The 54,818-nt window shown below is 35.5% G+C and overlaps 1 protein-coding gene and 1 long non-coding RNA gene across 2 annotated transcripts; one reads left to right on the forward strand and one right to left on the reverse strand.

Annotated features, from left to right (window-relative positions):
* The first annotated feature begins 2,144 nt into the window (after positions 1 to 2,144).
* LOC130590898 (uncharacterized) lies at positions 2,145 to 4,451 on the forward strand. The gene is made up of 2 exons (XR_008968762.1): positions 2,145 to 2,632; positions 4,264 to 4,451. It is a non-coding gene; the product is annotated as an uncharacterized LOC130590898 (long non-coding RNA).
* Positions 4,452 to 19,004: 14,553 nt separating this feature from the next.
* On the reverse strand, positions 19,005 to 20,979 carry LOC104889000 (ankyrin repeat-containing protein ITN1). The gene is made up of 4 exons (XM_048640653.2): positions 20,539 to 20,979; positions 19,861 to 20,403; positions 19,425 to 19,535; positions 19,005 to 19,288 (listed from the first exon to the last, which is right to left on the reverse strand). The coding sequence occupies exons 1-3, from the start codon at positions 20,653 to 20,655 to the stop codon at positions 19,488 to 19,490; spliced, it is 708 nt and encodes a 235-aa protein (XP_048496610.1). The 5' UTR covers positions 20,656 to 20,979; the 3' UTR covers positions 19,005 to 19,288; positions 19,425 to 19,487.
* Positions 20,980 to 54,818: the final 33,839 nt, after the last annotated feature.

A 54,818-nucleotide genomic window follows, 5' to 3' on the forward strand; every position in this document is an offset into this window, starting at 1 on the left:
CCTTTGATTTGTAAGTGAATTTGTAATTTAGTATGGGAAGGGGGTAACATAGTTTCTTCATTCGAGGACACCATAGCTTTCCCCTTCCCTTATATAATAAAGATATGTTGTACTTTAATTCTTGAATGATATTTTACATAAATCTTTTTACCTTGATAATTAATCGCTATTATATAATAGAAAAAAATAGGTCCAAATATATGTAAAAGTTTCATTATATATAGGAAACACTATAAAAAAAAGTAAATAATTATTTCCTTCTCTAACTTCTAAATTCTGATTTCACTACAAATACACCTCTATTTTTTTATCATGACCCGCCATTAATTGTACGTGATTTGTGAATGGTTCTTGAGAATAGTGATTTGTAAGTAAATTTTTGTAAATGTTTTTGTATGTATTGACGTTCAAGGTTATTAGCTAGTTTTAGTTTATATGTTGATTTTAAATTTTAGTAAAGTGTTATGATGATTTGCGTGATTTGCGTGATTTTTATAACGTGATTTTCTCTATTGTATGGGTGATTTGTAAAGTTTCTTCTTTTAACTGATTTGTGAGTGAGTGTTGTAAATTTATTTTCGGTAAATTTCTTTGAGTGTCAATTTTGATTTTGATACTCCTTTTGTAATTTAGAAAGGGAAGGGGGGCAAAATAGGCGTTTCAAAAGAGGACACCGTTACTCCCCTTCTCTTATATAATAGAGATCTTCCAAACTCCAGAGAAAAATTAAACATGCAAATAGACCTAGTTCATTACAAATCCTTGTCATGGTTGACAAAGAAAGTTTTGCAAGTAAAATCATCTTTGTTCTAGTAAATTGACTACTACACTATCTATCAACTAAGAGCTTCAGGCACTAAACAATCCAAAATACCAATATGGAGCTAGGATTCCAGGAAGGATGTTAATTAAACTAAATAATCTACACTTGCTATTGCTACATTCTAATTCATGCTAGTCCACCTATAGAACTAAAACATCCAGTCAGGGGCGGATCTACTAAGTAACAATGCTACCCCTCAAAAAAAATAAAAAAAATAGGCGGGGAGAAAAAAAACAATAGAAACAGAATATATACAAAATCTAGGAAGATGATATTGATGTTTTGCGCTGCCGCAGTGGTAAGTGTACTACCCTGAAGACAAGGAGGTCATAGGTTCGACTACATGTGCAACATTTTTTCGTTTTTAGTTTTCTCTTTTGTTTATTTTCTTTTTTCCTCTTTCCTTTTTTTTTATTTCTCTTATGCCCCAAATCTTTTCCATCTTCTACAGTGATACTTCATACTTGTAAATTTAAATAATATAATACTCCCTCTGTATTTTTTTTTTACCTTTCTCACTTAGAATCTTGACACTATTCACAATTAGAGAGAATCTTTTAGATTCTTCTCAATATATAAGAAAAAATATAGTCGTGTGGTCTTGTTTGATTCGTCTCAATGAGTACTTTATTAATATTCAATTATTATAATTTTTACTAATATGTAATGAAAGATATTTAACGTAGAATAAGTGCATTGACAAACGTGCAAAGTCTAAGTAGGAAAGATAAAAAAGAAATACAGAAGGAGTACTTCATATAACAACAAACTTTATTTTAATTATAGTTGTTGTTCATTATATTATAAATACATTACACTCCTCTAATTTCGAATAAAAAGGTTCAACCTTTTATAAATCATATATTAGAAAGGGAATCTTTTTTGATAAAGTACCCATGTATTTTTCCATTGAGTTGTTTTATTCTATATTGTACCCCTCTGTTAAATCAACTTTAAGTTTTTCATTAGTTTCTTATTTTTAGTTTTTCAAACTTACATTATACGAGAGAGAAAATTCTTCTGCTTTAAAAGGGTTGGATACGATAAAGTAATAGGGTACGTAGAGTTTTTTATGGGAAGAACTCTCTCATACTGTACGTCTAAAGAATATAGTATTATGAACCATATAATAATATAGTATCGTACAAAAGGGTTATAAGTGTAGTTTAACGTAAATTATATTCTACTATTATGAACCGTTATTTGGTTATTTATATTATGCTATCCCTAATTGAAAATCCTGGCTCCGCCACTGCATCCAGTACCCTTTATGAAAAAAAGGAAGGACAACAGGATAGAGGCGTTTCCCTTCATTAAAAAATTTATGAGGCCTTTCCCTCTATGTAAAAATTTATGAGGTGTGTAAAAGAATAACCTTCATCCTCTCTTCTCTCTCTAAACAGATATTCAGTCAATAATTGCCGAAAAAATTGTAAGTAAAAGAAACCCAAAAAGAAAAACCCAAACTTTCCCTCTCTCTCCTCTGTTTCGGACCCCCCCGTCGGCTACCATAGGCGACGATTGCCGCTCGCCGGCCATCCGTCGCACCTCCCCCTGCCCTCGCCGTCGTTCGTCGGCCACCTGCGCAACTCGCCGGATATCCACGCCAGCAGCTTCGTTCTCTCTCTCCTCCTCGCGCACTCTCTCTCCTCCTCGCGCTCTCTCTCGTCGCTCCTCTTTGCGCGTTGCTGCTCGGGTTTTCCGCCGCCGCCGGAGCTTCGAGGACCGCCGCCGATCTTCCCTGCTGTCGCCGCACCTTCGCCGGAGCTCGCCGAGGGCTGCTGCCGTCCCTGCTCCAAGAGAGCAGAGGTATAAAACCACCTGTTTTTATTTCTCCCTCTTATAAACTGATTTCAAGTTTTATGTTAATGCAAGCCTAAATTACTACCTAGTGTTAATTAGTTTAAGTTGGGCCTAAAAGAAACAGACTTACATTAGTCAAACCATTTCAATTTAATTGTTGCATGTACATAAATTGGGCTCAAATCTGACTTTTTATGTTTAGCTAAGCTACTTATATTAGATGGACTAATTGAGTTAAACTAAAGCTGATTTAGTATTTATTAATTATGTTAGTTTAATTTATTAAGTTAAATAATGTTGGGCTTATAATCTGATTTACTTAGTTAATCATTTAAGTTAATCTTGTTGCTTTAATATATTGAGCTTTAGTGGACTGATTTAGTTAGTTTACTAAACCACCTAACTTATTTACTAAAACTATTATTGGGTTATAATTCAATCTAACTAGTTGTTGTTTAAAACTAATTAAAAATTAATTCATTAAGCTAGTTGTTTATAATTGAGTTTGAGTTATAAGTACTTCACTAATCCTTAAGTTTGATTAGTTACTTGACTTGTTAATTATAAATGACAAATAATATTAAAATAATGTTAATGGATCTATTATAACTTTAAACTTAATAATTATTAATGGACGACTAATTAGTTATTAACTATGAACTAGAATAATGATATGTTTTCGAAAGGTTATATATGTAGTAATATAACTTTAATGTTTCGATAATTTCTAAAAATATAGCTAAATGAGTTATTTCATTAATTAGTTGTTAAAGAGTCACCTTAATTAAAAAGTTATTAACGATTAAGAAATAATGACCTTTAAGGAGACCTTTACGACGTTATAATAACCGTTATGACCTTAATAAGCGCTAACTAATATTTAGGCTTAAAAGCTAAATAACGAAACGTTCATTAATAAAATTATTCTTGAATAGATTAAGGAAGATAAAGGATATTACAAGCCTCCCCCGGCTATCAAGGTTATTAAGCAGGAATTCAGGTAACGTCTACTGCTAACACCCGCATTCCCCTTCAAAGTATGTTTTATGATCATGATTAATATTATGTTTTATATATGGATTGTGGAAATGAAATGTTTTATGATGGTTATTATGATGATAGATGCTATGAAATGTGATGATGATGTTATGATGAAATGAAAGAATATAATTATTCACGATGATGATATATGCTTAAAAGCAATGAAACATGATAAATTCAAGTGAAAGACGGTTCTTGGCAAGTATTCTGTTATCCCGGGTCGTGCACGTACCTTCCGGCCGGTTAACCACCTTCCGTTTAGTGAGGGCTATTGTCCTCGGGTGGCACCGCGCATTCTGGGCAAATAACGCCACCTTCCGTTTAGTGAGGGCTTTTGTCCTCGTGGTGGCTGCCGTTTATGATGTTATGATGTTGTTGGGAGACGTCCCTTCCGTTGTACTAGCCAAGTTACCAAAGTAAAATATATATGATGATGAACATGATAAAGAAGATAATGTAACATGATATGATATGTTTGTGAAATATTTTACTTATTCTTTCTCCCTGTTTTAACTAAAATGATGTGAAATGAATTTACGATGTTAGAGTAGTATGTTACTGAGCCTCGGCTCACGACGTTTTGTTTTATGTTTTAGGTACCGATGGTGATAACGGGATGGCGTAGCAGTGAGGATTTATCTAATATCTAGATTATATAGACTCTCATGGTTTTTAATTATATTTATGTCAAAACTCTGACTAGTAACTAAGTTTCTTTTAATCAAGACTAATGTTGGATCTATATTATGCTTTATGTTATAAAGTGTTTAAGTTTATGATTTTATGTTGCCTTGTATTTTCCTTATGGAAAGTACGGCGGTAACACACCGACTATCTAGGTTCCGCTGCTAATAATCGATTAATTAACTTAACAACGATGATTAGAGGTTGGGGCGTTACACATGATGGATGAAGATGTATATTTTTCTCTTAAACAATATTTTCGGTTATTAGTAGAGGTTAGTTTTATATTTAATTAATTATATTTATGATACCGTCATTATGATCTTTTTTTCACTTTCCCATCTTCCATTCTATATGTGTTAGTATTTATGTGCCATTAAAAGTTGAAGTTGTGGCTGACACTCATTTTTTCTATAATTTTTCTGTCATGCATCCATTAAATAAGTACTATCTACTTTTTTCAAGTAAAATTGGGGTGTTCTTCATGTTAAAATTGTGTGAACTATGTTAGTCATACCAATTATCGAGATACTATTTAATAATAGACTTAACTACAATAATTAGTTTAATATTAAAAAATATAAAATTTATATATTGCAATAAAAAATCTAGAAATAAGAGTATAATGACAAATACTTACTTTATCCGTTCTTTTTCTACTGCAACAATGAATTTTGGCATGATTTCTAAGGAAATGAAAAAATGGGTAGTTTAGCATAGAGGTACCCCTTTAATTAACAAGTGTAGGAGATAAGTAAATCCTTAATAAAGTAATTAAACGCAACTGTAACAACCTGAATTTTCCCGACCAGCTTATTACAAAGGATTAAGCATAGCGAAAGAGACTTTAGTCGAGATGACCAGGACTATTACCATCACACTCACCGAACTACATCGGAGAGTGTGGAACTCAATTCCCAACTTTATTCAAATTAAATAACTATTACAACAAAGCCCTGATTCTCAGACTTTATTCCCCTAAATTTCTACAGAAAATCCGGCAGAGTTTCCTTTGAAAATAGGACAACTCTAAAGCGAGAAATCTTTTTAACCTACAGATTTAGTTTATAAAATATTTCCAAATCCCAACAACCTAAACGTTTTCGCGGAGTAACAACCAACACATAATCAGGAGTACTAGCTAGCGATTCTTAAATGCGGAAATATATTATAGAAAATAAACGATTAACTATTACAAGTGGAGCTTCCTCACTTCAATATCAAATACAATACTACACCATCTCGTATCAGCTTCAACTTACAAAAGAATAACTCACGGCTTCAACCTGAAACATTTAAGATACTGCCACCCACCAAGTGACAGGCCACAGAAATGACAAAACAACGTACACACATCAGCAAAGCTGAGTACTAAACCCGTAAATAAGATAACACATGCTTTGGTGGCTTTTACTTGAAAACGACTCTCACGCAATCAACATAAGTTCAACAATCATATCCATCATAGCATGCTTAGCAGCAATAATGTTGTTGAACATACATATTATATTTCTATCCAATTCCTCGTTTCACAATATATCATTAATCACATAGTAACAAACATAATGCTCAGGACCAACAATGACATGTTTCATATATTCTCATTTAATCAACCTTTCAACTTACCAGATTCCATAGTAGGAATTGAGGTCACCAACTTTATATAAACAATATTATTCATTACCTTTAGTCGATTTCTTAATGGAAAAAAATCACACTTATGCTTTCATACTCTATCAATAGCTTTCATACATTTTATATAAACAACCCCTTATCATGCAATAAATTTCACTATAAGGATTCCTTATCGGGAATCCACATAACAAGATACAATTCCTTATCGGAATCCACATAACAAGATATGATTTCTTATTGGGAATCTAACATTAGTATCACTTACCATGATATGCCTCCTTATCAGGAAACCAATATCGATATTCATATTCACATACTAAATAAACATTCATTACATGATATGATTCCTTATCGGAAATCCAATATCGAAACAAGTTACCACGATATGATTCCTTATCGGAATCCATTATCGATATAACTTTCATACTTTGTGATAACATACTTTTTTAACCAGGGGGAAAGAGAATGCGGCAGAGGAGTCAAAGCTTACACTCCGACAGTGGGGGTCGTCACCCAACCATTCGCTTTACTTTTGTCCAATAACCGCGACTAGTCCAGAGTATATATTTTCGCTGATTTCATCAGCTAACCACAGGTTTCACATTACCTGATATATCGTCCGATTTCGCCCCACAGAGCAATGGGCAGGTTTCCCTGTGGGACCCCCAAGGTTCACATTCCAAGGGGCACTGTTCATGTCACCTCATCTGTCGACTTAGACGAGGCTACTTTCCCCTTTTAGATTTCTTTCGATTATCATTCATAACACAATCAATCATTCTTGGAACTCATCCAATAATACTCGTGGTTCTTAACATGTTATGAACAACCAACCTTACTAGGAGACTTGACCTTAGAAAACTATAAATCACATGTCATAGTTCTTCCATACGTAATTAAGGTTCAATATATATATATATATATATATTATTATATTATATTATTATATATATATATATATATATATATATATATATGCATTTAAGTTCAATCCAATCCAATCATAAACTTATAAATTACCGCAACTCATAGCAATCATATTTGGTCAATACTAACAACAAAAGCAAATGGTCTCTTAGCTAGAATTAACTAACGAGAGTTACTAAACTAATTCCATACAACTCATACTCTTGCATGTATCAATCTATATTCATCTCGATAATAGTATTAGTTACCAAGTCTTGACAACACTTACCATATATAGTCTCTCCCTTAAAATTAACTAAGGAGAGTTACTGAACCACTTACGCCGAACTCATACTCTTGCATATATATAAATAAATTATACTCTCTTACGCTTCGTGATTATTAATCCATATTTATCTCAACAACACTGATAGTGATTATGAAATAACCACAAAGCTTACAATAGATCTCTTAACTAGAATGAATTAGCTATCGAGAGTAACTCAACTTGTACAACTTAAGGCTCATTACACGAAGATTACTTCAAGGTAACTAAATATAGTTCATATTACATCATTGGTTAGATCTAATTTATAAAATCAACAACACAATCAATTATAATCATATAAAGTGAGTCTATCCCATTCCGATTAGATTACACCACCATATAACCGAGGCTACGTGGAAGTACTCCACGAGCTTATACACACTTAAGTAATCTCCTATACTATCCTACTTTTGTGAATTATAAACAATCGACACAACCTCATTATGTTAATCCAAATACATATTTTATATTGACATCCCTTTTATAACCACAACCTCCATAATCTAATCTATTGTAAGGTAAACTAACTTTCATACTCTTTATACTATTACTAGTAATAATTAGTTAAACCTCTCTCTAACTTCATGTGATATTACTAATTAATTCAATCCACTTTTAAAGTCTAATTCATAAGATACTCAACTCATTGAATAATTTCAATTATATACTATGCTCTTTTAGAAACTAATTCTCATAGCTCATCAACACACTTTTAAAGTCTACTCAAATAATTATTCTTTTGGACACTATTGAACACTTCCAACCATATACTCATGCTATTTTAGAAACTAATTCTTTTAATACATCTTAGAGTAAGCTTTCACCAAAATGAACCTCTTCTTAGAACTTTACGAAACCAATAGTAGAAAATCGTTCTAGTTATATGTAAACCATCATCATAAGATTACCCACGTAATTCACATATTACAAAAATGAAGACATTCACAATTCAACAACTCATAGTTCTTGTTCCTACTTTATACTAAATATTTTATCCTCTAAAACTCATAAACCACCATTAATAACACATAACTAGATTCCAGGAATTTGAGAAAGAAATATAGAAACTCGATCAATATCCTACATTAATATATTAGATATTGTTAACTTATATATAAACACTAACGACCATCACTTAAAGCATAAAGTAATTATAGTTCAACCTAGGGCTCCATATAATCCCTTTACAACAATAATAATACTAAATTACCATAATCTCAAATAAAGAAGCTTAACTTGATTCACTCATTACTATAGAAACTATTTCACCTTATTCTGATAATACTTGACTCAACTACATGAATAATATCCATTCTTAAACTCAATAAACTTCCAAGAACCATGAACCAAATTCTAATTGAATATTAAGGGAGTCATTCACATAATCCCGCATCAGCTAATACGATACCCAATTATTAATTGATACTTGCAGATTAGCAACCTAACTAAGCATAGTGAAAGCAACCTAATTCATCACATAATTCCATTTGTAGATTAACTAATTGGAGATAAAATCTAATTAAGCTTGCAAAGAAATCCTAACCATAACAACAACAACCACTACTACATAGCAACATGTAATAGACTAGCCTAGAGGGTATGGGTATTTTAGTAATATACTCTAGTCAATATGTTAGCTTGGGTAATAAGGCAAGTAGACTATAAATAGAAGAAATTAGAGAGAGAAAAGATCACCAAGAAAATATTGGAAAGTTCATTTTAGTTGTTAGCTTTGGGAGTGTGACCAAGTCACTCGAAAACTTGGCAATTATCCTTCAATTTTCTGTAATTTGCATTTCCATCTATCAATATCATCATCTTCTTCCTTTATTCTTCTGCGCAAATTATCAGTTCATTACAAATGGTATCAGAGCAGAACCATTCTGGGAGACTAGCTAATAATTTGCTGATTTTTCCATTTTTCACAAAAAAAAGAGAGAGAGAGAGAGAATGCAGCAGATTCGAAATCTGGTTAGAGAGGGATTTGCAAAAATTATGTGAAGCTTGAACCCTTGTTATCCAGATCTTAGAAAGTTGCAAGTAATCCGATATTAACTTCAGCTTCCTTTATTTGATGGACGAAATCCAGAGGAATGGGTTGGTGAAATGGAAAGTTATTTTCATCTTTTCTGGTTCAGCGAAAAGGAGAAATTAGAGGCTGCAATTGTCGGACTTGAAGGCGAAGCGTTGTCGTGGTTCCAATGGGAGCACCATCGTCGGCCATTCTACCGGTGGGAAGAATTGAAGGCGCTGGTTGCACGACGTTTTGGTACAACGTCGACAAAATCTTGGCAAGGGTGGTCACATCCGAATAGGGCAACAGACATGGTGGAGAACCACACTAAATCGTGGAACTTATCTGCTTCTGCACGAAAGATTCCAGAAGTGGTGGCATCTTCAACAAGCTTTTCCCTGGAAATCAAAACCACCATCTATGATGGCGGAGAAGAAATCCACCAAAATCAGAGGAAGGCGATTTCGATGGTGAGCCAAACCCAAGCGAAGGTGAAAAGTCTAACTGAAGGTGTGTCGTTTCTTTTCGCAGGTGGTTATATCAACAGCGAACAAGCGGGTGTTGCTTGTGAATATGAAGGTTTTGGGGGTAAAGGAGACTTCGTAGTGGTAGCTCCGACAAACCCTTCGATGGACGAAATAGGAACATATATGAAAAAGGAGGTGCTGGATGCAGTGGTCCCGCTGGAGGTCCAGTTTTTCTCACCGGCAACACTCTAGGTGGTGGACTTAGTGGTGGTTCCAGTTGGGTTGCAGGTTATCGCAATGGAGACGAGTCTAAGTGTGGAACCGACTCTTTAGCGCCGGAGGTGGGTGAGAGACAAGGTGATTTTTCTGGTGGTTTTACCGGCGGTGGTCGAGTCAGTTTGGTTGGTGGTGGAACGAGTGGAGGTTACGCCCTCAAAAGTGAACCAACGAGAGAAAAATTTGAGCGAGATGGTTCTGGAAATGGTGGGTCTGGTCGACTTGTAAGAGACCAAACTCATGGATCATTCGAAAGAGGGGGCGCTGGAAATTGTGGTTCTGGTGGAGGTCCGGGTAATTTGGCCGGAAATTGTAAGCGGGGTGATGGAACCACCTCTTGCGGTGGCCGGAACAAAGAGGGAAAAGGTTTCATAAAAGGTGGATCAGAGGCGAGCGGGTCGGGCGGGGGACCTGGTGACTTCTCGGGTAAAAATACTGGAGATTGTTCGAATTTCTTCGCCGGAGAAAGTTTTGGTGGTGAAGCAAGGTGGCTATGGCAGTGGGACTTGCTGCATATAATTCAAGAAGATGACCATGAGAGAGGAAGAAGGGCTGGGATTTATGTTGGCTTGCAGAAGAAGGCACTAGAAGAAGATGCTCTTAGTAAGGGTATTCTGGTAAATAGCATCCCTAATGATGTAAAGGTGGGGGTTGGCAAGGTAGCCAAACACGTGCCTCTTAGTAAGGGCAAAAGATCTGTTTTTCAACCTAACCCATTTTCTGAAAAAACCACAAAACCTTCCACATCAAATATTCCTGGCTTTTGCAGTCCATCAATCTCCAACCCAATCACAAATGATAAGTTTGGGCCTAAAGTTGGATGGCCTTCTTTTAGTACCAAGCTATCCACCCAATATTTGAGCCCCCATTTTTCTATTCCCATCCCACACTCGTATCACCCCTTATTCCCATTTCAACCAAACCCAATTTTCTTTGAACCCACCCAATACAATATTTTTAACCTAGTATTTGATTACTCCTTTTGTTTTACTTATCCCAGTCTAGACCCCTATACCTCACAACCCCCCATCTCACCTTAAACCCAAAACCTCCTTTCCACCTGACCCCTTAACACAGGTCATAAAACGTAAACCCAACCTCACTAAACTGAAACAACCCCACCTCTGTTTCAATACCTTCAAACACCCCCTAAATCAATACCCACTCTCATATATTTCAAGTATACTCAAGAGACATACCAGCAGGCCAGATTATGACTATACTACTTTAAGGCTCTCTCTGTCCACTTTGTGTTCCAAACGGCAACAAGACTCCCGACGGAAAGATGACGCGAATTACAAGATTTACGACCCACCTTGAGGACAAGGTGGAAGTTTGGCGGGCCGGTATTGTAATAGACTAGCCTAGAGGGTAGGGGTATTTTAGTAATATACTCTAGTTAATATGTTAGCTTGGGTAATAAGGCAAGTAGACTATAAATAGAAGAAATTAGAGAGAGAAAAGATCATCAAGAAAATATTGGAAAGTTCATTTTAGTTGTTAGCTTTGGGAATGTGACCAAGTCACTCGAAAACTTGGCAATTATCCTTTAATTTTCTGTAATTTGCATTTCCATCTATCAATATCATCATCTTCTTCCTTTATTCTTCTGCGCAAATTATCAGTTCATTACACAACAACGTAACAGCATAACAGAAGAACAACAACAACCAAAACTTATTGACAACAAGATCACCACAACAATAACAATATGACTAGGGATGTCAATTGGGCGGGGCGAGTGCGGAGGATGGTACCTCCACACCCGCATCCGCATAAAATTCCAATCCCCATCCCCGCCCCACCACCCATTACGGGGGAAAATTCCAGACCCATCCCCGCCCCACCAGGTACGTATTTATACCTACCCCTCCCCACCACCCACATGAATACTCGTACCCGCTTCATACCTGCGTCGTACTCACTTCATCCCCAACCCCACCAACTGCATGGGTATCCGCACCCCCTTGGTACCTGCATCATACCCACATATTTATATTTTGCAAGATAAAATTATTAATAATATAAGTATATAAATAGAACTTTAATCATATATATGTGGGACGGGAGAGGGTGGGGCGGGGCGGGGGGGGGGATGGGGTGGGGATAACATAAAATCTATCCCTAAATATGACAACAACAACATTACGAGTAGGATTTTAATCCCCATCCCTGCCAAACCTAGACCCATCCCCGCCCCACTCGGGCGGGGATGGGACGGGTCTCCTACTTGACACGCCCCACTGCCATCCCTAAATATGACAGCAACAACCATACCACAGCAACAATCACCACCACAACATAATTCAATTAGCTATAATTTCATAGTAGATATACTAGCCAGAATTTTAAACTCTAAATAATACATAACCCAATTTAAAATGGAAGTATGAAGGGTTAATACTGACAGCAACAGCACCACCATCTCATGGTGCCAAGACCAAAGCCACGGTGGCAGGAACAAAGCGAGCAACGAAGAACATGGGACAAGGGGTTAAGGGGGTTTTGAAGCTTCTGCACAGCAACGGAGCACCGACGAACAATAGAGGAGAGAGAAAAGTAGCGTCGAGGCACGACAACCTGTAGCGCACAAATGGTGGCAGCAGCAACAATACCACAACACCACAACCGCCTCACGCTGTAAAGAACGGAGAAGAGAGAGAGAAAGCAGAGAGTTGTAGCGGCAGCAGGCGACAAGCTCCAACGAGCTTAAGGAACACCGGCAAGCTTCATCAGCAATACAGGAAGAAGGAGATGCGAAGGGTGATTTCACGTGAGGATAGGGTTCACGGGGTTGGGGTTTTTGGGGTTTCTTCGAGCAGAGGAATGGCAAGAGGGAGAAAGAGTGAGGGTTTGATTTGAGTGAAAAATGCCGATAAAATAATTAGGAGGGGGGTTATTACCTCAATTACCGACAAAAGTAATAAAAGGGTCGGATGGTTCGAGAATGAGACCGAATATGGTTTTCTAATGTGCAAAATACCACTCAACTAATTGGAGAAAACCCAAAATATAAAATAATAATAATAGTAATATTAATAATCTCATAAAATTAATTAAATAAATACATTGCAAACACGGGTATATAATTCATATTCCAACTCAAATAAAATAAGAGTATCCGAAAAATAATTAACTTAATAATTATGATTAGCTTTTAATAAACGCTTTTAAAAATAAGCTTGTTACAACAACTTTATGAGGCAATTTGATGAGTAATTAATGATAATTTTATTACCATAAATAAAGGTAATATTGTCAATTATAGTTATTTTTTTACTAAAGGTGGAGTGGTCAAAATAAATAAAACGGTTTTTTCACCTGGTACCCCTGTGGTTTTTCAAAATTCATGGGGTACCCCTGGTTTTAAAAAAATGCACAAGGTACCCTTATTGTTTCAATAAAATGCACCAAATGCCCTTAATGACTAACAGCGTTAAGTTTCCGTTAGTCATTAATCCTAATTAGTCATCTAACTCTAATTAAGCCCTCTAACCCTAACCCTCTAACACCTCCACACCCACCCAACCTAAACCCTAACCCTAACTACCCACCCACTACATCCCCCTTCTACCTTCCCCAGCCCCTCCCCCACCCCACAACCACCCTCCCCTCATCTTGCAGCCCCGACCCACGCAACCTACCCCCACCCCCGTAGCCGTTCTCCCCCACCCCGCAGCCTACCCCCCACCCCGCAGCCTACCCCCAACCCCTGTAGCCGTCCTCTCCTCACCCCGCAACCGGCTCTACCCTTCTTCTTCATTTCTTTTTCTCTCTCCTTCTTCTTCATTGATTTTTTTCTTATTTCAAAAACTGATTTCGAAAATGGTTTCGAAAATGGTTTTCGAAATTGATTTCAAAATAGGTTTTCGAAAATGGTTTTCACAAAAGGTTTTCGAAAAAAGTTTCGAAAATGGTTTTCGAAAATCATTTTCGAAAACGATTTTCAAAAATGTTTTGGAAAATGATTTCGAAAATGTTTTGGAAAATGATTTTTGAAAATGATTTCGAAATTGATTTTCGAAAATGATTTCGAAATTGATTTTCGAAAATGATTTCGAAAATGATTTTCGAAATCAGTTTTAGAGGAGGTGGTGGTTCGGTCTACAGGGAGGTGGTGGTGTTCGCTGCTATGGGAGGGGGGATGCTGCCGGCGGTGGGGTGGGGGAGGGGAGATGTCACCGGGGGTGGGGGTGGGGGAGGGGGTATGCTGTCGGGGTGGTGGTGGGGGTGGTGGTGGGTTGGGTGGTGGGTTGGGTGATGATTGTGGGGTTAAGGTTTTAAGTTATGGGGTTAGGGTTTAGTTAGTTAATTAGGGTTTAATTAGGGTTAGAGGAGTTAATTAACCCTAATGACTAACGGAAACTTAACACCGTTAGTCATTAAGGGTATTTGGTGCACTTAACTTAAATAATAAGGGTACCTTGTGCATTTTTTTAAAACCAGGGGTACCCCATGAATTTTAAAAAACCACAGGGGTACCTGGTGAAAAAACCATAAATAAAACTATCCAAAGTGAAAAAACCGGCAGTGAAGGGGGAAGGGGGTGATGGTGGCTAGGGGAGGAGAGGGGGTGGTAGGATGGGTGATTATGGTGGGGGAAGGTTTGGGGTTCTTTTAATTTCAAAATGAGTTTTTTTGTAATTGAAAAATCAATTTTTTAATTAAAAAATGATTTTAAAATGTAATAAGGTTAAAGAAAATAAAAGAATAGAGTAGAAGGTTACCAAATAGAAGAAAGATAAAAATTGTCTACCAAATAGAATTTAATAAAGTTGAGGGTCACCATATAGAATTTCCCTAAAACTATCCAAAGTGATGATTATTGCAATAGAAAAAGAACAGAGGAAGTTTTTAATAAAATGGTGTTGAAAAATCTCATTTTATAGCAGCACAAAATCAACAATGTTAACAAAAAATTTGCAAAAAAATAATATAACCAAGAACCCGTGCAACGCACGAGCTTCAAAACTAGTAGTACTAATAGACAAAAGAAAAACAAATTGTGCAATTGCATTGTAGCACTCCCTAGTCCCTATAGCGTAGTAGTATTTTTGGTCCTTAATATATTTAATTTATTTGGGCCCCTTTTGTGGGAACCTGTAGTAATGTGAATTTCCTCTGTGCTGCCTTCGCACAGGGCCGGGCCACTCACCCAGAGGACCAATAAGCCTCGACCCTCCTCCCCCCAATCCCAACAATATTGAAATTTTGCTTCCACCAAGATTTGAACCTTGGTCTCCCATGTGGAAGATAGGAAGTCCTACCATTAAACCCAAGGGTTTTTGGTGTTATATTTAATTGCGTAGTAGTAAAATTTATATAACGTAAATAATGTAATTTATGTATTAGAATAAATTTAACAAAATTTCATACAATATTTTCATTGTTATATATTAGTGTTAAAATACAATTAGAGTTAATTAACTTTGATTTCGAAAAGTAAAGAGGTAAACTTAAAAGAATGGAGGGAATAGGAGTCAAAAGTAGATGAAGGACTAGAAATTCATCATGAGTCTTGTTTTATAGACGATTTTGTTGTTTACATATCTATACAAATATATTAAAAGGCGTGCATAAACAAGAAACTGTGCCACGTGGTGCTCTCTCTAGGGAGTTTTAGTTCATGTAATTCATGTCAATAAAAAAATTTAAAAATTGCATAGTATAGGGTTTGATCCCGAGACCTCAAGTACATATACTAAAATCTTACACACTATGCTAAGTAGTATTTAATGTTATTATCATAAAGTACTATATTAATAAATGAAACTTTTTCTTCTCCGGAGAATAGCCCGGACCTAACAACTAGTTTTGAAATAAAAAGTCGTAATTAGAGATATAAAACTAATAAAAGGCAACTTATACTTGATTGAAATTTTTTATGATATTTCGAGAACGAAAAAATGACCAAAACAAATATAAGTTGCATTTAAGGTCTTGAATTATGAACATTTTTTTAAAAAATGTTATATTTTCCTATTTGCACCATTGTATGTTAGCACAAGAAATTAGGAGAGAATACAGATTACAAAGATTTAAAAAAAGCGCAAATTAGATGGTAGACACAGGTATGAATTGGGCGGGACGGGTGCGGAAGATAGTACCTTCACACTCACACCAGCATAAAATTCGATCTCATCCCCCATCCCAGCCCCACCATCCATTGCAGGGGAAAATTCCAAACCCATCTCCGCCCCATCACGTATGTATTCAAACTCATCTTCGCCCGACGCCTACCAACCGCATGGATACCTGCACTTGCATCGTATCCACTTCATCCCCACCCCACCACACGCTTCGTACCCACATATTTATATTTTGCAAGATAAAATTATTAATAATATAAGTATATATAGAATTATAATAATAAATATGTGGGGCGGGCGGGGTGGGACGAGGTGGGTGGAGATGGGGCAGGTATAGCATAAAATCAACACCTGCTCCACCCATTCCTAGTACGATTTTAATCCCCATCCTCGCCCCATCCCCGCCAAACCTAAACTCATCTCTGCCCATATCCCCACGGTCTTGCCCCACATGGGTGGGGATAGGCGGTTTTGTACATGACCCCCCACTGCCATCCCTAGATACGGGTCTACCATGAGAATGGTGCGCATAGTAGAAAACGGTATCATTTTGTTATTTCAATGGACATTTGCAATTTTGGATTGAACATCTATAGGACCCAATTCAATTTCTCTTTCCTTAACTTTTTCGCCTCATGTGCATTGCAAAGCAATAAACATCCAGTTTATTCCAATGAACATTATAGACTATAGTGTAATGAAGACACGCGATTGTTGATTGAACATTTGCAATTTCGCAATGAACATTTATTAAGCATTTAGTGTAATAAGCACATTCTTTTTTGTTGAATGAATGATTGCAATTGAATTGAACATGTTCGACTTATTTCAAAATCCAGTATGTTTACCAATTTTCAAAATTCAAAATTGTCGCTAATTTTCAAATATGTTTCAAATTTACCATTATTCATATCTCACTTCATTCAACCTACTGTTGATTCAAATTGTTTGTTTGTTCATCCAAATTCTTCAAAATTAATGTTCTTTCAAATTACTTATATGTTCATTGCAGGATCGGTCCTCACAATTTATGGGTCCAAGGTGAGATGAGACGTAAGAACCCTTTAATTCTAATATATAATTAGCAAGTTTTGATTTTTGGGTAATACATAGATTACGAATAAAATAATATGGCAATATAATATCTTGTTTTTTGGTCGACCTTTGAAGAAACAATGGAAGAAGTTATAATATAAGCTATGAACATATAGGAATTTTATAAAAAGGATATAAAATATGTTTTGTGATTCAAGCACAGAATTATACGAATCCTTTGATAAACATATTAATGGTCAAATTTTTGTGTTAATAAACTTGCTAATAAGTGAAAAATAATAGAAGTAAAAAAATGAAGAAATATATCACATAAATCCCTACGTCTATAGTACCATTCTACTTTTCTTTTTAAGATTTCCTTTTTTAATTCTTTCAATTTCAATTATCTACTTGATATTATATGTAACTATTGGAACTTTGGAAGCAAACTTTAAAGCCAACTACAATTTATATTTTATTATTTTGTTCATTAGTGGGAAGTATTAGGGATTAGTATAAACAAACCTCTCCCTAGACTAGAGATGGCAATGGGTCGGGTCTAGCCAGACCCAGATCCATTTATTTTTTTAAGATCCAGACCCGACCCAGACCCATTGGGTCTAGAATTTTTAGACCCGGACCCAGACCCGCTGGGTCTAGCGGGTCCACGGGTCCTAAATGGATCCTTCTTAGTTTTTTATTTTAAAACAATTACACTTATTTTTAGTGCATGTTGTTGTGGCTATAATCACTCCATTGTTTCAAGAATATATTTGTGAAATCGGGAGTAGTGTGTTTGTGCAATCATGATTCATGGGTGGTGTTGGTGATTTGGTGGTCGTGCGTGGGACTGTGCTAGGAGGTCGCCGGATTGGTCGCAATCAAATTCAACTATCCCTTATGAAGTTCAAAGCAATATGAATGGCAATAAAATTATTCTCCTAGCCACAACTTAAAGTCAAAGAAAGGACAAATTGGACAAACAGATCCAAAACGAAAAAAGAAATGCTCAAAGTGTGATGATAATGAAGAAAAGTAGGAGAACAAACCAATTTTACGGTGATTAACTTTGCGTTTATTAGGCAGAGGTTGTGCTGGGACTAGGAGTATCAAGTTACTGTTAGAGAGTAGAAACAAGGAAGGAGTGAGCCATGGAGTTAAAGATGTAAGAGAATAAGAAAGAAATAAACGGCGGTTAAACATGGGCTGATGATGAGTATTAGCATATTAGGGTTTTCGTCTTGTAGAATTTAATTTTTTAAAATATATTAATATATATGGGTCTGTGGGTCGGGTCTGGACGGGGTTTGGGTCTGACATTTTTGGACCCGGACCCAGACCCGACCCATGCTCTCCGGGACCCAGACCCGACCCAGACCCATTGGGTCTAAAAAAATGGACACATACCCTTATAAATGGGTCGGGTCCAAGCGGGTCTGGGTCAGGTCCAGGACCCATTGCCATCTCTACTCTAGACTACAATACCGCATCTTCATTTTCTTATGGAATAAAACCTTCTTTTCTCTCTCGACTTCTGATGTCTGGTATGCCACAACCTAATTTTCCCAATTAAATGCTTCTGTAAAATAGTACACGATTTTCCCTAAAAAGAGTGAAGTTGAACAGGACATGGCTACACATATCCACTGGTAGACAATCCACTACTAATAGAGTATTAAAATAATATTTATTATGTGAGTTGGATTCCATTACCACAACACTTAACAAGTCTTTATTAATGGTGGGTAGTCTACCCGGTGGGTAGACAAAGTTTTTTTCAGTTGAACACCTACATATTAATGCTAGGACATAGAAAAGGCAACAAGATTTCTATTATTACTTGTGCATGACAGTGAAGTCATGTAATAGCTTTTTATATTTTGGACCTTTACCCATAAAAAAGTTTTCACTTAAATATTTTTGATTTGGCCCCCCTTTAAAGTCCAGCCTCTGGGCGGTTGCCTCTCTTGCCATCCCTTAGGGTTGAGCCCGGTTCATTGTGATAAATATTTATGTTGTCATTATTATTTTTTGTAATATACAAGTATGATTCCGTGATGAATAATATACTATCTATAATCTGAAATCCAAAAGTGAATGTCCAAAAGTTCACGTCTTTCTCCCTTTTCATAGCTACTTGTTGACCACGTTCACACAGAGATCATTCCCACATGTAGATGCTTCTCCCTATAACAGGAATTCAAAATATTTTCAGCAAGTAATTTTGTTTGCCATATACTGTTTACAAATTGTATATTAAAACAACCTAAACGTACCTTTTGTTATCATAGAACGTGGAGATTAAAAATATGACTTCATTTACCTCTTTTAAGTAATGGGATTTGATCTCTGTGGTCCACTGGTCCTATTCAGTATTGTAGAATTTTTACTCAACTTTCTGAGAGTTATCATCTCGAGAAGCAACTGCTTTTCCCTGGAACAAAAGTTAATTGTTATTGGAATGAATTTGATCTTGTGTTCTACTTTTTGTCTTTGTTTATCATACAGAGTTTTAAGAAAGTGTAAACACAGTCTAACTCAATCCTGAATGCCAAACTTAAGAGGGTGAATTAGTATGGCTCTAAGGCTATGTTTAGTTCGCCTTAAAATAGTAATATGCAGTGAATATGAATCTAGTTTAGTAAGAATCAATAAACGATATAAGAGAAATCATTAGAGAATCTGTGTAGTGAAAAGAAAATCAAAATACTGCAAGAGTCGAATGAAGTGAAGAGCGCCAAAACCGGGTTAGATTTTACCTCTTCAAGCAATCGGATCCTATCGCTCTGGTCTCGGTTAGCCGCAGGGATTAGCTTGGCAAGTATGTAATGTAAAATGGTCCTATTTGCTGAAATTACAGCCAAAGAGCACATGATGAAGATGATTATGGCTGCCCACAAGGAGCTTTGGTCTATTACAGTATAGACACCAGTCATAAATGCCAACATTGTACCATACAAGGATTGCATAAGTATGAGCACACTGCGATCAACCAATAAATATGACATATCACGTTCGGAAACCATGGACCATATCAAGCAGAACAAGACAAACATGGATGTGCACATGGCATAGGCATCTGATAGTATGAACACTAAAAATGCTGCTTCCTTTCCCATGACAGCCTTGCCAGTTTTGCTGTCAAGGCCTCCAGGGAGTGTAAATCCAGCCGCGAATGTGATTGTTGCCAACAGAGCTGCGACTACAGAAAGAGTGTTACGCATTTGATCCAGGTTCGTCCCAGGTTGGATATATGTAGTTTTCAGGAGTGGATTTACTTTGATTTGCTTGCACATCTGTGCCTGCAGGCCAAGTGATTATGTTTATTGATGTCCCTGAATTTCTAAACAAACATGATAATTGAATTTCGAATTCCAAGATCGATGACCACCACAATGTACACATAATAAGTATAAAGAGAGGAATTGAAGTAGTACCCAGTTGTCATCTTGTTTGCAAAGCTTGGCAAGCAAATCCATGGCAGTTGTACCATTAAAGTCCTTTATGTTTCGCTCAACCTCAGTATCAACAAGTAAGGCCTTAGCTAGAAACATGTCCTTCCTCTCTAGTGCTCGGTGCAAAGGCGTTGCACCCTCAGCATCAGTTGCATTCTTAAGTTCCGCAATGGATGGAATATTTAAGAAATCGAAGTATTCATTTAGAGTTTTGAGTTTGATGTGGTGCAGAGGAGTGTCAATTTGTTCACGATAAACCCTTTGAAGATCTTGACAAGTATTAATGAAAGCAAGTACTGCCCATGTCTCATCTCTCTTACATGCTGCAATCCAATCGAAAGGTTCCTTTTTTATCGAAGAAGGGTTCGCCAGTAACTCTACAAGCCATGGGATATTTTCTCCTTTGGCTATGTGTAACAGAATACAGTTATTCTGTTATTAGCAATCTGTTAAGAAATTCTGTTAGCTTGTATTTTTCAGTATAAGTAGCTAACAGTAGCTATACTTGGAATTCATTCAGAAAATCAATGACAAACTTACCTCCTATCTTTCTCTCTCTATCGTTCTATCTCTATTCCCTTCTATCTCTCTCTTCAATCTATCTCTCTCTCTCTACTTCTTCAGCTTGTTATTAGCTAATAATAGAACTCTTTAGAGTTGCTATTACATTGGTATCAGAGCAAAGCTGCTGTTTACTCACATTCAAGCATCCATTGTTGAGTTCTTTGACTCAAAGGTGTTTGTAAAAAGGCCTGAGTGAAACCCAGACAAATTTTCTTCAATTTTCTTGAAAATTGTTAACTGAAACTGGAATTCTGGCACCTGCAACAAGGAAGTTAGCTGCTATGGAAGATCAATTAAAGCTTCAAGCAAGCAGATTAGAAGCACAGCAGACCCAGATTAAACAATTCGAGGAGTCACTGAAGTCTATGATGCAAACCTTCTCTGAGATGAATGAGAGGTTAAAAGAAACAGAATCAAGAAGGGCCTCATCTGAAGCAGGGTCACCCAGGTATTCAGAATCCAATTTCAATCGGGTTCAAGGGTATGTGCCTAAATTGGATTTTCCTAAATTTGATGGTAGTAATCCTAGAATGTGGATTAAAAAGTGCAATAAGTACTTTACCTTGTGCAAAGTTGCTGATGATCAGAAGGTAGATCTTGCTTGCTTAAACATGATTGATAAGGCAGAACATTGGATGTCTAGTTACATTGTTAATAGAAAGAATCTTGACTGGTCTGAATTCATTATTGATCTGTCTGCTAGATTTAGAGATGAAGTTGGGGTTAATATTGTGGAAAAATTTAATAAAGTTTCCCAGAATGGTAGTCTAGAAGAGTATGTGGATGAATTTGAAGAATTGAAAGCTTTGATGTTACAGCAGAACCACATATTACCTGATTCTTACTTCTTAGATTCTTTTATTGGTGGATTAAAACCTAACCTCAAACCCTTTGTAAGAGCTTTTAAACCATTAACAATGGCTGAAGCAATACATTATGCTAGGTTACAAGAAGAAAACATAAGGGCTAGTCAACCTAAACCAACATTTTCAGCTTCTAAATACACAAAACCAGTTTTGCCTCCTCTTTTACCTACCCCTCCTAGTTCTTCTAAACTAAATACTATACAACCCACTTATTCCAAGCCTTTTCAAACCAGTTTCCAAAGACCCCAAGTTAACATTTCAAGGGAAGAAAGAAGGGAGAAACAGTTGAAGGGTGAATGTTATTTTTGTGATAAGCCTTATGAGAGGGGTCATAAGTGTAATTTGAGACAAACTCAATTGTTTTTGATTGAGATTCCTGGTACAGAAGAAGAAGATGATGAAAACGATCAGTGTATGGAAGGATGTTTTGAGGCTGAAACTGTGGAACCTTGTATTTCAGTTACAGCATTAAGTGGTAGTCATAATTACCAGACTATGAGAGTCACTGGGTTGTATGGGAAGAAACCTTTACATATATTGGTTGATTCTGGGAGTACTCATAATTTCCTAGACTTAAGTTTAGCTAAGTCTTTAGGTTTACAACTAGAACCAATTGCTACACAAGCTGTCACTGTTGCAGATGGCAACCACTTAGCATGTCAATTCATTTGTAAAAATTTCAGATGGAAGCTACATAACATTGAATTTCAATCTGACATGTTGTTGATTCCCCTGGGAAGTTGTGATATGGTATTGGGTATCCAGTGGCTTAGTGAATTGGGTACTGTCAAGTGGGATTTTAAGAGGTTGGTTATGCAATTTGAGTTGGATGGTGTGCAGCATACCTTACAAGGTATACCTCCTAAAGGTGTGAAGACTACTTTGGGTACTCAGAAACTGTTTAATCAGTCCATTCAATTGTATTTTATGCAATTGGCTAGCACAAACATTGATAATTTGGGAGTTGTGAATTGTGTAAGTGATGATACTACTGCTGTCCCTACTGAAGTCCAGACAGTCTTGGATGATTACTCAGATGTTTTTGCTGCACCTACATCATTACCTCCTTCTAGGGGAGTATATGATCACAGGATCCCTCTTGAGTTTGGTACAAACCCAATTAATATTAGACCATATAGATATCCTCTTAAACAAAGAGATATCATTGAAAAGTTGGTCTATGAAATGGAAGAACAGGGCATCATTCAGCCTAGTTGTAGTCCTTTTGCATCTCCTGTTGTATTGGTTGGCAAGAAGGATGGTTCCTGGAGGCTATGTGTGGATTATAGGAGTTTAAATCAAAAGAAAATTAAAGATAGGTTTCCTATTCCTGTGGTTGATGAGTTAATTGATGAGTTATCAGGGGCAACAGTGTTTAGCAAGCTTGATCTCAGGGCAGGCTACCATCAGTTGAGAGTAAGCAAGGACGATGTATTCAAGACAGCTTTCAAAACTCATAATGGGCACTATGAGTTCTTAGTTATGCCTTTTGGCTTAACTAATGCTCCAGCATCTTTCCAATCTTGGATGTATCACATTTTCAAACCCTTACTTAGGAAATGTGTTCTAGTATTTTTTGATGATATTTTAGTTTACAGTCCTAATATTGCAGATCATATTTCACATTTGCATTCAGTGTTTCAGTTGATGAGGCAACATCTTCTATTTGCAAAGAAGAGTAAATGTGCCTTTGCAATGGATAAAGTGGAATACCTTGGACACTTTATTTCAGGCACTGGAGTACAGACTGATCCAAAGAAGATAGATGCTGTATTGAAATGGGCTGCTCCTACTTGTGTCAAAGAATTGAGAAGCTTCCTTGGCCTAGCTGGCTATTACAGGAAGTTCATAAGGGATTATGCTTGCATTAGCAAGCCTCTCACTTCCCTGTTGAAGAAAGGAGAGTTTTCCTGGACCCCAGATGCTCAGAAAGCTTTTGAACTCCTCAAGCAAGCTTTAAGTTCAGCACCTGTACTCGCATTACCTGACTTCTCTCAGCCCTTTGTTGTGGAGACTGATGCATCAAATTATGGTATAGGAGCAGTACTGATGCAGAATGGACATCCCTTGGCTTTTCTTAGTAAGTCACTGGGTCCCAAATGGAAGAAGTTGTCAGTCTATGAAAAAGAACTTTTAGCTCTTGTTACTGCTGTTCAGAAATGGGAACAGTATTTGTCTGGGCAACAATTCATTATTAGAACAGACCAAAAGAGCCTCAAGTGGCTTTTACAACAAAAAATCTCTACCCCTTTTCAACAATTTTGGCTTTCAAAATTGATGGGGTTTGATTATATCATTCAGTACAAAAGTGGGAGTGACAATTTGGTTGCAGATGCTCTTTCCAGAATCTCTGGTGCTGAGGTATTATGCTTAGCTCTCTCTGTCTTGGATTCTAATTTACAACAATTAATCATAAAGAGCTATGAATTGGACATTAATTTTCAACACCTTCTCACTGATCTGCAAAATGGAGTAGTGGTTCCTTCTTTCTCTTTACAAGATGGCTTAATTAGAAGAAAAAAGAAGCTGTTAATTGGTCCTGACAATGAATTGAAGTTAACTATCCTTCAATGGTTACATTCATCTGGTATGGGAGGTCATTCTGGGAGAGATGCCACATTGAAGAGGGTTAAATCTCTCTTTTATTGGAAAGGTTTAACTAAATTTGTTACAACTTTTGTTAGAAATTGCTTGATTTGTCAAGCTAACAAAAGTGAAAATGTAGCTTCTCCTGGGTTATTACAACCTTTGCCTATTCCTGAGGAGGTGTGGATTGATGTATCTATGGACTTTATATCTGGGCTACCTAAGTCCCATGGGAAGGATGTCATCTTTGTAGTAGTTGATAGGCTAAGTAAGTATAGCCATTTTATGGCCTTAGCACATCCATACTCAGCTGAAATTGTTGCTCAATGCTACCTAGATAATGTGTTCAAACTACATGGATGGCCAAGGTCCATTATAAGTGACAGAGATTCAGTTTTCTTGAGCAAATTCTGGCAAGCTCTCTTTACTATTCAAGGGACAGATCTGCTACTATCATCAGCTTACCATCCTCAAACTGATGGACAAACTGAGATAGTTAACAAGTGTGTGGAGTCCTTTTTGAGGTGCATGTGTAGTGAGAAGCCCAAAGACTGGAGTTTATGGTTGCCATTGGCAGAGTGGTGGTACAACACCAATTTTCACACTTCAACACAACTTACCCCTTATGAGGTAGTTTATAACCAACCCCTCCACTGCATTTACCTTATCTACCAGGAGAGACTTGTGAAGAAGCAGTAGATAGATCAATGCAAAAGAGAGAAAGTATGATTCATATGATCAAGTTTTTCCTTAAAAGAGCTCAAGACAGAATGAAATCTCAGGCTGACCATAGAAGGAGTGACAGAAATTTTGATGTTGGCGATTGGGTTTGGCTGAAATTACATCCTTACAGACAGAAAACCTTAAAGTCTTCTACAAGTGAAAAGCTTTCTCCTCGTTACTTTGGGCCTTTCAAGGTGATTACCAAAGTAGGAAAAGTAGCTTATAAGCTTCAGCTACCTGATAATGCTCAAGTGCATCCAGTGTTTCATGTGTCTCAATTGAAGCAATGTAGAGGAGATTTACCTACTATTACTCACATTCCTGCTTGGCTGCAAGGTACATCTGCCACATCGACCTTACAACCAGCAGCTATCCTAGAAAAGAGGGTGGTGAAGCATCAGAATACAGCTCAGGTGCAGTACTTAGTACAATGGGAGGGTTGTCCTATTTCTGAAGCTACTTGGGAATGGGCACAACAATTTGAATCCAGTTATCCTACATTTTCAATACCATAAAACTGTTCTTTAAGTGTTTGAATTCATGTAATTGCTGTAAGAATTCTTTTATAAGGGGGAAGGAATGTAACAGAATACAGTTATTCTGTTATTAGCAATCTGTTAAGAAATTCTGTTAGCTTGTATTTTTCAGTATAAGTAGCTAACAGTAGTTATACTTGGAATTCATTCAGAAAATCAATGACAAACTTACCTCCTATCTTTCTCTCTCTATCGTTCTATCTCTATTCCCTTCTATCTCTCTCTTCAATCTATCTCTCTCTCTCTACTTCTTCAGCTTGTTATTAGCTAATAATAGAACTCTTTAGAGTTGCTATTACACTATGTCAAGGGCAGTTTTTCCTTTGTCATCACGCATGTTAATCATCCACCAATATTTTTCAAGCAACCGCCTCGCAAGGTTTTCTTTTTTCGCAATCAGGTTATCAATATTCAATCACCATTAGTGTCAATTCAGAGAAAGTTGAATAATGATTAGTTATGTACTAGTACTACGTTTTCTTTGCTCAACAAAGAGTAACAATAAATTAAACTAGCCTTATATGCGTGCATGGAATGAAACTGATGTGCAGGTTTTAGTATTTTGGTCCGCGAGATGCCCCAGGTCGGTTGCAGTTATCAAATATATTATTAGTCATAAATCTCATTTTCGATTTTATTAGCTTTTCGTAATATTCTATCTAGTGCCTGAAAATTGCACTTTATTGCATGATAAGTTGTTTTAAAAAAAAACTTATAAGGAATTTGCGGATAAAATAATAACAATCTAAACGAAATTAGGGTAAGATAATATTATTACTTAATAAAAGTGGTAGACTTCAAAAAGTTTGTCTATGTTTTTATAATTACATATAATTATAAGACTTTATTGTATTTTACTTTAAAACATTAAACATTGAAAGTGTAGTGGATTAGTGGTTAAACTTTCACATTTTTATTTCAAAGATCACGTGTTCAAATCCTAGTAATTACACATTGTTAATATTTTAAAATGAGATTATAAACATGTATATTTGAGCAAAGTGCCATGTGGCACCGTTCCTTTGATAGGAACGTCTTTTAATATATTCGTATAGATTTTTTTTTCTCAAATCAGAGGACCACAATTTGTATTTTCTATTTTTAAATAGTTAAAGTATATTGGTAAAAAGGGTGGATACCAAAATTGTCAAGAGTTCTCATATAATAGAGATAGTCATGACAAAATGCCTATAACAAAGTAAATTAAATAGTTATTTACAACATACAAGTACTACATAATAAAGTAACTATTAAATTCATAAAGATATATTAAAAATACTGCTTTCATTTTCAAAATAAATAATACAATTTTTTTGTCAAAAAATAATAATAATTCGAAGTGTCACCATTTTCAAAACGTGTCTTTGACTAATAATATTATATAAATTATTTACAAAAATCAAAATAGTGATATCTTTAAATAAAACCACGATAAATTTTATAAAATCCCATACTCATTTAGGCTATGCTTAGTTCACCTGAAATTTTCTGATCTGAACTTATCTGATCTGATCTGATCTGAACTTATTTTTTCTGAACTGATCTGATTACAAGATCTTATCTTTTAGATTTCTCTCAATATATAAGAAAAAATATAGTCATGTGGGGTCTTGTTTGATTCGTCTCAATGAGTACTTTATTAATATTCAATTGTTATAATTTTTACTAATATGTAATGAAAGATATTTAATAGTAAAAATGAGTTTTAAAACTGACTGATCTGAACTTATTTTTTCTGATCTGATCTGATAGATCTGATCAGATCTGAAATAAGCAAAAATAAGGTGAACTGAACATATCCTTAGTCATTATACTTGTAAGTTCCAAAAATAGACACAACTTGCTTCCTGTCAGCTCCTCCCACCTACTCACTGAAATTTAATTTCTTTGCATGTTATCAAACTTCAAAAAAAAAATTCAAAAACAAAATCCTTTTCAAATTCTTTTTCAATATGAATTTATGATTACTCCAATTAAACTCGTTTTTAGCCATCAACAGATTAGGATAACACTTGACAATGAATTTATGAATACTCCCTCCCTCCCTCACGCCTTCCCCCCACACCTGCCCCCGCCACATCACCCCCTTTCATTTTCGAGATCTCCTAGTGAATTTTCGAACAAGCTCGAAAAACTTTAAGGATAGAGTAGGGTTAAAAGTTAGATGTTAGGGTTTAGTTAGTTTAATTAGATTAATTAAGATTTAATGAGGTTTAAAACTAACGACGTTAACTGGCCTTAGATATTAAGGACATGTAGACGTATTACCAAGAAATTGAGGGGTAGCTGGTGAATTTTTGAAAACTCGGGATATCTAGTGAAAAAACGATCTAGTTAAGTAGCTTATAAATCAAATTATTACCTGGACAGCGGTATAGCAAATGTAGCACTGTGCGTCCATCATATCGAAAAAGCATTCTACAAGGTAAATCCTGAATTTTCAAAATTTCTTCTGCCACTTGGACATATCCTTCATAAAGAGCCATAATGAGCGGACACTCGCCGGAATTGTTTGCAATCTGAGATAATGTGGGATCGAGTGATAAGTAATACTTTGTTAGTTCTGCATTGTACACAGCTAAATGCAAAGGTGTGTTTCCCTTGTAATCCTTTAATTTCCAAGGAGGCGGCCTGTCAAGTGTTATCCTCATCTGATCTCTTGTTGGCAAGCATGGTAACCACGTATAAGCGCTCGCGTAAAATCAATACTTGATGCGACCGCTGCAATATGTAATGGACTGAGATTAATGAGTGTCCTATCTTCCGTTGTACAATAGATATAGTGCGTGAATACCCTGGTTTTTATGGTTGGATCAAAGTCTCCCTCTTTCTCTATAAGCAACTTTAATGGCCAATCTTTTCCAATGTCTGCCCATTGGTGAAGAAAACTGTACCCCATATCATCAACTTTGTCCATAAGGTCCGGATGCTTCTCCAACAACAATTTTAGAACATGTTCTGTCATTCACAAATTTTGTATTATAATACTTCATAGCATATTATAAATACCTATTATTATTAGGGACAAAGGGACTCAAACAAAACTACATTTCTCCACCAAATCTCAATTGCTTAATGTAGAACATTTAGAGCATGTGTGATCTAAGGGTCTGTTCTCTTCGGCATAAAACAGCTGAATTGAACTGAGCTGAACTGATCTGAACTGAACTGAACTGAACTGATCTGAATTGAACTGAACTGATCTGAACTGAACTGAATTGAACTGAACTGATCTGAACTGAACTGAACTGAACTGAAATGAACTGAACTGAAATGAATAGTGATATGTGAGAGTAAAAGTATTGTCAAGAGCTGAACTGAACTGAACTGAACTGGTCTGAACTGAACTGATCTGAACTGAACTGAACTGGTTTGAACTGAACTGAATTGAACTAAACTGAACTGGACTGAACTGAACTGAACTGAAAATAAGCTGGGGAGAACAGGCCCTAAGTCATGAAATGAAAGACAATGGAATCAGATAGAGTAGATTGGAATGTTATAAAAAACTTGTTACCTAAAGTGTTTGGTTTAAGTCTTGGAACGGAGATGGAAATTCAATATAAGTAATGAGAAACAACATGATGAAAGATAAAAGTTTTATTTCACCATTATTTCAATCTAAGGTTCCGTTCTTTTACATTTAGTTTCAGTTCAGTTGAACTCACATCAACTTATAAACACCATAATGATGAAGAAGAAGAAATAAGAATAATTATGAAATGATCTTTGACCAAAGATGGATATATAAGAAAAAAATATATAGGAAGAGTTCCAAACAATTGGGGAAGAAAATGAAGGAATTTGTCCTTCCATCAAGTTCATCAATTAATTGTACTCCCTCTAATCCTTATTGATATACCTAGTTTGTTGTGCACGTCTTTGACTATTCTTAATATATGTAATTACGTATTAATGAAAAAATTATAGAAATTTGATTTTATTCAAGTTCTAATTAAGACGGATCAAATAAGAGCTCACATGACTATGTTTTTTTTTTCTTTTATATTGGAAATAATCTAGCAGATTCTATATATAAACTCTAAATAGTGCCAAGATTTCAAGTAGGAACATAAGTAAGGAATGGAGAGAGTAATAGAATATAGGATCATTATTTGAGATTAATTAATTTATACATTTAGGTGGTTGTAGTGTTTAGAAACCAACTACAAATTGTAAGTCCTGATTAGATTAGAGTTACTACTAACTACCTAGATCCTATTAGGTCACACATAATAGGAAAGTTGAGCAATATAAGAATTGGTTATTCTCCTTAAGAAATTTGTCCCAACAACAAAAAAAAGGGAGGAATATTCTTTGAATATTTTATTTCTGAAAATCCATCATTAATGTAGTGATATAGAGATATAAGGGGAGCAGTTTTAGGGATACACCTATCACTCTATATTGTGAGACAAAAAGAGCCCTAGTTTCTTCCTCTTGGCCTTGAATCATCAAAGAAAGAGAGAAAAAAATTATTCTTCCTCCATTGTTGTAGCAAGCAACCTTGTTCCCTGCTTAGTGACTGACTGGAGAAGCTACAATTGAAGCCTTTGATCTCATATTTGGAGTAGAAGCCGCGTCTTACTAGCAAAGTGATGCTAAAAAGGTGAGTCTTTAAGGGCCTGTTCTCCCCAACTTATTTTCAGTTTAGTTCAGTTCAGTTCAGTTTAGCTCCAATTAGTTCAGTTCAGTTCAGCTCCAATCAGTTCAACTCAGTTCAATTCAGCTCCATTCTTTTATAACTATTTTGTTAAATATTATTATTTATGTTGGTATAAATTTTATTTACTAATTAATTTTATTATTATTATTATTTATTATTTTATATCATTCTATTAAGTATATATTATTTTATTATTATTATTATTATTATATTATTATTATTATTGATTATTATTATTATTATTGTTGTTGTTGTTGTTGTGTTGTTGTTGTTGTTGTTTTGTTGTGTTTTCTATATATTATTTTGTTTATTATAGTTTTACTCATTATTATTACTATTATCATTAGGAGGAACATGGTTTAGGTCAAAGCACAAATAAACCCACGTTTTTTAGCCCATAAACCAATCAAATTGCGTCAAAACGGTTTATGATGTAATTTTCGCAGTCCAACCCAATCATTTTTTTTATTACTAAATATTATTATATTTAAATCTAATTATTAAAATAATAATATTAATTTACTTCTTAGATATTATTGTTATTCTATAACATCATCAAGTATTAATATATTAATACAAATAATATAAAATAATTATTATTAATTATCATTATTATCATTATATATTATTATTATTAATAATTTATGATTATTAATATTATTTATTTATAACTATCATTTAAAAATATCCAAAATACTATTATTATTCATTATTATACTTATCATTATAATTATTATTTAATATTAATATTATTATTGTTTAAATATTATTTATATATTTATTACATTCAATTTAATTTAATTCAATTCAATTCAATTCAATACAATTCAATTCAATACAGTTCAATTCAGTTCCGTTCAGTTCAGTTTAGTTCACTTCAGTTCAGTTCACAGTTCAGCTCCAATCTGTTCAGTTCAGTTCAGTTCAGCTCCAATCAGTTCAGTTCAGATGTTTTATGCTGAAGAGAACATGCCCTTAGAGATTGAATACGAAGAACGCCCTCATTGCTTTTGAATTTTCCATTATATGAAAAGGAGGGGGCATAGTAAGGACGGAACAGTGGCCCTAAAGTTGGATATGAATAAGGCGTACGATAGGGTGGAATGGAGTTTTTTGGAGCATGTCATGGTGAAGCTTGAGTTCAATATTCAGTGGGTGTAGAAAATAATGAATTTTTTTGCAAAGTGATTCAATTATGTGTCTGGTGCTTTAACCCCAGATCGTGGCCTTAGGCAAGGTGATCCAATTTCTCCCTACTTATTTTATTATATGTTGATGCTTTATCTACGTTGATCACAAAAGCAGCTAGGGAGATACATGGTGTACAAATTTGTAGGGGAGCTCCGAGAACTTTACATCTTTTTTTTGCCGATGACAATATCTTATTTGCTAGAGAAAACTTTCAAGAATGCACTATAGTTGCTGATATAATTAGTAAATACGAGAGATCTTCCGGTCAAAAAGTGAATCTAGGGAAGACAAAGGTGGATTTTAGCAAGAAGGTGTCTGTTGTTACGAGGAAGGAGATTATGGAGACTCTTGGGGTGTGAGAGGTGGAGAAACATGAGAAATACGTGGGGTTGCCGACAATTATTGGAAGATCTAAAAAGGCAATTTTTGCTTGTTTGAAAGAAAGAAAATGGAAGAAATTGAATGGATAGAAAGAGAAATTATTGTCTAGACTCGGGAAGGAAGTGTTGGTTAAAGCGGTGGCTCAGGCAATTTCCATATATGATGAGTATTTTCTGCATCATTCTAGATGGTCTGATTGATGAATTCCATTCTATGGTAGCAAAATTTTGGTGGGGTGCCATGGGTTAGGAAAGAAAACTTCATTGGCATAATTCGGAGTCCCTTTGTCTTCCAAAATCTATGGGAGGAATGGGGTTTAGAGACTTGAAGGTCTTTAACTTGGCTAGGCTGGCGAAACAAGGATGGCGCTTATGTACAGATTCAACTTCATTGTTCCATAAGCTTGTCATGGCGAGGTATTTCAAAAACTCATATATTTTTTATGCTTATCGTGGCTTTTACCCCACTTTTCTTGGAGAAGCATTTGGGGTTCCAAATCTTTTCTACTGGAAGGGGTGAAGTGGCGTGTACGTCGTTAATGGAGAATACATCAATGTTTGGGAGGATGCCTGGAGCTGGAAACATACCAACGCCGTCGCCTAATGCGGACTCAGGAATACGTGTTGCAAAACCTCAATGATTATGATTCTGGTTGCTGGAATTTGCAAGTTCTTGAAGAATGTTTCCCAAGGGAAGATCGTGAAAAAATTCTTGACACACCCCTATCAAAACTGTAGCCGAAAGATTGTAGATTTTGGTGGCTAAATTTGGATGGAGTTTACTCCGTGAAATCCGGGTATTGGTTGGGTGTATTAGGACGCACTTGTTTGTGGCAAATTATCTCGGGTCATCAGGTGAGTGAGATGTGGAAGAAGGTGTGGGATTTAGATGGTCCAAAAAAATGAACCACTTTCTATGGAGGTCGTGCAAGGGGTCTCTTTCGGTGAAAGAAAGGTTGCTCTATAGACACATTACTTCTGATAGTCTGTGCAAATTTGTGGAGGTGTTGAAACTATAATACATGTGCTATATGAATGTGAGTATTCTAAGGAGGTGTACAAGCATAGTGATTCTGTATGTGAACCATATCAACGTTGCGCCTAAGTCGTCTTTTGTCGAGATTTTGGTATGGTTTGATGGGAAGCTTAGTAAGGATGATATGCGACTCTTGTCACACTAACATGAGACCATGGTATTGTCGAAACAAAGTAATGTTTGAACCTTCCCCTCCTTCACCTGTTCACGTGGCCAAAGGGTTGTGTAAGCTTGTGCAAGATACAAGTGATGTCTCAAAACAATCGTGCATTCTAGCTGGGCAGGTGCCTATCCCATCATTTGGGTGATGGAAGAAACTGGAGGTTGGGTGGGTAAAGGTTAATGTGGATGCTCATGTTTGTGTGAACCGTGGTGTGGGACTGGGTGTCTCTGTGAGGGACTGGAATGGTGGCTTTCTTGCTGTAGCAGTAACTCGATTGAATGTCTTGTGGGATGCCCGAATGGCGGAGGCCACAACTACAAGGTATGGTGTGATAATTGCTCGAAGGCTAGGTTATGAAAGGGTATGTCTTGAGAGTGATGCTTTGACATTCACCACTGCTATCGCACACGAGCATAGGGGTTTTGCTCCCATCTTTCTTTTGCTATATGACATTAATTATCTTAGCCAAAGCTTTTGTTTCTTTTCGTTGCAATAATGTTAGGAGAGCAGAAAACACCGTTACACTTAATGGCGCGCTGGAATGTTGATGTTGATTCTTAATTTGTTTGTACGATGTCTTTCCCCCAAAGTATCATAACTTTGGTGTAGCTTGATTTAGACTAATAAAATGATTTCTCACGTTTCCTATAAAAAACAAACTAGTTAAAAACCAAAAAAAATCGAAACAAATAGATTTGGAACGCAAATCATAACATCTTGGTGTGAAATGAAAGGGGGTGGAATAACCAACTACTTCACTGACACTAGAAACGAAGGAGGACATTAAGATATTCTTAGCAACATGGCTAAGACCATATAGGACTGCAAGGAAAATAAGGTCTTTTTCCTTGATCGTCTAGCATGGCGCGAAGTGATTCCATATCCATTGATAATGTTAATGTTAGGGTTATGAGTATGCAGTGGAAGCAAATTAAATGCGTAGATTATGTTCTGCTTTAAATCAGGATCATACCTGACATTAGACAAAGTCATGATCATACCATCATGTGTCTTGATCCGAATGAAGCTAGCCAATACCATGAACTTTGTAGCAAGACTAAAAACAAATCTATTTTTCACTGATTATAATCGACAAAGTGGTCGTTTTGAGAATAAACATGGTAGGTGCAATTAGAATCAAGCACCCAATTAGAATTCTATTTCATCTAGGAGAAGTAGCCAAAAGAACATTATAGGATTTTCTTTCACCGAAATCGGCATCGACAATTTCGTGAGCCTTTATCTTTCTCTTCCCTTTCGAGATGTTTCTTTAATTTTAAGCATTTGAAAACATCATACCCATGCATTTTAAGATATTTGCATAAATTATTAAATTTATGCTCGTTAGTTATGGACCAGTTTTTGGTACTTATTTTTCCGTGTGGCCTCCCTCCTATTATTAATCCTTTAACTATTCGACATTATTAATGAAATGCACTTCAAGAGAAAATTTCGTTTTTGACAATAAATGAGATTTAACATCCTCAAAAGATCCTATAAAGTATTATAGTTATCGTATAACATGATTTACTTGAAGTGGTTGTTAAAGGAGATAGGGAGACTAATTAATAACATGAAGCTTTATCCTAATCTTTAGACTTAATTGACATCTAAAATTTCAAGATAATAATAATATAATTTAAGAATTTACTAAGATGAGATTGGATAAAAGTACCTTGGACGGTCTGAATCGTATAAAGCCATCCCTTAAGATAGAGTTTGTTACTGAGACTTTTAATCATGTAGAGGGACTCGAGATTCAACCATTAAAACGACCACCATTGTTGCTTGAGTTCTCAACAATGTGGGACTTCATACCTTTGTTAGAGACTAACCTTACTTCGATAGAAAAGATTAACCACTCGCTTGAATTATTGTCCTCTTTTACTCCAAACCTTTTTAATTGGACCAACATGCCACGCGCTCGAATGATGCACTTGACGACAAATCCAAGCATCTCTTTACGGCGCATGGCCTATTGGTCCCAATTTAAGAACATCGACGTAAATGCAAATTAAAGAAAAGGATCAGAGGAGGAGAAAGGGAAGGAAAGGTTGCAATTAGCGAGGTGGTAATAGATTTGGCAATGTAGCATGAATTCTCAGAAGGTGTGCAAGGTACGCGAGTTCTGGCAACAACTAGAGTTGGTTTTAATGGTAAGAAGATTCCGTCCTAAAATACTCTTGACACTTATCAAGGTACGTAGTTTTAGATGATAATTTGTTGTTTGGTTATCAATTGTTATTTTATTGAAAAGTAGATGTGATAGGAGTTAGTAGTTAGTAAAAGTATTATTATTTAATTTTAAAGAAAGAGAATGCGGGCCATGGTTAGAGTTGGTAAGTAATAAGAAAGATATTATTTTATTTGGAGGAGAGAGTGTGTCGGCCAATAGTTAAAAGGTAGAATGATTAAAATAATAGTGGGTCATATATCCCAAAATAGAAGTGTAAAGAGTATTCTAGGACAGAGAAAAAAAGGAAAGTCTAAAGAGTATTTTGGGACGGAGGAAGTAGTTGTGGGAAGAAAATGAAGGGAGAGTGAAAGTGAGGGAAAAGGTAGAAAAAGGAAAAGAAAAAAGTATGTAAATATGGCACAAAAATACATATTCAGGGCGAAAATAAAAAACTCTAAGACGCGGAACGGTGGCCGAGCACCCCTCGCCACCTCTGTCTTTAAAACAGATGCTCTTCTCTACCCAGCGCAATAACAAATTAGCAACCCCCCCTTCTATTATCTTTTTTACATCAAAAATTAAAAAAAAACTAAAATAACACCCTAAACTATTGCGAGTACACAAAACAACCCCAACTTAGACTTATAGCCAGAACGCCTCAAAGTACGTTCCTTGGTGCACTCCATACCATAAATGAGGTAGATGACCGAAAATCGTCTCACCGACGACGAGAGATTCTTAATTTATATTATTATTTTCCAGTCCCCGCTTCTTATTTTCTTATTTTTTTACCCTAATTTTTTTACTTAAGAAAGGTTGAAATTGGCGAGGTGGTAATGGATCTGGTAATATAATGCAGTGTGAATTCTCACAAGGTGTGCAAGGTATACGAGTTTTGGCAACAACAAGAGTTGGTTTTGATGATGGGAAGATAGTAGTTGGTTCCAGTGGTGGGAAGAAAATGAAGGGAGAGCGGAAGCGAGGGAAAGGGTAGAAAAAGGGAAAAAAAAAGTATTCCCTCAGACCCAAAATACTCTTTACACTTTTCTTTATTATTTCTTCCAGAATACTCTTTACAATTCTATTTTAGGATATGACCCACTATTATTTTAATTATTCTACCTTTTAACTATTGCCCCTCACTCTCTCTCATCTAAATAAAATAATACCACTCTTATTACCTACGAACTCTAACCATGGTCCATATTCTATCTCCTTAAAAATAGAATAATACTACTTTTTTTAACTAGTGACTCTTATCACATCTACTTTTTTTTAAAAAAAAAAACTAGCCCGGGCTATGCTCCGGGTAAGAAAAAATTTCATTTATTAATATAATACTTTGTGATAATAACACTAAATACTATATAGTCTAGTGGTTAAGACTTTAGTATATATATGAGGTCTCGGGATCAAACCCTATACTATGCAATTTCTAATTTTTTTATTGTACATGGATTATATGAACTAAAACTCCCTAGGAAGAGCACCACGTGGCACAATTTCTTGCTTATGCACGCCTTTTAATATATTTGTATAGATAATTGATCACTAAACAACAACTTATCATCTAAAACTACGTGCCTTGGTAAGTGTCAAGAGTATTTTGGGACCTAGGGAGTATATAAATATTGCACAAAAATACATATTCAGGGCGATAATAAAAAAACACTAGGACGGAGAACGGTGGCCGAGCACCCTTGGAAACAGATGTGCTTCGCTACCCAGGGCAATAACAAATTAGCAATCCCCCTTTTATTATCTTTAGTTTTTTTCACCTCAAAAGTAAAAAATAAAACTCAAAAATAAACCTTAAACTATAGGGCGAATGCACCAAACACCCCCAAGTAAGACTTATTGCTAAAACACCCTAAAGTACGGACCTTGGTGCACTCTGTACCCCCTTTCTTATTTTCTTTTTTTTAACCCTAATTTTTTTACTTAAACCAAAAAAGCATGGAGAAGATACAGGCAGCAACACCACCAAAAACCACCACTAGCACACAAAGAGCATCGACATCACCAGCAGCGCGCGTAGAGGAGAGAGAGAGTTTGTGAGAGAGAAAGTAGAGTAGCGACACTGATGGCTCACTTGAACACCGATATCAATATCGACGACAGAAACACAATCGTGGGGGACCAAGTCACTTTCGACAAGGACATCAGCACCGATGAACGAAGTAATGCAGAAGAGAGAGGGTCGCAGAGAAGAGAGAATAGGAAGGGTTTGGGTTCTTTTTGGGAATATTGTCTCCTATTTAATCTGGTGAGTAATGAAATACATAGTTCTCACCTCAATTGGTATAGGTTGGTGATGAGTCAACAATGTAAGTTTAAGGTGGAGACACGAATTGAAGAGAGCAACTCTGGCTTAAGATGGAGGAGACATGAAAACAAAGATGGAAAAGGAAGTTGCGGCTTCCTTACAATCAGAATGAGGAGAGGAGAGAGAAAATGAAATTCGGCAAAAAAGAAGAAAATAAGAAAAAGGAAGGGGAAAAGGAAAATAATAATAAATTAAGAATCTCCTGTTGTCGGTGAGAATTCAGGTCACCTATTTATGGCACGGAGGTGCACCTAGGTTCATACTTTGGAAGTTCTCGATACAAGTCTAAGTTGGGGGTGTTTGGTGCACCTACGCTATAGTTTAGGGTGTTGAGGCCAATTTTGCCTATAATTTTATTAGGTTAATTGGATAGAAAAACATGATCTATGGATTAAGTGCATTGAGCTAGCATACCTTTGGTTGGTGCAGTCTATAACACGACTTTTAATTTAACTCGAGGTGCATCGCGTAACATAAATTTGCTCAGAGGTCGGAGATTCTTCCTAAGTATCAAAATCTTCATTAAAATATTAATTTCTTCTCATTTTCCTTTTTTTCCCTCACGCCACGTGCATCTCTTTTTTCTTATTCTTCTTTTTCTTCTCATTGAACTTATTCCTTTCTCTTTCTCAATTCCCACTGAAACTCTCAATTTCAATCAACTTCCTTTCTCTTTCTTCTGCGTTTCTACTATACCAAGCAAGGGAATCTCAAAGTTGTTGGCAACAGGGACAATGGGTGACTGGACCGCAAACCATGAAACTGGAGATGCGACAAAGATGGGATGCCATAAGGATAGGCGTCATGCTGGGAAAACATCAAGCAGAGACAAATACTTTAGGCAGCAAAGGTTGCGATGGGGGCACACCATATAGCAAGGTTGATAAGGTAGGCTGCAATAGAGGCAGGGTTTGTTGCATGGGAGTGTTAATTTTGCTGAAAACAAGGGCACGAGAGGGGGTCACCTTCTGCGGAGATGGGGCAACATTGGCAACGAAAAAGGAGGTCGTGACTAGGCTCGAGTTCGAGGATAATGATGATTCACCCATGGAGTATGACAGTCCAAAAGAAGAAGAAGGAGGAATCGCCATCAGTCAAGCGTTTTAGAGGAATTGATAGATGGTTTGGCACACTACTAGTGGAAAAAAAAAGGAAGGGTTGCGCTAAAAAAGGCCCGTAAGACTGCGTTTTTTGACAGGAGCCCTTTCCATAGCAGCCCTTCATTGTACAAAGGGCTGCGTTTTATTTTGGCACAAAAGCGTAGCCCTACTGACCCATAAAAAAATAAAAAAAAGAATTTCTTTTTTTTACATTTTTTTTAATTTACTCCTAAATATACCAAGAACAACTGAAATTTACAAACGAAATACTTGTGACCGCAGCATTATAGATGAAAGGATCAAATGAATACTTCAACAAAACGAAATTATAAATTAATAAGAACATCAAATTAGTTCCACAAAAAATGAAAAAAATAAACAAAAATGAAAAAAAAACCCTAAAATTATAGATCTGAAGTTCCTGCCAACAAACGAACGGAAATAGAAAAAAAATGAACAAAAATAAAACAAAAATGAAAAAAAATTATGTCTTTTGGATCTGCATTAGCCACCATACAAACAATTTGTTATAACATATGAAAATTTGTACCATTCCGATTCATCAAAACCTTGTGGAATTAGGTTCTAGTGCACTTCCTAAAAACAAAACAGAAAAACAAAACAGAAGTATAAAACTAATAAAGAAAATAAAAAAAATAAAGAAAAAAGTAAAAAGAACAAAACAGATCAAACAAGTCAGGGGATCTTGAAACGACGGGACGCGAAGAGGTGCACTGATCTTGAAAACATCTCCATTTCTTAAGAAGACATAAAAGTTAACTGGAAATTAAAGAGCCTCGAACATCACCAACCACTATATACCTACTGCTGCCTTCATAATCTCGAAAGGGCAAAGCGTCAACTGGAATTTCTCAGACCAAAATGGGATGTACTTGGTAATCGACTGGTTTTCAATAGATTCTCTTGAGAAGTCTTACCTTTAAATCCGTCATCTTGAATACCACTATCTTGAACAACGGACCGCGATAGAGGTGCATTGATCTTGAACGACGGCGAACGTTGGTGAGATGAACGACGAAAGAGGAGAGATAATGAGAAGGTCAAAGAACCAGATCTTGAATACCAATATCTTGAAACAGATCCGTGAGGGAGTAAAGGACGAAGTTTTTTTTCTGAAGAGAAGAGGAGAGAGAGAGAAAAAAAAATGGGAGAGGAGAGAGAATGAAGGGATGCGTGAAGACCCGTGAGGGAGAGGAGAGAGAATGAGGGAGAGGAGAAGAGAGGCGTGAGGATGAGAGGAGAGAGAAAGATAGGCCAATCTCAAATAACAAAACCCTAAAGCCTTGTAATCTCTTTTAAAATTAAAGTCATTTTTTTAAAAAAAAAACCCATAAAGGGTTGCGCTTTTTCTACAAGCGCAGCCCTACTTAGTCAGAAGGGTTGCGCTTTTTTTACAAGCGCAGCCCTTCACTTAGTAGGGATGCACTTGTAGAAAAAGCGTAGCCCTTCTGAATGTAAGAAGGGCTGCGCTTTTTTTACAAGCGCAGCCCTTTCTCAAAAGGGCTACGCTTTTCAACCTGTTACGTAGGGCTGCACTTTTTTAAAAAACGCAGCCCTACAATAAAGAAGGGTTGCGTTTTGAAGAAAGCGCAGTCCTTCCGGCGCAGCCCTTGCTTTTTTTTCCCCTAGTGCACCAAAGCAAACATACCACATTAATCGTCATAATATGTTCCTTGATGTTGCAATCTATTATTTGGATCTACCTTCACAATTTTCAATTGGGTTGATTGAAATTCGGAATTTCAGTTCAAATTGAGAAAGTGAAAGGAAATGTTTTTTTAGGGGAAGAAAGAGAAAGGCAATTGAAAAAGAAGAGAGGGAGAGAGAAGAGAAAGAGGCAGGTGTTGTAAGCGGAAAAAGAAGAAATTAATATTTTAATCAAGATTCTAATATTGATCTCCGACCACATTTATGCTACCCATTGCACCTCGAGTTATAAAATTGTGCCACAGACTACACCAGCCAAAAGTTGTGTTGCTCAGTGCATTTAGGTCATAGTTCGTGTTGTTCTAGCCAATTGACCATATTTACTAATATGTAATAAAAGATATTTAAGGTCAAAGAAGTGCATTGACAAAAGTGCACTGTCAAAGCCAGCAAATTATAAAAATATACATGAAGTATAGGTTGCGTTCAACAAAAATAAGGTGAGGATAACAAAACTTAAGTTTATGCAAGATTGAGGTCTAGTTATCTTAATTCTACTTCTGGCATTATAAACACTTTCTCTCTCATATATCAAATCCGTCTCCGGCTGTATTAGTAATATCATGAATTTTGAGGGGTTTTATGATATAAGTAATAAAGTTTTATTAATATCATTTATGCATTAGAGGTACTTTTGTATTTTAACATTAATTTTTATTTTTAGAGGCCTAAATTTATATTATTATTAATAACATTATTCAATGCCAAATATATTATTTCTTCAAGCTATATAAGTTGAATTCACTTGCAAGTAAGGGATCGAACTAATTGAATATCTCTTTTACAAGCAAATATACTTAGCTATACTCTACACAAATTTTTTTTTCCCTGTTCATCGCTCAGTTTGTGCTCATTTGTAACTCTAGAAATGGGAAATAAGTTAAAAAAAACCATCACACTAAATTTGTTTTGTGCAGGTAAGACGAAAATCCCTTGCGAGTGGGTTACGGAGGGGGATTTGGGGATCACACTTTACAAGGGGCATAAATCGAACCCCTATCACAAGGATGGTAGGAGGGCTTCCCACCAACCTTGATTCTTGTACGATACACCCAACTGTAAAATACAAATTGCATTTTACAATGAACGAGTTATAGAATAAGAGGTAATGGCGACACTACTGAACCATCATTTGCTGCTCAGCACTCAATGTCAATTCTTATTACCAATAAAAATTTAAGCATAATTGACTAAGTTTTTAATGTGTAAAGTTGACCCTCGAGCCTCTTCTTCAGAGATATGATGAAAAGAAGAGGAAGGATGAGAGACAAGGTTGAAAAATATAGGAAGATCAGAAGAGATATCAAACTTATTTAAATGTTCCTGCCATTTTAGATTTTATTGAAAAAGGTGCTCAACCTACAGAAACTGTCATGATATTTTAAAGAGGGCAGAGGTTTTTAAAGAATTTCGACTTAATCAAACGAAGTTCAATTAATGAAATAAAAAACAAAGATAATGCGGTTCTAGTTTGATAGAAGTTGAATAACTCTCAAATACCTCAAAAGAAAATCCTTTGGCATTTCATTTATTGAGCGGTCTCAAATACCCTTTTGTCTCATTTAGAATCGATTTGAATTCGGTATTCTGATCCAAATCCAATTGTTGCGACAATTAACAATTAAAAGGGTATTTCCTTGTTTCGGAAATCTTTATCTTTTTTTTTTTTAAATCATTGGGTTTAGACATTTAGAATAGGCAATAATGAGATTACTATTTTAATAAATGAGACTGAGAAGGGTAGTGACATTGATCCACAAGAAGCTTAGCAAACTTTTGAAAGAGACAAGTAATAATTGAAGCAAATCTAGCTCTTAGACGAGCTAGGACACGGGTAGAGGCTAGCAATACGATTTCGTCGTATCGAATCAGTGCGTTCGAATAATCAAAAGAAGTTCTGTTTATACACGTTTTCTCAAGAAATATTCGATGGGATTTCGTCTATTTTATAATTGTTTACTGCGGCAATTGATAATTTTTGGTTATTGAGATTCATGGGCAATTCCCATTAATATTTAGGGACAAATATTACCTTTTTTATTACATAAATTTTTTTCTTAAGCTCTTAATTTTGCAGAAATAATATAAAAAGTTGTCCATTGCAAAAGGTGACGTCAAAAATATAATTTGTTTTGATAAATTATCCTAGAGAAATACTCCCTCCGTATCTTTTTGTCCTTATTACTTGAAATCTTCACACTATTCATAATTTAAATAAATATTCATAATTAATTTTAGTATATAAGAAAAAATATAATCATGTGGGGTCTTTATTTGATTCGTCTCAATGAGTACTTTATTAATATTTATTCGATAATTTTTAGGAAAATTTTCAGTGGCAGGCTCCTATTTTTGGAATTCTCAATGGTAAATTCAACTTTTTTTTCTTCCCATTGATGTGCATCAGTTTTTCTAATTTACTCAAATGTAACATTACGAGGCTTAAACGTTAATTTTATGTTTAGTTTAATACTTCCGAAAATTCATGGATGTAGATTTGGATTCGAGAGCAAAAAACGAAGCACATACGCAATATGTATATATTACACACTCTCTGTCTCTGTCTCTCTCTCTCTCTCTCTCTCTCTCTCTCTTTCTATATATATATATATACATATATATATATATATATATATATATATATATATATATATATACATATACATATATATATATATATACATATATATATATATATATATACATATATATATATACTTGAAGGGTTGAAAATGCTCAGGAGGAATAATAGAAGTGAGATCGGTTCTTTAGAAATAGAGTGATTTTTAATGATGAAGGCATTTCCCCTCGTCGTGCTAGTTTCGAAATTAATAGTTTTTTTGTTCATTGGTCTAGAGTGGACCTTGATGTAGGCGACTCATCCTCTACTTATTATTCCTCTTTCAAGAATAATCCTCCCCCCATTTCTCGAGTGGGAACTAATCTCATCTGGTCCCCCCCCCCCCCTCCTTCCAATTTTTGCAAGCTAAATTTTGATGGTTCTAAGCTTAGTAATGGTAATGCCTCTTTGGGCTTTGTGATTAGAAATAGTGATGGAGAAGTTCTTCTAGCTGGTGCTAAGTCTTTGGGGTCTCACGTTTCTACTATCCAAGCTGAGGCTTGGGCTCTTAGTGAAGGCATTAAGGGAGCCTCTTTCCTTAATATCTCTCAGCTCATTGCAGAAGGCGATAATTTAGGAGTCATCAATTCTATGAAAAATTCTTGGCGTATTCCGTGGGAGATTTCTAACATTGTTAAAGATGCAGGTATGGATGCTCGCTCTTCGGTTCCAAATGTGTGAGTTTTGTCACTGCTTTCGTGAAGCTAACAAGGCTGCTGATTTCATGGCTAGGAAGGCGCATGACTTCCCTTCCCTGTTATATTGGTTTCCTCCTTATTGTATGGATTTCTCCCTTATCATCTGAAAGGATGTTTTAGGCTGGCCCCCGGACTAGGGTGTTAGTCTAAGCTTGTTCTCCTTATAAAAAAAAAAAAAAAGAAGTGAGATCGGAGCAAAATGGTTAGAGTGCCACCATGTTTGCAACATCAGAAATCCATTACATTGAATAAGTGAAAACCAAAAACCAACCATCAGAGCCCAAAAAGAAGATCAACAGGGGTGTTTCCTTCTCCACTGTGTTAGTTGGCGAAACTAAGCAAAGTAAATAAAATTGATAGAGAAATAATGGTTTTGGAAAAATAAACTTGTATTCACAGTACTAGGGGAGGTTAGAATGAGGGAAAGCGAAATTAGAATTTTCGTTATTCATTTGGGAGTTTAGACCTTAGTAAATCATGGTTAGTAGGGGTTAGGAAAAAGTTAATACAAGTATTAAAACGAAACATAAAATTAACGTTTACGCTTCATTATTGCTATACTTGGATAAATTAGGAAAATTGAGACCTAGCAATGGAAAGGAAAAAAAAAAGTTAAACCTATCATTGAAAATTCTCAAGATTAGGAGCCTACTAGCAAAAATTAATGAACAATATTTATTGTCAAAGAAGTGTATAGGCAAACATCCAGCAGAATTAAAGACTTAAAGTAGGAAGAAAAAATAATAATAATGGAGTAATCTGATCAAATGCAAACCTGAGCAATTTGGCGCGTAATGAAGGGGAGTGGAATAATCTTTTGCACTGACACTAGAAACGAAGGAGGACATCAAGATCTTCTCAGCAACTTGGGTGAGCCCATCTTTGACTGCGAGGAAAAGAAAGCTATTCCCTTCATAGTTCATTGTCTACCATGCCGCAAAATAATTCCATATCCATTGACAATATCTCCATTGCACTCTCCTCATTTTTGCTTTGAATAGCGATGTTTAATGGCCTTTTGTGGGGGAAAGTGCCAAGTGCTAACCATGGTCTGTAAGGATGGTTATCATTAGTACTAGTAGAGCACAGCAGCTGGTCGGAGTATGCTTTGTAGAAGTCAAGAATGATTCGGACAAATTCATGGCTCTGAGAGGCCGCCCGATGAAGAGGATTCAAACCTAAACCGTCTTTTTGTAAGAAGAGTTCATGTTGGAGCTCTATTGGTAATAAGTTCATGGCTTCTCTCAAGATTTCCACTTGATTACTCCTCACAGCCAAATGGAAGATGTTACCTTCAACAAGAGATTTTCTACTGCCTTCTGGTGGCGTGTATTGAGTAAGAAAGTAGTCTGTTGGTTTTGAGGCAACAGCTTTTTTCAGGAAATCTACATCTCCTACGCATATGGCTTCCATTAGCTCCAAGTCCATGGATTGGATCATTTGAATTAGTTTATATATCCTCTTATTACCTTGCTTACACTACAACTTACAACTTACATGTATTATTTAATTTTAGAGCTGTTTGAATCTGAAAATGATGGAAAGAAGTGAAAAATTAAAAGCATGGATATTATCAGAGGACGGAATTAATAAGCTAGGGAAGGTGAATATAAGAGATATGGGAGGTGAGAGAAGGATTATTGCAGAGAATTTTGTAAGTGAGAAGGTCATGTGAGTACAGCGTAAACGCTAAAACGAAGGAAACATTAAACAATCAAGTTTGTGTTTATCTTCTAGATCATTTTTTTGATATTCTATGCTGTGTTCTTTTTGCCCTCTTTTGCAGCTTATGTGAATTTTGATGGAATAAAGTAATATATCGTGATTCTGGGTTTGGAATTGCTTGCTATGCGGTTAAGAAATTTTTGGAATAATAGATTGTTATCTTATCGATCGATAATTCGATATATTGACAAGCTTACCGTTGGCTAGAGCTGTAAATTTCGGGTGCGTGGGTTGGATTGATTCGCGTGGGGTGCCATTCAGGTCCAGTGTAGTTTGTGTCCGGTCAAGTTGATCAAGTGGTGGGCTGATCGAGTCGGATCGAATATATCATGTCAGGTCAACTTTAAGCCGGACAATTCAGGTTGTCACCATATCAGATCAATAAATTACCATCATAAAGAAACTAAATCATCATATGAAATTATAAATTAATTAACACTACCTAATTTATACAAATTCACAAATTTACATTCACAAACTCTAATGTGAAGGATTGCACTTTTGAATAGCATGAGTGAGATGAGTATTGGGAAAGGAAGGGGAAAGAAACTAGAAAGTGATATGTTAAAGATTTTTAATTTTATAGGTTGATTGATTTAATTAAAAATCTGATGGATATTGGGCCTCACTCTCATTAACAATGATAAAAATATCTACAAGTGGCAGACAAGAATCTCTATTATATAATCTAAGGGGGAGCTACGGTGTCTCGTGCAAAAAAGACTTTTTAACTCTTCATTTAATAAAAAATATTACCTATTAAGATTTCGAGATTTTCCTCAATCATAATCATTCGTATTTTAAAATATGTATATCAAAGGAAGTTCAAAGTAGCTAAAATAAACTTTCATAAAAATATGTGTAGTGAAAGAAAAAGTTTATGATTGAAGAACAAATTAACATAACTAAAGTAGTTTTCAAGTCAATTACAAAACCAAAGACATAAAATTTTAAGTGAAAGTATTGGGTCAGACCGTCTGACCCAATGCATATTGTCAGACGGACTGAGCCCAGTACTTTGAATTTGTTGAAACAAATTTAAAACCCAAAAATCTCCACTTTCACTTCCTCCTGAACTTCACAGGTTCTGCAAATGCCCTATTTCTCTCTCCCCTATTCATCTTCACCATCTTCAAAAATTCTCACAACATCTATTTGTTTAAAAGCATATTATACGATAAGACAGTCCACCATAAAAAACTAGGCTTCATTTCTAGAGTTATAGAAACGTTCTACAACACCCAATGACATGTCATATTCTTATCACTTAGCCATGATGGTTTGAGCTTGAGCCTCCTGTTGCTGCTGGAAATTCAGTGGCCTCCTGAACAGCATTATGTGTCTTAATGAAAGCACACGTTAATGGCAAGAACAACTCCAATTACCAAGATCTCTTCACCGAAAAAGCTGTTGTTGTTTGGTTTCTTTGGCATCTTCTTTTTCTTTTTTTTGATAATTTCAAGATCTCTTCTCATTGCTGGGTTAGAATAGTTCACAGTACATTACCAATTACAAAATTACAATCAGTACTCTAATCCCTACATTCATATCAGAGCCCACAGAAAAAACTCTAACCCAGTTCATCAAAGAGGAGAAAAGAAGCCTAGAGCCACGCCAGAAAATCAGATCTTCTTTGGCATCTTCTTCCCATTTATTCTTTCAGTTGGTATTTTCCATTTTCAGTTGGACTATTTTCCATTTTCAGTTGGACTTTGTTTTGTTTTAGTTGGACTTTGTTTTGTTTCAGTTGGACTTTGTTTTGTTTCAGTTGGACTTTGTTTTGTTTCAGTTGGACTTTGTTTCGTAATATGTATACCAACTGAAACAAATAATGGACCAACTGAAACAAAAAATGGACCAACTGAAAGAAATAATGGGCCAACTGAAAGAAATAATGGACTAACTGAAAAAAAATGAAGACTACCTGAAAAAAAATGAAGACTACCTGAAAAAAAAATGAAGACTACCTGAAACTCAAGTGAAGTGGTCCGACGGGCTGATTGTGTCGGACGAGTCCGACACAATACGAACTCAAATTTTAATTTTACCTAAACTTTTGAAATACAATAACAATACCAACATCCATCAACAAGTAATAAAAATACGAAGAAAACAACTTCTTCGTCAAGTAAATTTTATATTTTATATTTACACCACGTGATATTTGATTAGATGATGATGATTGTAAATTACATCTTTCAAAATTACATTTAGATGAAATTTAATATTTATTATTGCCAAAATAATTCACGCATGCATCGCGTGCAAAGAAGGCTAGTATAATATAGCTCCAGGACTCAAGGTTTTCTCTTTTTTGGCGCTGAACATTACTTGCGTCTGGCACAACAACTTTGTTTTTTTTTTTTTAACGAAAATCCTTAAACATAATTTTTTGATTCGGGGTCACGTGACCCCCATTGCCCTATACCGGCTCCGCCAATGATGGCTAGAGCTGTCAATTAGGTGTGCGGGTTGGATTAAGTCGTGTGGACTATGGAGTCCCATTTAGGTCCGGTGTTGTTTGCATCAGGTGAAGTTCAGGTGGTGGACTGACCGGATCGAGTCGGATACGAGTCGGGTTAACTTCAATTCGAGCAATTTGGATTGTCACCATCTCGGATCTGAGTCGGATTGATTTGTATCATGTTTGAAATGGTTAACATCATATTGTTTCAAGAATAGTTAAGCTACATATCGGGTCATATATGGGGTTGGGACTCATTTACTTCGGGTCAAATTCATTTGTACCGTGTTTTGTTCAGGTCAGTTCCATAGGATCAAATTTCCTTTGGGTCAAGTCGAGATTATGTTGAATTCCATTAGCGCCGTGGTCAGTACCAGATCGGATTCCCTCTAGATCGGGTCAAGTTGAGATTAGGGCTCCGTTTGGTAGGGCGTAAAACATTTTCCCGGAAAACTGTTTTCCTCTATTTTCAGTTTTACATTGTTTGGTTGGCAAAAGAGTGTAAAACCATTTTCCCTTGGGGTAAAATTACTCTCCCAAGGATGGAAAACCATTTTCCTTCCAAAATGAAGGGAAAACTATTTTCCTTCTTTCTCTTGTACACTCCTCTCACTACCTCCTTACTTTCCCTTTCATTTTCCTTTCATTTCATCATTTTTTTTTACATCGAACCAAACAACGGAAAACTAATTTTGGGATTGTGTTTTCCATTGTAAATTGTTTCCCATGAAAATCATTTTACACTGAAAATATTTTACGCCCTACCAAACGGAGCCTAGATTGAGTGGAGTTGTGTCGCCGGGCCTGATTCCTTTTGGGTTTGGTCAACTTCGAATAGATTTGGCTTCAAATTGTAAGTGATAGTAATGATATTTTGTATTAACATAAAAATATAATAATAAAAATAATAACATAATTATAATATTAATAATTTAAATCTTTAAGTAGTTTACTACCCGTAAAAAATAAGAGTAGTATAGTAATTATATATTTTTGAAGTATAGTATTTAGGGATGAGCACAACTAGGTACTCGGTCAAAATTCTGAAAATTGGACTTAGACCCAGGCAGAACTGGATCGTATTTGGAACCATAATTGGAATTGGTTGGACCAGGTTTTCATTTTCTGGAATTGATCTTGGAACCAGTTGGGACCAATTCCAACATCAGGTACCCAATTCTCTAAAAGTGTGATGTACTTTAGATTTTGACTAGAGGTGACTTTTTAGAATTGGTCTTGGAATAGGTAGGAACCGATTTTAGTATTGGGTATCTGACATCTTTTGGCATTCAAAAGCTAAATTGTTTTATTGTAAGCTTAATAAAGACTAAAATAAGAACCATAGTATATATGTATTAGTACCCTTGATATAATTTCGGTCAAACTTCCATTATTGGAACCGATTGCAACCGAGTGCTCATATTTGAACCCAGACCCGATCCAAGCAGGACCAGTTCATGTTCCATATCCACCATATCCAATCGGTTTTGGGTCTGAAATCGGATACCCAATTTTTCTTTTTCTGCTGACCTAATAGTATTATAGTAATTAGTCAAAACACTTCAACTATATGGGGCTTACTAAGCACTAATAAAGTAACCAGTAATGGCATTATCATTGAAAGGCCTTTAGTAATGATATTTACTAATAACATCGTACTAACTTGCAGAGAGAGAAGGGTGGTAGCTCAGTGGAGTATCACCCTGAATTGCAGGACATTGCTCAGGGTTTATTTGAATCCTCGTCCTCATAATATGTTGGGGCATTTACTTATGAGTTGTTTAATCTTGTACACAGTCTCTAATAAACTGGTACGCCCTATAAGCTAAGCCTAACAAGAATTTGTCTTCGCATGAGTTATATCTATTTGAATCAAAGATGTCCATTAATATCGCAAGGCATCTAGCGATAGCTTATAATGACAATAACCTGTTCGGTAGTCATTGCAATTTGGAGCTATTAACTGATAAGTAATAACTACATTCTATATAAGCACTATATCTAAGTATATTATTACTTTTATAACTATATTGAAATTTTACTTCCAACAATATTAAAATTTTGCTTCCACAAAGATTTGAACCTTGATATCCCATATGAGAGATAAGAAGCTATAGTATTGGACCCAAGGGTCCTTGATAAGTATATAATTACTTATGTGGGTAATAATTGTATATGTAATAGTATAAGAAGTCTAACTTATTACTACTAAGTAATAACCATATAATATACAGGAATACATCCTTTTATGATAACATTTTAACCTTTTATTTAGTAACAAACTCAATCCACAACTTATAATTATATAACAACCCTAATTACTAACAAACTCAATCTAGAACAATTTTTAATATTTTAATTAAGTCTAAAACCCCGTTGTTTTAATATCAAATGTAAGCAATGAATATTATCATAGAAGAAGGATAAAATAAGTTTTTTATTATTCAGAAAGAATAGATTAGAGAGAAAAAAAGTATCTCCATTATTACAAGAGAATAGGAAATGAAATCTAATGAATGAATTTTACAACTAGCAGAGGTGCGGGCTTCATACTCCCACCAGCTTGCCTCCCTAATATACACACTATACACCCATTTGATCCACGATACATCTTCCTTTTACGCAACCTGTCAAATGTTGTGTCTCGATTAAATTAGCTACTATGAACTAGTTATATGTCCTTTTAATGATAATTATTATTAAGACATTATAACATATAATTTTATTTAAATATCAAAAATTGGTTTTATGTTGTTTTTTTGAAAGAATATGTAGGTACACAATATATATATATATATATATATATATATATATATATATATATATATATATATATATATATATATATATATATATATTACTACAAAATATTTTCATAGAATAGTATATATTCTCTATCGGTTTTTCTAGGAGTGTATGAGTTATGTTGATGGATTACATATAATATCATACGTACATTTCACTCTATATATGTCCTGTAAAAGATGACCCTGTTTTTAAGGATTGAAGGACTATCCTAAACTTACACATATTTATTTGAGTAGTAAAAGTTGTATACTTTATTTTTTATATGTAAGTTCCACCGAAAAATAAGCATTGAGTTTAACTATTAAACTATAATTGATAAAATTGTTATATTTAATTCCATAAGTAAATATGTGTCTTTTCTTGTGTTTTGTAATTATAACCGCTACAAACAAGGAAAATATTGGAACCTGGCAAAGACGTATTTACATGGAGCCTAGCTCATATGGGAAAGTATATGTGGGTAGGGTTGTTCACCCGTCCCAGGACCCGTTTTGGACCAGGATCGGATCGGAAAAATTTCGGTGCAGTTTTGGACCTGTTGGACCGGAATCTTTATTTTTATTAAAAGAAATTTTTTTATATTATTTAAAAATATTTATACATTAGATACATTAAAATTAAATAATTTTAATAACAATATTCCTAAAGATAATAAATAATAGGTTTTTAACTTTTTATTTTCTAACTTTTAAACTTCTTTAACATATAAACTTTTTTTTAACTAAAAATCAGAAATTCTGATCCATCGGTCCGGAACGGACAAGAAACCCGAAATCGGGATTTTCTATGAACCGATGAAGGGGTCCGGTCCAAATTCCAGTCCGAACATGATCTTTGCACAACCCTATATGTGGGCAATTGCTTCCAAACAAGATAATATATTAATAAATCGAGTTCACTCAGTCTATATTAGCGAGGCTAATTGGTGCGAATATAATCCAAGCACAAGTGCTAGCTGGTATTGGAAGAAGATCTATTTTGTTAGAGATAAGTTGAAACAAGTGTTAAACAAGTGTTCACTAAAGAGGAGTTTTATGCTATCACATCTTATTCTGTGAAGGCCATTCATTAGAAAATGGTAGAAAGGAAGCCAAGAGTACACTAGGATGGGATGGGATCAACACATCTAAGCATAGATTTATATGTTGATCTGTAGTTCAGACTAAGTTACAGACAATAAAAAGATTGAATAAAATTATTGGAGCTTGTAATTCTAGTGCTTGCCTTGTGTGTGGCTCTGCTGTTGAAAGTCATGATCATCTATCTTTTAGATGTCACTTCAGTTCAGAGTGTTTCAGATTGATTAAAAGGTGGTTGGGATTACAAGCAATTATCCAAGATATGATTTCTATTATGAGGTGGATATAGTATAACATAAAGACCAAGTTTAAGAAGATAAAATTTGTCTTTACGACATAATTAAAGTTAGGGACGATTTAACCAGATATTTGAACTTATGATGCTAGGAATTAATGCAAAGGGGGATTCAAGGGATTGACACAAAGAAATGGTGACGCGAAAAATCCCAATGTAGGTGGGTAAAAACCGCGGTGGAGATGGTTCCATCAATCTACTATCGATGTTCGTCGTTCCAGATGAACAGTAATCATTACAACTTATGTTTTTTATCTAAGTACAAGTGTAATCCGTAAATGAGAATGATGAATAGATTTTTCTTGTGTGCTCTTTTTGTGAATAATGTCGTGTGTTTCTCTTTGGCTTTTTATGTGCTTAAATACGGTATCACTAAGCTAAGATTTTACAACGGTTGTTTCCCTAAATCTTGGAGATTCTCCTTGCTATGCTCAACGGACCATATTCGCCTCCTAGAATCGTGCAACTGACATTTGCTTGCAGCCTTGTTGGTCAAACATGATCAAATTATAGCCCTTCTTTCTCAAATCATTAGTTACTTGCCCGGTTGACTTAGTCTCTGCGTCTCACTTTGCAGCTAGCCTTGCGTCTTAACGTCAAAGTCCTTAAGTCCTTACGTCAACGTCAACGTCAACCTGTAAAAATCAGCCATAACAACTATTATACTAATATTTGGGCAGGGAGAAACGGAAACTACTGGCAACAAGTGGTACCATCTGTGCAACACAATTTCATAGGATTAAGGAAGTAGTCGGAATGAAAATAATTCTTGATATGACTTAAAAAATATTAAGGCAATATCATGGATGGTTTTCAACATTGTAAATGATTGCTAGTTGCTTAGCGACGGTTGGTTTTCAATTGTGTATAGTATGCTCATTTCGATTGGTTTGAGGTTGCCTGTTTTTGGTGGAGGAGTCCAACCTAGTTGGTTTGCTCCTCTTAAACGTGACTAGGCTGTAATTGGCATTTTATGATAAATGAAAATACTTAATTGCCTAGCAAAAATATTATAACTACTTTTGTTAAAACGCTTATATTCTAAGCAAATGCTTTGAACGCTAATCACTAACAGCTACCTCAAAAACTAACAACTACTAAAATCGCTACTTTTGCCAAATAGGGTCTACATATATAGGATAACATGTCTAACTATTTTAATAGTCTAGTTTGTAACAACACATAGGGGGACATTAAATATGATTTGTTCCATATGGAATAACTTAGAGGGGGGTTAACCGGTATCTCCACATCAGTACATGTCGGTCTGGATCCTGTAGCAAACAAGAACGTAAAATAACCTTAGGGTTGATCCGAGAAACTCCCTTCTGAAATCTAAGTCACTAAAGGGAATTAAAATCGACAGCCCTCAAGTATTGTATGATTGTGATGGTGAACGCACATGAATGACTCAGACGATGGGGTATTTTATAATGGTCGAGAGTGTCCAAACCATAGCCCATAGTCCACAAATGGTGTAAATGGATCAGGCCCCTAGCCCAATTGACATGGAATGTATGGAGAACGCTGGTAAGGTATATGGATGGGACCAGTATGTCCTACAATGTCGGTATCACGAGGATTCCCTACCTGGATATACGCATGCTATCTTGGCAGAATGTTCACGGCGGTTTTGGGAGGTTCAATGGAAATGTATGGAACTTGGACAACACCCATACAACTAGCCCCCAAGTCGATATGACTTTGTCAGTCATAACCTGCTTTGTTAAAGATGTAACCATCATCAATGTTGCAATATTTCCTTGGCTTCTAAGATACAAGAGTAGGTAAGGTTAATAGCGTATAGCTCTGGCTTATTGAAGATAAAATCCTCGATCCTCGTGCCACGTGTCATCATTTCATCTATAACTGTTTGACTGATTTATGTTCGTCGGGTGATATGTGTCAACCTTTGAGAGAGGCAATAGAAGAGTCTTTCTGTAACGCCCCGACGTCTAAGCATCACTATTATGTTAATTAATTACAAAGATTAGCAGCGGAAGACCTTCCTAGATTAGTCGGTGCATCACTGACGTACTCTCCACCCAGGAAAGTACAAGGTAACATTCTTTCATATAACTAAACCTCTATAACAATTGTAGTAATTCTAGAAATATATATATATATATAATATATATATATATATATATATATATATATATATATATATATATTATATATATATATATATATATATATATATATATATATATATATATATATATATAGCTTAAGCATAACCAATGTTACGTAAATTAGTGATCATAAACTTGGATTGCATAACCGTCATAGTCGCATGAATTAAAGTAATTTAATCCTCACTGCTACGTCATCCCATCTTCACATGCATACCTAAAACAGAAAAACAATGCAAAACGTCATGAGCCGAGGCTCAGTAACATACTACTCTAACAACGTAAATTCATTTCAATTCATTTTATTTGCAAACAGGGAGAAGAGAATATAGTAAAACTGTTTCATAGACATACACTTCGAATCAGGAATATAATCTCCATTATCACATTTCATTAT

Source organism: Beta vulgaris, chromosome 3 (genome assembly GCF_026745355.1).
Source record: "Beta vulgaris subsp. vulgaris cultivar EL10 chromosome 3, EL10.2, whole genome shotgun sequence".
Lineage (NCBI taxonomy): Eukaryota > Viridiplantae > Streptophyta > Magnoliopsida > Caryophyllales > Amaranthaceae > Beta > Beta vulgaris.

Excerpts from the sequence above, each read along its gene's own strand:
- LOC104889000 (XM_048640653.2), bottom strand. The coding sequence starts at position 20,655 with ATGTTTCTAGCTAAGGCCTTACTTGTTGATACTGAGGTTGAGCGAAAC. Across the intron at positions 20,404-20,538 it reads GCAAACAAGATGACAACTGG|GCACAGATGTGCAAGCAAAT; the intron begins GTACTACTTCAA and ends CTTGGCCTGCAG. Across the intron at positions 19,536-19,860 it reads GGATCCGATTGCTTGAAGAG|GGAAAAGCAGTTGCTTCTCG; the intron begins GTAAAATCTAAC and ends CTTTTGTTCCAG.